This window comes from Miscanthus floridulus, chromosome 14 (genome assembly GCF_019320115.1).
Source record: "Miscanthus floridulus cultivar M001 chromosome 14, ASM1932011v1, whole genome shotgun sequence".
Taxonomy (NCBI): Eukaryota; Viridiplantae; Streptophyta; class Magnoliopsida; order Poales; family Poaceae; genus Miscanthus; species Miscanthus floridulus.
This window is the reverse complement of record NC_089593.1, coordinates 4,634,165-4,705,054: the sequence shown is the minus strand read 5'-3', so window position 1 is coordinate 4,705,054 and position 70,890 is coordinate 4,634,165. Positions and strand designations below refer to the sequence as shown.

General features: G+C 45.0%; 4 protein-coding genes, 1 long non-coding RNA gene and 2 pseudogenes across 18 annotated transcripts; 1 reads left to right on the top strand and 6 right to left on the bottom strand.

Annotated features, from left to right (window-relative positions):
- Positions 1 to 16,032: 16,032 nt before the first annotated feature.
- LOC136505347 (cold and drought-regulated protein CORA-like) lies at positions 16,033 to 19,917 on the bottom strand. Its single transcript, XM_066500494.1, has 2 exons — positions 19,244 to 19,917; positions 16,033 to 17,071 (listed from the first exon to the last, which is right to left on the bottom strand). The coding sequence occupies exons 1-2, from the start codon at positions 19,332 to 19,334 to the stop codon at positions 16,368 to 16,370; spliced, it is 795 nt and encodes a 264-aa protein (XP_066356591.1). The 5' UTR covers positions 19,335 to 19,917; the 3' UTR covers positions 16,033 to 16,367.
- Positions 19,918 to 23,150: 3,233 nt separating this feature from the next.
- On the bottom strand, positions 23,151 to 26,068 carry LOC136505348 (uncharacterized). The gene is made up of 2 exons (XM_066500495.1): positions 25,662 to 26,068; positions 23,151 to 24,337 (listed from the first exon to the last, which is right to left on the bottom strand). Exons 1-2 carry the CDS (start codon positions 25,675 to 25,677, stop codon positions 23,487 to 23,489), a joined length of 867 nt encoding a protein of 288 aa, XP_066356592.1. The 5' UTR covers positions 25,678 to 26,068; the 3' UTR covers positions 23,151 to 23,486.
- Positions 26,069 to 30,364: 4,296 nt separating this feature from the next.
- LOC136502578 (uncharacterized) lies at positions 30,365 to 31,445 on the bottom strand (annotated as a pseudogene).
- Positions 31,446 to 32,389: 944 nt separating this feature from the next.
- Positions 32,390 to 36,792, bottom strand: LOC136505298 (uncharacterized). Of its 7 annotated transcripts, none has more exons than XR_010771165.1 (6): positions 36,497 to 36,792; positions 35,322 to 35,481; positions 33,685 to 33,831; positions 33,431 to 33,612; positions 33,136 to 33,340; positions 32,390 to 33,050 (listed from the first exon to the last, which is right to left on the bottom strand). XR_010771165.1 is itself a non-coding variant. In XM_066500454.1 (6 exons), the coding sequence occupies exons 3-6, from the start codon at positions 33,806 to 33,808 to the stop codon at positions 32,625 to 32,627; spliced, it is 816 nt and encodes a 271-aa protein (XP_066356551.1). In that variant the 5' UTR covers positions 33,809 to 33,831; positions 35,322 to 35,481; positions 36,486 to 36,792; the 3' UTR covers positions 32,390 to 32,624. The 7 variants fall into 7 exon arrangements, 6 of the variants coding, with proteins under 6 accessions (XP_066356551.1, XP_066356550.1, XP_066356553.1 ...); XM_066500454.1 differs by having other exon boundaries at positions 33,431 to 33,491; positions 36,486 to 36,792; XM_066500453.1 differs by having other exon boundaries at positions 33,431 to 33,491; positions 35,322 to 35,475; positions 36,486 to 36,792.
- A 12,368-nt stretch (positions 36,793 to 49,160) lies between these two features.
- On the bottom strand, positions 49,161 to 55,707 carry LOC136504109 (kinesin-like protein KIN-14E). 8 transcript variants are annotated; one of them, XM_066498970.1, is made up of 11 exons: positions 55,016 to 55,707; positions 54,786 to 54,903; positions 54,566 to 54,694; positions 51,750 to 51,926; positions 51,193 to 51,463; positions 50,948 to 51,109; positions 50,653 to 50,868; positions 50,527 to 50,564; positions 50,246 to 50,409; positions 50,015 to 50,113; positions 49,161 to 49,905 (listed from the first exon to the last, which is right to left on the bottom strand). In XM_066498970.1, the coding sequence occupies exons 3-11, from the start codon at positions 54,573 to 54,575 to the stop codon at positions 49,648 to 49,650; spliced, it is 1,395 nt and encodes a 464-aa protein (XP_066355067.1). In that variant the 5' UTR covers positions 54,576 to 54,694; positions 54,786 to 54,903; positions 55,016 to 55,707; the 3' UTR covers positions 49,161 to 49,647. The 8 variants fall into 8 exon arrangements, with proteins under 8 accessions (XP_066355067.1, XP_066355068.1, XP_066355071.1 ...); XM_066498971.1 differs by having other exon boundaries at positions 54,638 to 54,694; XM_066498974.1 differs by lacking the exon at positions 54,566 to 54,694.
- A 1,225-nt stretch (positions 55,708 to 56,932) lies between these two features.
- Positions 56,933 to 57,372, top strand: LOC136504145 (uncharacterized). The gene is made up of 3 exons (XR_010770787.1): positions 56,933 to 56,989; positions 57,069 to 57,137; positions 57,299 to 57,372. It is a non-coding gene; the product is annotated as an uncharacterized lncRNA (long non-coding RNA).
- A 686-nt stretch (positions 57,373 to 58,058) lies between these two features.
- LOC136502922 (uncharacterized) lies at positions 58,059 to 63,389 on the bottom strand (annotated as a pseudogene).
- Positions 63,390 to 70,890: the final 7,501 nt, after the last annotated feature.

The window sequence follows — 70,890 nt, the reverse complement described above, 5'->3', positions numbered from 1 at the left end:
AAACCTATACAATAGATAAACTATTTAAATGTGCAACTACGGTTTTGCTACTATATTGCTATCTCTACCGCAAAAGGAGTAATACAATCAATGTAAGTGCGGAAGCTAAAGAGTAAGGTAGAGATATGCAAACTCCTGTCGATGACTCCGGTATTTTTACCAAGGTATCGAGAAGCACGCAAGCTTCCCCCTAGTCCTCGTTGGAGCCCCTCGCAAGGAATCCCTCACAAGGGCTAGGCTCCTGGTCAGGTAACTCCGTGGATAGCCTCGGGCCTTCTCCACACGCAAGTGGGTCTTCGACATGCCTTCTGGCAAGCCTCTCTTGGATACTCCCCGCCGTCTTCACTATCAAGCTTTCGGCCGAACCGCCGCGGGTCTTGTTCCCTCTGATACACAATGGCGGCCACACCATAAACACAGTTGGTGTGATCTCACAAGACTACAAGTCCCTCTGATGTACAACAATGGTGCACGCAAGCACCGAATGGTAAGAGGTATGCAAAGCTCACTAAAAAAGGCCTAAACCTAGAGCAAGTGCATAAGTGGTGGTCTAATCAACCTAAGCACTTCACAAAGTACCTATGCTAATCACCTAATAAATCATTAAGCACTATGCATGTGGAGATCACTAAAATGGTGTATCAACACACTTGGTATGTTTCCTTAGCTCCACTCTTCTCAAATGGCCGATTGAGGGGGGTCTATTTATAAGCCCCACTGAGAAAGTAGCTGTTGGGGACGAAATCCCGCTTTTCTGCTACTGACCGGACGCTGATCACGTCCTGACCGGACGCATCTAGTCATCCCGACTGTTGGAGCCGCAAACAACTGATCGGACGCTACCAACGTCCGGTCACTTGCTACCGGACGCGTCCAGTCCTTTGCCACCGGACGCGTCTGGTCGCAAGTTCGCCACTCTAGAACCTCTATGTACTCGATCAGACACTATTGTCCTATGTCCAGTTGGTTTACCGTCAGTGTTCGGTCCAACGTCCGGTCATTGCTATTGTTACCAAGCCACTGATCGGAGCGTCTAGTCACCTTCCTTCAGCATCCGGTCACTTCTATGAACTCATTTCTTCGCGATCTTGCATACGGCTTGGTTTCTATCTTCGTGCTTGGACTTTGTTTGACATCTTGGGTCTTCTCTTGTGCTCCTAAGGTCTTGCTTGTGGTGTTGATCATCGAATCATCACGTCGCCTTCATCCAAGTCACGTCTTGCACCATATTGAACTACAAAAAAATCACTTGCAAATTCAGTAGTCCAATTTGGTTGTGTTGGTCATCAAACATCAAAATCCAAAGTAAATGGGCCTAGGGTCTATTTTCCTTACAATCTTCCCCTTTTTGGTGATTGATGACAACACGACCAAAGCAAGAAAATAATAAAAATTTGAAATTTAAAAACTATCTACTTGCTAGGATGCAATACAAGGGGCAAGATTATATGATGCTAAAAGATAATACTTGTCAGGCTAAATAAATACTTAAATAAAAACTTATCTTGCCCTTGCAAATGTCCCCATGTAGTATTATGGATTTAAGCCTTGCTTCCTACAAATTCTCCCCATTACATAGGCTAATCCATAATCCACTATCCTCCATTTCTCGGACCATCACCACTTATAGACACCACTTGTAAATGATCTAGCTTTTGGTCCTACTTATTAATGCTTACTTTTGGCCCTCTAAATTCTCCCCCTTTAGAATCAAACACCAAAAAGGAAGACATTAGTAGCACAAGGGAGTGTCAAACTTTGTGATCCTTTGAGTGTAGAGTGAAGTAGATCACAAAATTTGACTCTCACATTATATAGACTAAGCTCCCCCTAAATATATGCATACATATGATAGAAGACAAAGCATATGCATTGTAACAGAACTGACCAAATCATAAGAACGTAAGTACAAAAACAATCACCGAAGCGATCAAATTCCTGTACTTAAGCTCCCATAATCCCGGTAGTCCAGAAATCACGAAGGATTTCAACCAACTCTCGATATACAAACCAAGATCATAGTGATTCAACACAACACATCATCCGTTATAACATTTCATAATAAGCATTCGGATTACATCCATCAGAGTTTAAATAGAATATTACAAACCAAGTTTGAATGTGCGGAAGCAACATAGTTTAGTACAAAACATCATAGTTTTCAATTACATTGCCAAGTCTGAGTCATGTCCCACAAAAGCATTATTAGGTACGAGAACTAGTAGAGACCGCGCCCAACGGTCTAGTCTTCATCCCCAGCTGGGAGAAGGCAGTACTTGCAGCAACCAAAGTAGAACTGGTCATCTGCAACAGGTGGGAGATAAACCTTGAGTACAAGAAGGTACTCAGCTAGACTTACCCATCGAAACTAGAAATAAAGGACACCAAGGATCATGCAAGGCTTTTCAGGTGGGCTAGCTTGACACAGTTGCATAAAAGAGCTTATGATTATAGTAACCAATTTAAACTTAGCATCAAGCTTATCATTATTTACCTGTACACTAGATTAGCACCTGTACTAGAGCACTCACTTATTAGGAGCAAACAATATTAACCATAGCAGGTATAATAAGGTTGTCATCATCATATCATCATTTCCGAACCATTATGTTATTTAGTGTATCTACTTTGGAGATAAGCCCGTCAAGTTCTCACTAACCGGGAGAGACGGCGACTCGAATCGAATTATAACTCAGCTGAGGGGGTATTCCTAACTCTCACCCTGGCATACTTAGCAAGGGTAGCCGTGGGTTACCTTTGGTACAACTCAGGAACCAAATTCATGGGTTCGATCAACGCCAGCACTCTCAGGGATTACCCTTCTACCAGGACGATCAGGACTTTTAAATCACCTGCCCTTAGACTCACGCCTATGGCTCCCTTCCAAGGCGTACTTTATACTTATCGACTCCCGGCCTAAGTTGAGCTACTCGGCTTCACGGTCGGTCATCAGACACGGCTAACTAAGAGAGAGGCATGCGTTCAACATGAATAGGAAAGGCTCCAAGAATCAGTCCTTAAGCGACACAGACGGAGTCACTGTAAACCGGTAAGCCTCTGTCCGGTCTTCATTTCAAATTAAGACTGGTTCTTTTCTATGATAGCAAATATAGCCAACCGTGCCACATGTATCTTCCTATATCTCGCAGGTGATAGGAAATCACCTGACTTCTACCATGTTTAAGCAGGGCTAAGCACTACACGAGCCTGAGCTACATAGGATTCAGGGTAACAATATCTGGACAAGGATTGGGTAACCAATGCAGCAAGTGTTTGCACCCAACACCTAAACTTAATACAACAATATATGTAATAATAATACTGTAACTGCATTTTGGAAATTAGGAAGCTTAATATGCTTCGGGGCTTGCCTTTCACAAAGTTGCAAGGACGGTGATCCGGGCACTCAACGACGACCTCGTCTGGCACTTCTCCTAAAGGCTGCACCTCCTGAACCTCCGGTGTCGGCTGCTGCTGCTCGCTCGGTTCCTCGAATTCCAGCAGTGTTACTCCCTCTGGTACACCTTTTGCATGCCGATGCACGAGATAAATATCATGGATGCATAAGAAATAACATGATGCTCATGATGAATGAATCACAGTAAATGTTTAATGAAAACATCACTGGACACCCATTTACCGAGTAAAATAGCTCTATTCAAATCACTTTAAGCATGTATCTAACTTAACTTAAAGAATGAGATCTACTTACCTAACTTGCATAACCTAAGATAAAGATGCTCATCTTCAATTAAAGGCCTAACACCTAGGAACATTACCACAAACTTAGAAATAGTAAAGGTATACATAATTTAACATTTAAAGTTTCATATGCATACAAGTAGTCCCTCAATTCAATCACAACAAGAGTTATATAAATCCAAATGACTTGTATGAGGACATTCTGGAAAGCTTATGAAATTCTCTACAAATCATTTGTAAATATCAAAGCATGATTCTTACGTTAATCAAATCGACTTCCAGTAAACCTAGAATCTGTCTAGGAATGACAGGGTTACTAACTTAATTATTTAATGATGATGTAAAAGCATAATTTGACCAAATCAAGTTTACCAACATGTTTTGCATACCAGAGAAACACTAGAAAGTATAGTGCCAACTTCTAAATAATTTATTTAATATCCTTTTTAAATTTATTTAGTTAATTAGGTGATTAAAGCAATATATAGTCAAATTATTCATAAAAATCTACAAAAATTATAGTAGCTATCTCATGCTTCACATAGACTACCATAAAAATTTCAAAGCCATTAAGCAAGTAGAACTTGCTGTATCCAAAATAACAGGTGGCATGCCTATTTTTAGCATAATTAGGGAACCCTAATGAAAAGTGTCAAGCAACAGATTTCACATTTTTCCTAGCATCATTCTATCATAAGAACCTTACTCACCAAATTTTACCTATACTGGATCTATAGAAAAATTATGAAAATTCACACAAGATCCATCTATTGATAAAAAGAAATTCTATAACTCAAAAACTATACATGCACTAGCTCTGAAATTTTAACCAGAGATTCTACTAAGCAATAATAGATTACCCATAAAATTTCATCATTTTTGGACCATAGAAACTCAAGATAAAATTTAAAAAAGTTTGCATGTATCCAAAAACACATTTCAAAGTCCTATTTAATTTATCCAGAATTTCTAAAACATGTGCTCATATAATATTTTTATTAAATACTAGACAATACTAGGAACTCAATAAAATTAGAACCACATCATTTGGATCTATATACTAGGAAATACATATTTTTGAATATCAATACAAATCTGTGAAATAATAAAGCAAAACAAAATAAGAAAACAAATCACAGCCGCTGTTGGGCTGGCCCGAAGGAACGGCGGCCCATGACGCGTGCGCAAGTAGCCTAGCCACTCGGTGTGGCCCAGGCTGGCTGCCTCCTTAGCAGCGGTGACTGACAAAGGGACCCGCGCGTCAGTGAGAGAAACAGGGGAGCGGAGGAAGACGACGGCGCAACTCGCCACCGGTGGCTTCTCCGGTGAAGGCAACGGTGCCAACGTGTTCGCCTCACCCAAGCAGACCTAGGGGAACCATCTATTGTAGCTAATGACATAGCTAGAGGGGGGTGGCGATGGCCACGGCGATGCTCAGCCATGGCATGGCCGGCTTCGATGATGCTACGGCGTCGTAGCCCGATAAGGCGACCCTATGAGCTTTGGCAGCACTCCTAGAACCTAGCGCGAGACAGAGGAGGGGTGGCAAGGGCGCAAGGACCACTGGCCGCGTGGAGCACCAACTCCGGCGAGGGCAGCCATGGCAGCGTTGGAAGAAAACCGACGATTCGCCCTTACCGAGGCTCGATTGACCCGACGGTGAGGTGGAGAGGGTAGAGAAGACCACGGCGAGGCTACTGATGGACTGGGCAACCCATTTTCACGGTGGTGAACACGCACGATGATGGTGACACATGGTCGGCAATGGTGGAGCTTGCTACAAACACGGCGCTACGCGTGGAGAAGGCGAGAGAGGGAAATGGAGAGGTGAGCGCGTTCGGGTAGGCGCTGGCCCTCTTCCAGAGTGTGGACGCGTGACGTGGAGCCTTCGGTAGAGCCTGCGCGCCACGCGGTGAGAAGCTCCTGCGTCGGTCGGCCATGACGGTCACTGACCGTTTTCTGAAAATAGTGATTCAGTGTTTGATGACCATGACTGACAGCACCATTTCATCGTGTCAACACGGCTCAACCAATGATCCTTTGCAAAAACGGTGTACATGAAAAATGTAGACCTAACATCCATCTATAATTTCTTTTCAAGGACCATCATCTAATTTGCCATGGATCAGAAGTTACATCAAGCCAAAGATTGCTCAATCACACTGAAATTGCAGTCATGACTTAGAATATTTTTCATTGTTGAAACCAGCATGTAATTCTGACTTGTGGGCCATGTTTGACCATGTTCCACACATTTTCATGAGTTGGCCATAAAACAACTTTTGTTCCTTAATAAATTAGCTACAACTTTTGTAAAGAGTGTACAGCCATGCAAAGTTTCTAAGTTGGACTTTTGAATCAGTCAAACAATGACACTCCAAGGGTCCATTCTAGTCAAACCTTCACTTGAGGGCATTTTGGTTATTTTGATCTACATGAACAATGTCCCAACAAGTAACCTAAGTGTAGTTAAGGTGTAATAGACCATGATCAACCACTTTACAAAATTGTTATACCACTTCTAAAGATCACATGTGATAAAGCAATTAAAACAAGCAATTCATTCATATGTTTCAATTCCATGTTTCACATGTTTCATGACCGTGTGGTTATTTTATACTTGTCATATTACTACCATGTTGCCATGTTTCAAGGTATGAGAAACTCAGGTTGCATTCACATGTTACACCATTACTATTCACAACACTCAAGTATGAAACATACACAATTTGAAAAATGTTGCATATGCATGTTTCAGTAACAAAGGCATGATGAGATAGATGATGCACATGTTTATGAAATGAAATGCAATTAGTGGAAGCCAAACACCTAGGGTGTTACATGCATAATTGGCAAATTTTGGCTCAAGGGAATTTAATCTATATAATGCATGGAGAAAGCATATAAATATCAAGATGAAATTAACATGATGATATCGGTTTAGAAATACCACATGTGGAAACCAATTTGATTTCTATCATTTGCAATAGGTGGTGGATATTTTAAGTATGATGCTTAACTCCGAGAACTCATTTTCCTTGCAATGAGACTACTACACACATGATAAGCTTAAAAAGGTGTTAGTCTCAAAGCATCCAACTTATAGAGTAACCTCACCCTAAATTTGTGCACACAAGTATAGAATACTTATAGGAAATATGCACATTGATTTTGGAATAAAAAATACCACTTGAAATATGACATCACATAAATGTGAGTCATTTTCGAAGACGATATTCGGGAGAAATTATCTACAATTTGGACTTTTGCACATATTAGATGAATAATAGAAAGACAAGCAATGTGTCGTGTTCCTAAACAATTTTAAACCATGTAGGATTGCTCTAAGGAATAAGAATGAAACCGATCAAGCCTACCATAAGATATACCTAGTGTATGCATGATAAAAGATATAAGCATGCAAATACAAACATAGGCATGAAAAGTAACTAGATGCTTAAAGATACCAATTTGTAAAAAATACCACTTATAGGAGATGCAAATTGATACTACTTGAAGGAAATTGAATCTAGTTATCTATCATGGGGAGAGAAATTTGGGTCCATAGTATTCACTAACTCACTTGGCAATGATTTTGTCCATCATGATGCACCCCATGAAATGCACCCATACTTTGCCAAGTCTCCAAATTTTCTGAAGTCCATTGGACTTCTCACTTCCCTTTTGGGATCCATACCTTCTTGGTGCTCTTCATATTGGAAATGATTTCCTTTGGCGCCCAAAAGCGTTTGACCCCATTGTTGGCTTGCTTGTTCACCTTGATGGCCACCACCTTATTATTTTTCTTCTTCTTTAACAAGTATGGTGTGGAGGCCTTCTTGTCCACCTTGTTGGTGTAGGTGTTGGAGAGCTTACTTGTTTACTTCTTCTTTTTCTTCTTTGCTCCTCCCCCATTTTTCACCTTGCACTCATAGGACTTGTGACCTTCCTTGTGGCACACGTAGCAAACCACAGTTTGTCCTTCATCAAGCTTCTTCACTCCCTTGATGGTGTTATCTTGATGAAGTTGGGCTTGCTTCGCCTTGCCTTTCACTTGAGTCAAGTCTTTGGTGAGGCGAGCTACTTCTTGCTTTAGTTGTTCATTCTCCTTTGCAACCTCTTATGTGCATGTATCTACAACAACTTTCTCAACACAAACTTGGTTGCACAAAGATGAGTCTAAATATAAATCATTATAAGAAGTAGAGGCATCCTTTTTAGACGTATTAAAGGTAGAACTTTTCTTTTTAGATACCTTGGTGGGGGTTGTACTAACAGCTTCAAGATTAGCAACTTTATTAGTTAGCTCATCACAATGTTTGCACATGGTTTCCATTTTAGCAAGCAAACTTTTATAAGCATCTTGTGAGATAGATAACTTTTCTTTTAATTTTTCATTTTTCTTTACAAGTTGCTCATCATTGATTGTGCATGCATTTGTTGTTGCACTAGCCTCAAGTTGCTCAATTTTAGTAGATAGTTCAACATTGAGATTAGCAAAGTTCTCATATTGTTCAAGCAAAGTTTTGTATGCTTCTTGTGAACTATTTAGCTTTTCTTTTATTTTTCTGAGCTTCTTTTATTGACTAGTGCAAACTTTACATAATTAATATTTTGTTGCATAACTTCTTTATAAGAAGGTATTTCATCATCACTATCACTCTCACTAGAGGATGAGCATTCGTTACCTCATGCCATAAGGCACATACGAGAAGAGCTTGATGATGAGTGTTTACGCCCTCACCTCTTGTGATGGTGTTCATCTTCACTTGAAGAATCATCCCATGACCTCATTGATGTGAGGGCTTGGTTCTTGCATGCCTTCTTCTTTGTCTTGGGTGTGGGCTTGTTTGGATAAACTTCCACAAAGTGCCTCAACTCACCGCATCCTCTCTTTCTTTGCTCATTTTTTTGATTGGTGAAAATGAGATCTTGGATTTGGATAGATACACCCTCGACATTGAGCCTTTGGATCATCTTCTTCACCTTGTTGATAAGTTTGATTGATTCTTCATCAAGGTCGGAGGTGGAGGAAGATTGATCATCATCACTTGAATCATCATCATCATCAACCTCCTCTTCTTCTTCTTCTTCTTCACTTGAGGAGCTTGAGCTTGAGCTTGTCTCAACTTGCTTGTCCTTCATCTTATTTTTCTTGCCACATGCAAGAGTTTTGCCTTTGCTTGATGAAGATGCTTCTTCTTGACCCATCTTACGTGACATTTCAAATGCCACTATCTTGCCAATGACTATGTCCGGGGTCATGGTGCTCAAGTCCTCCATGTTGTGAAGGATGGTGATGATGCTTGCATATTTCTTTTGTGGTAGCACGGAGATTATCTTCCTCACGATGTCCACATCATCTAGCTTTGTTAGTCCTATTGAATGGAGCTCATTGATAATTAGATTCAAACGAGAATACATATCATGAACAAGCTCATCATCATTCATTGTAAAGGAATCATAATTTTGCTTAGCTAGACAATGCTTTTGCTCATGGACATTAGATGTGCTGTCATAGAGCTCTTGAAGTTTTAACCATATTTCATGTGCCGTATTTAAAGTGAATACTTGGTTAAAAACATCCATGCTAAAAGATTCAAACAAGCAATTCTTAGCTCTAGCATTGAAATGTATTTCCTTTTCATCACTCTTTGTGGGTTTATTGGGATTCTTAATGGGTTTCATCCTATCATGAGTGACTCTCCAAACTCCTAAATCAACCGCCTCAAGGTAGCAAGCCATTCTAGCTCTATAATAAGGAAAATTAGTGTCGTCAAAGTGCGGAGGCCTAGAGGTATCCATCCCAACCACTCAAAATAGCGTCGACTCAATGGCAGTTAAGCCAAAAGTCCAAATTGAGCCAATCGGCTCTAATACCACTTGTAGGGGACCATGAAGCCTAAGAGGGGTGGTGAATTAGGCAACTTAAAAATCTAACTTTAAACTATGGCCTCTTTTTCTAACCTTAGCAAAACCTATGCAATAGATAAACTATTTAAATATGCAACTACGGTTTTGCTGTTGTGTTGCTATCTCTACTGTAAAAGGAGTAATACACATCAATGTAAGTGCGGAAGCTAAAGAGCAAGGTAGAGATATGCAAACTCCTATTGATGACTCTGGTATTTTTACTAAGGTATTGAGAAACGCGCAAGCTTCCCCCTAGTCCTCGTTGGAGCCCCTCGCAAGGAATCCCTCGCAAGGGCAAAGCTCCCGGTTGGATAACTTCGTGGATAGCCTCGGGCCTTCCCCACGTGTAAGTGGGTCTCTGATGTGCCTTTCGGTAAGCCTCTCTTGGATGCCTCCCGCCGTCTTCACTATCAAGCTTTTGGTCGAACCGCCGTGGGTCTTGTTCCCTCCGGTACACGGTGGTGGCCACACCATAAACGCGGTTGGTGTGATCTCGCAAGACTACAAACCCCTCTGATGTACAACAATGGTGCGCGCAAGCACCGAGTGGTAAGAGGTATGCAAACCTCACTAAACACTAGGCCTAAACCTAGAGCAAGCGCATAAGCAGTGGTCTAATCAACCTAAGCACTTCGCAAAGTACCTACGCTAATCACCTAATGAATCACTAAGCACTATGCGTGTGGAGATCACTAAAATGGTGTATCAACACCCTTGGTATGTTTCATCAGCTCCACTCTTCTCAAATGGCCGGTTGGGGGTCTATTTATAAGCCCCACTGAGAAAGTAGCCGTTGGGGACGAAATCTCGCTTTTCTGCTACTGATCGGACGCTGATCACGTCCTGACCAGACGTGTCTGGTCGTCTCGACTGTTGAAGCCACAAACAACTGATCGGACGCTACCAGCGTCTGGTCACTTGCTACCAAACATGTCCGGTCGCAAGTTCGCTGCTCTAGAACCTCTCTGTACTCGATCGGACGCTGTTGTCCTACGTCCGGTCGGTTTACCACCAGTGTCCGATCTAGGGTCCGATCGTTGCTGTTGTTGCCAAGCCATTGATCGGAGCGTCTGGTCACTTTCATTCAGCGTCTGGTCACTTCTATGAACTCGTTTCTTCGTGATCTTGCGTATGACTTGGTTCCTATCTTCGTGCTTGGACTTTGTTTGACATCTTGGGTCTTCTCTTGTGCTCCTAAGGTCTTGTTTGTGGTGTTGATCATCGAATCATCATGTCGCATTCGTCCAAGTCACGTCTTGCACCCTATTGAACTACAAAACAATCACTTGCAAATTCATTAGTCCAATTTGGTTGTGTTGGTCATCAAACACCAAAATCCAAAGTAAATGGACCTAGGGTCCATTTTCCTTACAGTGGAGTCTGGTCACTTCCAGAGAGCATCCAGAGCCGCATTTTCTCGATCGAATGCGTCCGATCATAGGCGACCGGACGTGGACAAGAGTCCGGTCCTTACTGGCCTGTTTAGATGCTTTCGGCAGCATACGTCATCACCCGACTGGATGCACCTCCTGCATGTCTGGTCCTCTTTCTTCTCAGCGCCCGGTTAAAGGACCGAGGGCGGCCTTCACTGCGCGCTACTGACCAGACGCGGGGTCAGAGTCCGGTCACTGCCCAAGGTAGAGTCCGGTCAATACGAAACTCCTCCTTTTGACCCCAAACTTCACCACCCTTGATCAAATGTGCCAACCACCAAGTATATCACCTTGTGCACGTGTGTGAGCATATTTTCACAAACATTTTCAAGGGTGTTGGCTTTCCACTAGATCCTAAATGCAAATGCAATGAGTTAGAGCATCTAGTGGCACTTTGATAACTGCATTTTGATACGAGTTTCACCCCTCTTAATAGTATGACTATCGATCCTAAATATGATCACACTCACTAAGTGTCTCGATCACCAAAACAAAAAAGCTCCTATCAAGTTTTACCTTTGCCTTGAGCTTTTTGTTTTTCTCTTTCTTCTTTTCAAAGTCCAAGCACTTGATCATCACCATGGCATCACCATCATCATGATCTTCACCGTTGCTTCACCACTTGGAATAATGCTACCTATCTCATGATCACTTAAATGAACTAGGTTAGCACTTAGGATTTCATCAATTCACCAAGACCAAACTAGAGCTTTCACTCGCGTGCCCCATCCCCCAGCCCTAGCTCGCCGCGCCCCATCCCCCAGCGCCTGGGCTGTGCACCCATCACTCACCATACCCCCGTGAAACACTTGCAGCAACATACGTTTGACACAGATAAAACATACTGTTGCAACATATGTGTGAAACATATGCAACATCCAGATAAAACACTTGCAACATGTGTGTGAAACATATGCAACATCTAAATAAAACACTTACAATATATGTGTGAAACATATGCAACATCCAGATAAAACACTTGCTGCAACATACGTCTAAAACATTTTGAACAAACGCTTGCAACATACCTCTGAAAACACTTGCAAAATATGCAATATGTGCAACATCCCGATCTACTTTTACAACATACCTTTGAAACATCTGAACACTTGAATCATACATTTACAACGTAGAGGAGGAAAAGGCCGGGGCAGGTCAATTCAGGTGGTAGGGGTGGGATCCAGCGGCAAGCGGTGGCGCACCACCACCACCACCACCACCACCACTAGCAAAAGCACCGGCCTTGGCTCGATCGAGCGGGCGACGCGGCGCATAGCTGAAGCGAGGAGCAGGTGGGGTGCTCGACGGGCGGGAGAGGAGCGAGGAGCAAGCAGCGTAGGTGGGCGTGCGACGAGCGAGAGCAAGGATCAAGCGAGCGAGCGACACAGGGTGGGGCACGCGGTGTGAGAAGGCCACAGCAGCGAGCGGAGCGAGGCATAGCGTCTGGATATAGGACGGACGCCCTAGAAAGCATTACCGTTGTTATTTACATAGAAATTATCACCCCCTTAGCACCCTCAGACCTCTCTCACTATCGTTTTCCCCCATGTATTTGATTCTTTCTCGTACTAATATATTGGCCCGTGCTAACACTACGGGTCCCATTAAATTCAGAGTTAATTCTATCAAATTTGAAGTACTTAGCTAATTGTGTTCTGTCAAAGCTATTTTTGTAGCAGTGGAGGTTCAGTGTTTCGCTATGACAACAATACATTGCATGAAACTTTTTTGCCATTAGCCCCAAACAAGCACTATGTTGCTATCTTCACCGCAAAAAGTGGCATTCAAATGCTCTGTTCGCTTGGCTGATAAGCCATGACTGAAAGTATTGTTGGCTGATTTGTTATGAGAGAAAAATAATATTCGTTGGCTGAAAAAGTACGGTTTACAAACCAAGCGAACAAGGCGAGAGTATATGCACCTATAAGAGCAAGGTCTCACCTCTGATTAAAAAAAATCCAACACCTTCATACCTCATACATTTTAGAGAGTTGTATATGAGAAATTACCAGTTCTACAAGGCTAGAAAAACATGTGTAGCCTCTCTAGGTGGTGAGAGAAAAAATCTACTATTCTTCGTTTCTTTATCAAAAGTAGCTTTTGGCTAGTATAAATTTCACAACACCCTTGGTTGAGCAGCTGTTGTTAGTCTTTGTCACTAACGAGCGGACCCTGCTCGTCAGCCTCAGGGCATGCTCCTTCTTCTCGACTGGGCCTCGCCGCCTGCCATGAAGGAGAGGGTGAGTCCGCGGCGGAGTTCGCGCCCGCGAGGCTACGCCACCCCGGTTCCCTTCGCTTCCTTCACGGTCTCCTCTGTCGTCTCCACTCCTCCGCCGAGCGTAAAGCTGTAGAAGGCTAGGAGAGGAGTGGTCTGGAGAGTGGGCAGCACGCAGAGCCGTGGAAACCGAGCCCCAAAGGCCAAGGTTCTCAAAACAAAAACAGGACAACATTTCCGCAGGTTACCAGGTCTTTCAAAAAGAAAAATAAACACTATCATCCAAGACGACGCTTTCTAAAATGTTTCCACCATCTGCATAATTTTTCACGAACCCACTAGAAATATACTTAGCATTATACGCCAAGCATGGAATTTTTTTAACCCTCTATATTAAATACAGTAATATTTTAAGTAACTACTCGGACAAAAAGGTATCTGCTCTTTCACCTCTCAGTCATTTCGTCGAGCATGTTGTAAGCACTTGCGAACGCGGCATCACTACGCCCCATGCCGTGCGCTCGCCGCCCGGCCGCCGACGCGCTCTCCTGGGATGCTGCTTGCATTGCTCGACCGTTCTTGCCGCGGCAGCTGCTCGACCGACGCGCGGCTACTTGGCTGCGCGCTTGGTCGTGGCTGCTGCTCGCCGGCCGCCTGCTCGAGCGGGGCCACTCCTCTCCGGCTCTCCGGCCCCGAGCTTGCATCGCATGCCCATGCCCGAGCTTGCCGGACATGCTGAGCTCGCCTGCGACTCGACGTCAGGAATACCCAACTTTTTTGTGTACTCTTAAGTATATATATGTATACTTATCTATATCTACTATACCAAATATATTTATATATTCTATGTCAAAGAGCTAAAATTTCTTTCTTATTTCTTTTGTCTAGTCTATCCCTCCTATATTCTTTTTTCCATCAGTTTCTATGTTTGTTCGGTTGTTTCTTGCCGAGTCTGGTCTGTTTTGTTGTTCTACAAATCAGAACCTAATTATTTATTTTTCAATCCACCTACTTATTGACTCAAAAGTTTTCCCATCAAATATCCAAGTCCATATCATATCTTGCTTCCAAACTCCTTGCCACGTCGAAGCATGTATCACCGTGGAAATCAAGTCCAAGTATATCTTTATTTCTTTTAGAACTCCTAAAGGCAACAGAAATCATGTAAATAGAGAAGAAATTCTTTCATCCGTTTTTTACTACTAGTATGTATAAATATATAACAAAGTATTCTCTTGTGCGAGTGAGCGAATCATGACTACGAGGCAATTCTATAATCCCCATTCCTAGATCTCTAACCCTAGCCGACCGGACGCGATGTGGTGGCGGCATTGCCGACATCGGAGGCTCCCGACAGAGCGTGGCCTCTATGCCAAGGCTGCGTCTACGCGACGGCCAGCGTTGGCACGCAGCGGTCAGGAGGCTGGAGGCAGCGACTGAGCAGTGGCTCACCAATGGAGTATCCAACGTTCAAATCATGGCTCCGCCATCGGACATCAGCGGCTTCGCCAACCTCGCAGGCCCAACTCTCTCGCTCTCTCTTCGCCCGCATGCCTGCCGTCCTAGTTGTCTCCTCGGGCCCTCGGCGGCTCCGCCAACCTCGTAGGCCCAACTCTCCCGCTCTCTCTCTTCCCCCGCGTGCCCGCCGCCGCCGCAAGTTTCTCCCGCGCGCTCCAAGAAGCCGGACGTTTATTTCCTTTTTTTAGAAGAAAGTAAAAGAGGCGCCGAGAGCGGGGAAGGGAATCAAACCCTGAACGAGTTGAGGCGTTGCGCGCGGACGCGGGGGGCAGGAGCGTTGAAGCCTGGCGTTGATACAAAGAACCGTGGCCCTTAGATTGAGTTGAAGCCTCTTGAACGATGGTTGTTAGCACTTAATGAAGACGATTTTCTAGGTATAATTTTTTTTGGTGCATAATGGTTGGGCTCCTCAGCGGGGATGATTTTTTAGTGTACCTAGGATCAGCGGCGGATCCAAAGGGGGGGCTGGGGGGGCTTCAGCCCCCCCTAATTTCTTGATTTCAAGCCTAATCACTGTAGCAAAAGCTTGATTTCACCATTAAATCTTCATGCAAATCAACATCTCCATTGTTTTAGCCCCCCCTTATCCCGCATCGTGCATCCGTCACTGCCTAGGATAGTTTGAGTAGAGATGTAATCTTAATCATCGGTCAATGTTTTCTTTTACTCTTATTTAATCTTAATCATCGGTTAATCATTTTTCCTCTCATTTTTAATTACAGGGAAACCATTAATTATGGATTAATTTTCATTTTTATCTCATAATCATCTTTGTTCAATTCAAACAACTATATTACAACTGATATAAATCGTATGCACACCCACTTCAAACTTTGACTTCCACAAAAGAAAACAGAAGAAGTTTTGCCATTTCTTTCACCCATTCCAGAAGAGAAAATTGAAGAAGCAATTTTGCCAAATGTTTTTTAAACGAGTTCAGCACTACCAATGGTCAAAAGCCGAAGTTGTTTTCTTCGTTAAATTGGTTTTCCTCTCCTGATGTCGCGGCTTCAAGATTTGTGTGCGGATCGGCGTGGTCCCTACAGCCGGACCCTACGCCGGCGCGTTCTACACTACACTGAAAAGATGAACAGAGTTAGTAAGGCTATCTTCGACGATAACACCCAAAATACAAGACTCATTCGTCCTTTAGATAGCGCTACAGGCAAAAGGTTCAATATATATTCGACATCTTCTCCAACAACAAGACCCAAAAAAGAATCATTTCTACAAATAGGTTTCCAGCAAAGAGGATGTCCATATTTGGGTTGTGTCTCTCAGACAACCCAAAACAGGTCTCCCGTATAGATACTCTATTGAAGGCTGATTTTGGGTCTCTTGCTACCCATTTTGGGTTTAAGTACCCATACACCAAACTGTCATGCTCCCACATTAATTAACATTATAACATAATGACATTACACCAGAAGTAAACTAAGGCCGCAGCTGCAGCATACAACTCAAACAAACAATCATCTATTACAGGCACCGCTTTGCCAGCAGCAGATCCTCTGTATTTACGGGCACCAGTTCTGCCAGCAGCAGCCCAGCCCAACACAGGCTGCACAAACAAACCACCTGCGAGATCAAGCGGCAGGGTCATCTTTGGGAGCCCTGTTGTGCTGCACCAGACGCCACTCCATCTTCATCCTCCCCTGGCCCTGCTGCTGCCGGCCGCCACTCCTCATCTGGTGCCGCCCCTCGTCCTGGTTCCTCTGGATGCCACCGCCGTTCCTCAGCTGGTGTTGCCCCTCGTGCTGCTTCCTTTGATTGCCGCGGCCAAAACAATTCCAATTGCTGCTACTGCCACCGCCACCATTCCGGTTCCTGCCACTGCCATTGCCATTGCCATTGCCGCTGCCGCCACCACCGCCGCTGCCAACATTCCAGTTCCTGCCAGTGCCATTGCCTCTGCCACCACCACCATTCCACTTCATGGCACCGCCAGTGAAGGCGCCACTCATCCACATCGTGCCACCGCCGATCAGCATCCTTCCAGTCCCGGATGACGTGTGGCCTGGATCCACCCCCTGCTGGTGCCAATTGCTAGATGATCCACCTCCATGGAAGTTATTGTTACTGTTGTTTGCTCCACCTTTGCCAAAATATTTTGCCCTGAACCTTTCCTTTGCCTCCTCGAAATTCTTGAACGCTTCTGAATCATCCCAGTCCATGACGTTTCTGTTTAATCCAATAAATCGCTTGTTTTCGCAGAAGGTCTCCCAGGGAATGTCATAAGCGTTACGGCAGAATTCTCTTTCCCACAATGGGACTGGGCGGACATTGTCTCCTGCGCATATGAAAAAATGGGTATCAGAATTCATGGTAGCAGAATGGCAATGCAGAAAGACAAAAGATTCCCTGATGTATTGCATTCAGCAATCTGGAAGAACATAAATAGAATTGTCTTATAGCTATATTGATTAGTATTCCACCATGCGAATTTGGAAGATACCAGACTGAAATTTTAAAATTAGTTCAGTAAACAAAATAGCCCAGAGATAAAAATTGTTACAATCATCCATGTTTATGACTGCAGCGAATATTTGAATTGATCCATAAAGAAAGATGCATTTAGAAGCTACTATGTGGTCACTCAAGGTGTCGTCTAGACAGATAAGTAGCCAAACAAGCTCTTGTGCTTGTTACATTAATATCTGAGAAAACAAAAAGATGATGTCCTGTCATTATAATTTCATTGGCGGTGCTAGCTTTACATGTTGGCCGTGTGCCGCTCTCTAATTACCAGAAGGGATTGTTGTTTCCAAGATATGCTGACCTCTGCACCAGTAATGCTTGTTTCAGTTGAGAAATGGTGCAGACCATTTTGTTCTAAAAAATGATAAATAAACAACTACAACAAACTCTTCCAATATTTTAGAAACAAAAGTGGACAATTACACTGAAATAGCTAATGAAACCCACCCAGGCAGCCATGATGTAAGAAATTAATGGCAATGAGAAGTTTCCAATACTGAAACTGGAAAATCGAAATGCAGTTCAAAGGAAGAAGATCAAGAAAAGAAAAGAAAAAGGTATGATGGCAAGAAACAAGCCCAAGGTTCTATCTTTCACGTGCTTGCTCTGTTAGAAGAACAATTTCCCACTATGTCGATGTTCTGGTGCTATGATGTTGTGCTGTAACTTTATTTTGGTTCCAACACCTAAAGTTGGGTGCCTATCCTAATAGCTCGGAAAAAGATAGATAAAATCATAGTGGGCAAGGAACATTAAGTTTCCCAAAATTCGCACAAATCTTGTGGTTATCCAGAATGATAAGGAAAACCCTAAACTTAAAACCAAAACCATTTCCGCAAAGGGTAAAACTTAGCTTATCCATATAACCCAACATCCTAGGATTACTAGCTTCTGAGCCTATAGCTGCAAGGTGCTATGTCCTCTTACAACACTCCAGATTAGGATATAAACTCATCAATTTTATGGATGGTCTTCCACTTACTCGTCATTCATATGAATGAGGATCAAGGGTGTGCAGGAAACATCAGACAGTTATACACGTCACGTGCTAAATATGGGGACACACTCATAATTCTTGACACAAGAGTTTGATCCAGAAATGGCAACATTGCTTCTAAAGGTAAGTATCTACCTCCTACACAAGAGGAACCATTGTGTCGTTCATTTAATGATAATATAATTAGTAAGAAAAAAGTGAAAATGTGTCTTACAGCATATCATAACTTTGAGGTCATATTGTTACCTGAAAAAAAAAAGGTACAGACACCATGCGTGGGACCAATTGTAGTCAGTAATTCCATTGGCAGTCGTATTCGATATGTCAATGGACATCGGTTACTTATTACTCAGGACAGAACAAGCAAGTAGGCGTTATGACAAAGTGCACAACATGACAAAGTACATAAATCAAAGATGGTGCGAAAGGCGCGAAGTGAGCCATGGATCCAGAAGATCCCAGCCATTGAATCCATGGCGCGCAACAAGCATTTCAATATTTGAAATTGAACGTGGCACATAACGGATACTAGCAGTTCTATGCATCCTCAAAATACTATGCACTGTGCAGAGTTGCAGACAGGACTGTGTTCGAATAGATGTTTTGAATCCCCACCTGTACAAGTACAACACTGCTATAGTGCTATCTCGCAATTGCAGTGCCCTCCCAATTCCTATTCCCCAAAAAAGAAATGGATATCCCCAATAGATGTGATAATCATGCAAAGATAACATTTCTGGCGTCTCATCGTGCAGAGGAAAGAACAGTTCATATACATGAGAAAGCCTACAGCAACAGGCAAGTTTATTTAACCAGTAATAACTCTGATCCTGAGCTTGAATCGGTATCCAAATCATCTGACAAACAAAGAACAAGGACTAGATCTAGATATCGAGTAAGTTCAAATCCGATCGCAACCCAACAGATTACCGATGATAACACCCAAATCGGAACATCGGGTTCAGAGGGAGAGGAATCCGTCCGTACCGTTATCAGGCCGAGGCAGAGGAGGAAGCGAAGTGCCGCCGGAGTTGTCACCGTGGCCATCCACGTCCCTCGACAGGTTCGAGGCCGCCATCGTGAGGAGTAAGAGGAGGAGCACCCCGCCCCAACTCCACGAACTGATCGCCGGAGCGCTGGGCAGCACCAGACGGAGCCACCCGAATGGCGAGCAACCGGAATCCGCCGCTCAGCGCACACAGAACACCACCTCGTGGTGCGATACTGGGGGCTCCGGTGATGCCAGTGCCTATCCTGGAGGTGGAGGGTGAGTATATCGGCGCAGGCGAGTGCAGAAAAGGCAATCGGAGTGGCGCGGTGCCTGCGCGGCGAGCGCGTGAGGCACGAGGAAGACGACACCGAGAGCCCGAAACTGAAACCGGAGCGGAAACGTGCGGCGATCGGCCAAGGGTCGGTCGGTGCCTTGCGAGATGAGATTCCGGAGAAAGTCGGAAGCGAGCCAGAGGACACGGGAACGGACGGACGTGGTCGACGGCGTGGAGACGAGATGCCCCGCCGAGGAGGGCCCGCGGCGGGAGGCCGGCTTCGCCCTCCGCCGCCGCGTGGTTGAGCCGCATTTGCGACTGCGTCCTGTCCCCCGCCTCCACCACCATCCCGATCGGGCGCCCGGATGCGAGTGAGAGATTGGCGGTAAAACCCTAGCGCGGGCAGCGGCGGGGGATTGGGCCATTGGGGAGGGAGAAGAGGAATAAGTTTATTATAAAATTAGTATTAAATACTTGAATATCCAAATAAGTTTATTATAAAATATATTCTATGTTTAATATAATGATGCTTATTACATATCATAAAGATTAATATTTTTTTAAATATTTAGTCAAAGTTAACAAAGTTTGACTCTAGACGTATGACATGTATATTTTTTTTGAGCAATATGACATGTATATCTTGGGACAGAGAAAGTATTTCTTTCAAAATATTGTCATATTAAAATATACATACTGCCCTCCACCCAGTTGGCCTTCTAATTTTCGTCATGTTGTGAAACACTACTTCAGTCGTACTTTTTAGCGAATAAACATGATTTTTCTCTTACAACAATTCATCAACATAAGTCAGATTTTAGCGAAACGAACCGGGCCATTTTTTTACGTGTCCTCTTGTCACTCCGTCCGAATTGGTGTTGGTAAGAAAATTTGATGTTGGGACCAAACATGCACATATATATAGGCTACAACTCGTCTTCCTTCTTGTTCACGTTGCTCTTCTTGTCTTCCATTCTCTTCTCTTCTCCAACCCATCATGTCTCAAACTTTCAAGATCAAAATTGATAGGTGCGTCAGGTTAGGCTGTATTTGATTTAGCTTCTAGAAAAATGTTTCTGTTTTTTTTTAAAAAAAACTGAAAGCCAACTAAACGGGTAGAACCAAGCTGCTTTTCAAAAAACAGCTACTTTTATGGTGTGCTTGTGAACCAAAACCCCGCTACTGACTCCTCTGAAGCAAGATTTTCATTCTTTTTGAGACGAGAAGTAGTTCAGTAGACTAGTGACAATATTGTTCCAATCCTTTTTTTTCATCTTGATACCGTCTATTTCTTTTGAATAGCATCGGACTGAAAATGGCCATTGCCCTCCACTCAATTGGCCTTTCATTTTTTTTTTCCCCGCATGCCCTCTAATCCTCTGGTGCTACTGCGTCCAAACTGGGGTTGGCAGCAAAAATTGACGCCAGAACTTGCTGTTAAGGCCAAACATGCATATATAGGCCGCAACTCAATCTTCCTCCTCGTTCACATTGTTCTTCCTATCCTCTATTTCTCTTCTCTTCGTCAACCCATCATGTCTCAAGAGTGGCGTGATTATGAAACAAAACATGGTGGATACAGCGGAGAACTACGGCCGTGTTTTCTATAAAAGCCCCATCAAGTTCACATTATTTACATAGAAATTATCACCACCCACGCCCACTATCGCTTTTACCTCCTGTATTTACTCTTTGTCATATCTTAATCATCGGCCATGTTTTCTTTTATCTTATTTAATTTTACCCATTAGTTAATCTTATTTTTCATCTAGATTTATGTCTATATCTATATCTCTTATAAAAGCAAACCCCGCTATCTTTCAATCTTTGCATGTAAACTATCCACGTGTCATACTCCACTAAGTGCCTCATCTATATCCATATCTATATCAATATTCTGTATTTCTCTCTATATATATATAGGGTAAGGCTATTCTGCAGCTGATTTACGATAATGTTTGCTTTATATCCACTTATTAGAGGTAAATGACATGTGTGTTTGCTTTATATATATATATATATATATATATATATATATATATATATATATATATATATATATATATATATAAAATTAATGTTCTGCAGCTGGCCCTAGAATAACTTATTCTATAGCCACCTTGATTTACGATAATGTTTGTACCAATTTACGATAACATGAATATGCATTTACAATACTCGTGTTACTACAACTCACGGTAATATTTACCATAATATTATAATAAATCACTTAGTAAAAAGTTACTGTAGTCTCGTAAATTAGCATAGTAACTATCGTAACTCAAAGTGGCCACAGAATAAGTTATTCTATGACCAGCTGCAGAATATATATATATATATATATATATATATATATATATATATATATATATATATATATATATATATATATATATATATAAAAAGCAAACACACATGTCATTTACCTCTAATAAGTGCTACAACACCTTCCACTAAATGCAATTAATATTTTCATTCTATCAAATATAGAGCGTCCACATTGTACTATTGGTTTGGTCGTACATTCTTCTATAATTTGATTTAATATTTAAATGTGTTATTTATTTTTTCCATTAGCTTAACTAGTTTTGACAGTATACCTCATGCAAATAGTGATAAACAACAATTTTATAGATAAGAAAGTCCTGCAACAATGCATAGGGTATTATTTTAGTATTTTATATTTTTATAATCATCACTAATATTCTATCTTGTCATGCAAGCAGTCCATATCAGTATCCACTAGCACATGCCGTCATGTCTTCATTAAAGCAATTCACATCACCGAAACACATCATTCTAACTTATATTTATTTGTCCACGAAGAGTGCTAAATCATCCACTAACATGTATTATGATATTTATTTGTTTATATAAGTAGATATGAATAGTATAGTTTCATCTATCATTTCCGTAGCAACGCGCGGGGCATTCTTCTAGTTTTGAACTACAAGAAAAATGTTAATTATGTTAATTTTCATTTTTTTCTCATAATAATCTTTTTACATTTCAAACGACCATATTACAAATTGAAATAGACCATATAAATCAACCGTACACCCACTATAAAAGTTTGATTTCTTTCATCCATTCTAGAAAAGAAAAATAGAAGAAGCAGTTTTGCCACTTCTTTCACCCATCCCAGAAAAAAAAAAGAAGAAGCCATTCGGATAAATGACTTTTAAAGGATTTCAGCTCTACCAAAAAAAACTGCTTCCTCAATAAAGGCCCTGTTTGCTTTACTGAAAAACTATGACGGAAAGTACTGTTTATTGATTTATTGTGAGAGAAAAACAATGTTTGTTCGCTGAAATAGTACGGCTTGTAAGAGAAGTGAATAGGGCCAAAATCAAAAGCCCAAGTCGTTTTCTAAAGGAGGTGCTAAATAGGCTTTCTGGACAGGTGGCAAGTGGCAACCGGAGGCATGCATGGTCCGCTGGACAGTACGCCAGCGCGTTCTACACCCGTAATGGTATAAGTTGGTTGCTAGCTCTAAGTCAACTTCTTCAATAATGCTAACTTTTAGCACGTAGCTCATAACATGGATATGCCCACATGATATAGTTACATGATCCATAACATTGTCACATAATCTTGGAATGTGTGCATGAGCCTAGCTCTTGGTAAAGAGCTAACTTTTCCCTCTCTTCTATTAAAATATGAAAAGAATACTTAGAGCTAACTTATGAGTTATCCATTGCGGGTGCCCTAAGAAGATGAACAGAGTTAGAAATGGACTATCTTTGCACCGAACTGTCACGCTCCCACATTAATTAACAGTATAACATAATACTAACATTACACCAGAACTCCAGAAGTAAACTGAGGCCGCAGCTGCGGAAGAGCAGCAGCTGCAGCATACAACTCAAACCACAAACATCTATTTACAGGCACCACTTTGCCAGCAGACTGCACAAAAGAAGACACCTGCAATTCTCTTCATGAGATCAAGAGTCCGGACCAATTTAGGGAGCTCTGTTGTGCACCGGACGCCACTGCCTGTTCCTTCCTCTTTGGTCTTGCTGCCAGCCGCCGCTCCTCTGCTGCTGGCCCTCGGCCTGGTTCCTTTGCTTGAAGTACCCACCGCCACCACCACCGCCACTGCCGTTCCGTTTCCTTCCAGATCCAGAAGTGTAGCTCGGATCCTCCGGCTGCTGGTACCTGTTGTTGGATGGTCCGCCATGAAAGTTGCTGTTCCAGTTGTTGGGTGTGTAGTGGTTCTTGCTACAGTCACGCCAGCTCGGCTTTTCCAAAGGAGCGCCCCAGCTGGTGTTGCTATTATTGCCCCATTTATTGGAAGATTGGCCTCCCCAAACAGCCTCAGGTGTTACTACATTGGCCTGGCCTCCCCAAGTCGTGTTGGGTGCAAGATTGGCCTCATAGTCCCACTTATTGACTTCAGCCGGCTTTTCTATGAAGACATCCCAGTTTCCAGATCCGTTCTGGGTGCACTTATTGTCTGCCCCGGCGTTGGCCCATCCTGTGGCCGGGGCGGAATTATCATCCTCAAATGGTAGCCCTACACTATCCAGCTCAGCAACCAACTCTGGGTCGAGTTTGCATTGGTGGTCGACCTTGTCGATGTACAAATCAGGGTCGTCCAGCAAAGGAATGTCACAAGGCTTGCCATGATAGTTCGCCCAGAACCTTGCCTTTGCGTTCTGGAAACAATCAAGTGCCTCTGAATCATCCCAGGGCTCATGTTTATGGAATGGTCCAACATATTGCTTGTTTCCACAGAACCTCTCCCAACTAATGTCGCCAACGTGGCGGCAGAATTCCCTTTCCCATAATGGGACTGGGTAGTGACCGTCTCCTGCACATATGAGTGTAAGAATTAATGGTAGCAGCGCGGTAACACGGAAAGGCAAAAGATTCCCTAAATTATTGCATTCAGATTCAGTAGAGTGGAAGAAAAAGAAAACATAAATAGAATTCTCTTATAGCTCCACTGTGCAGATTTGGAAGATATCAGACTGAAATTTTAGGATTAGTTCAAGTAACCTGGAAGAGAAAATGCCTTTTCTTTATCAAAATTTTCAAATTAGTTCAGTAACCGTGTAGAAGCTGAATACCCCAGAGATAAAGCTTGTTACAATCCTCCATGTTTACGACCACAGAGGAGAACATCTGAATCCATCCAAAACAAAAGATAAATTTAGAAGCTATTGTGTGGTCATTCAAGGTGCCTTCTAGGCAGATATGCCCCCCAGAGTAGCTCCTGTGTTTGTTACGTGGCAACATAATACTATGTTATTTGTGGTCAATCTTTTGTTTTACTCATATTTAATCTCAATCTAAAGTAGCTCCTATGAATCCTGTGGTTATCGAGAATAATAATAAAGAAAACGCTAACCTTAAAACCAAAATCACATCCCTAAAAGCTATAACATAGCTTTGTTGTTGTTGTTGATACATATAACCCAACATTCTAGGATTACTAAGCCCATAGCTGTAAAGTGTTTATATTTCATAAGTCAGGCTCACAATGATATGCCCTCATACAATAGGATATAAACCCAACATTCATTTCCTTTTCATTCATATGAATCAAAGATGTGCAGGAAACATTATACAATTACACAACACACATAAAAAAGGGCGTACCCAGTGCAGAGAGCTCCTGCTCTGTGCGAGGTCTGGGGAAGGGTGTCAGTGGCAAGCCTTACCCTCGCCTGTGCAATGCGAGGAGACCGTGACTCGAACCCGAGACCTTCCGGTCACAGGTGGTAAGACTCTACCGCTTACACCAGGCCCACCCTTCAATTACACAACACACATGGCATGCTAAATAAAGGGCGCGTTCATAATTCTTGCCAAAAGAGTTTGACCCTAAAATGGCAGCATTGCTTCTAAAGGCAAGTCTATATCTCCTACACAAGTTTTATTACTCGACTTGAAAGCCACAATTCATCAGGGTGCATCAAATCAGAGACTTGATCACACAGATCAGGAATCTGCAGTGAATACTAAAAGTGACTAGTCAGAATTGTTATTCCGAAGCGATTCTAATAGATGATGTAAAAGATTTATACCAAAGCTTCTGGATCATAGTCATTTGGAACATCATTTTCTTTTTCAAAGCATTCTGGTCCGCCGCGCCGTCGTGGAGTCAAGAAGCACAGTAGATCGGGAAGTACCTCGTTCATCCGCCATGGACACCGTCGCCGACGACCTCGACTCGCGCTGCCGTGGTGGTAGCAGCGGTCTTCGCGCGGCTCGGGCTCTCCCCGTGCTGCCGCCCTGGTGGCGCCGCCGCTCCACCTCGTCGCGATCCCCCCCGCCGCCAGATCCGCGGACGCTGGCTCCACCCGCGCGGCCCCCGCGGGATCCGCCGCTGGCTGCACCCGCCCGGTCCCGGCGGGATCTGCTGCCGCCGGCCAGGACCCACACCCGCGCGCCGCGAGGAGGCGGGGCCCCGGTGGTGACGACGGCGCGCAGGAGTACGCTCCTCCGCCGCGACACCGGGGTGCGAGCCGCGGGAAGGACCCCTGCGGGCCGCCCGTCCGTCCGCGCCTCTCCCCTAGCGGGGCAGCCGGTGGGTTGGCCCCGCCGCTCTCACCGCCACCGCCACCGCCACCCTCTCTCTCCCTCTGTCTCTGTCCCTCCTTAACCCAGCGGCGGCGCAATGGGCGGCGGCGGGCAGCTCCTTCAGTTGCTCTTCAGTCCGCCACTGGCAGTGTGAGTGGGGGAGCGCCTCTCCTGTCTCCTCCTCTCTTTTGGGATGGGCCCACGTCAGCTGGGGGAGAAGTCAGCCTACCGTTGGGTAACCACTAGCGGTGCAAACATTCCGGACGAGTCTGCTCTGCTCTGCTGTTGGAATTTGGATAGCACTACTTCCTCCGTCTAGGACCGGGTATGTTAACCAAGGTGCATGTAAAATTACAAAAATGCTCCTATAAATATCAGCCCCTTCCTCCCGTGACCCGTCCCACCACACGGTCACGCTACTCCCTCGCGCTCTCACACAGCTTTCTTTTTTCTCTGGCCGCCGGCGGCGCGTCGGCTCCGGCCCCCTGACGACCATGGGGCGTCGAGGCCGCCTGCCACCATCGACGTCGGGCCTCACCTCCGTCTTCCATGCCGACGAGGACGAGCTCTTTCCGCCCGCGCGCACCCGCGTTGCCGTGGCTCCCGCCGGCCGGAGCCGAGCCCCTGCGTCGAGCGGCAGTCGCGTCTTGCCTGTGCCAGTCGCGTTGCCGTGGCAGCCGGGACGGGGCTCCATCGACCGGAGCTGAGCCCGTGTGGCGGCGTTGCGAGGTCCAGCCACCGCGCGACGGCTGCTCGGAACCCATGCACAGTGGCGGCCTGGCGAGGTCCAGCTGCTGCTCCTGCGCGATGGCGGCACGAAACTCCTGCGTGGTGACGGCGTGGCGTGGCCCAGCCTCTGCGCGACAGCGTAGCAGAGCCCACCCGTGGCGGTGGCGTCTCCACGCGACGCCGCCGCATCCTGTGCCTCCACGCGTGGGCCGGGGTTGCGCTGCCAACCACGCGCGAAGGAGGAGGGCTAGATGGGGACTGGGGAGGAGCTGCGGGAGAGGAGCTCTGTATGGGGTGGTGATTCGGATTGGATTTGCGGTGGCAGGTGCGGCGAGCCGGCGACAACGACGCATAACCAAAGTGAGCATCGGTGCGGAACGTGCGAGGGAAACGAGTGGACGGGAGCTTCTGGAGCCTCCCACGTTTTTCTTTTCTTTTTTTTCACAAGTTGTTTTGATATTTTCTTGGGCCCACACGCAACTAAACTTGTGGCTGGTAACGCCTCTACACTGCGACACGTACGGAACAGTAGATGCGGTACTCATATTTACACATCTGCCATTTGAATTTTATCCCAAATTATCATGCATCCGTAGAGTACTAGCTTTCAGGTTGTAGTAAAAAAAAAGGTTCTAGTATATCCTTGTATAGCTGGAAAAGAATATCAGATTTGCTCCTCATTAACCGCCTGATTTTCTGCTTAAGCAGCAGTCAAATTAGTGATGAGAAGATTGTTCTGAGCAAAGCAATTAACTGTTCTACATACACAAACCAAATGTTCCGGGACTCAGCATAAGGAAATAGTTGTAGTTTTGATGATTTTGTCCTTTTTGAGAGTTGACTGATTATTTATTTAAGCATCAGTCAAATTTTTTTACGTTCCGGCTGAAGAAAAATTATTTCACGTAAATAAATTAAATGGTTTATGTAGATAAATCCAATGTTCTAGAAATCCTATAAAAAATTCCTAATGTTTTTTTTATGAAACCAGAGGGGAAAGGCTCCCTACAAATTATATATTAATAAAAAAAGGGAAACTAAACATAGTACAGAGAACAGAAGAGAGAGAGAAAACAATCAAGAGTTACAGAAAGATTGTAGTCAGTTTTCAATTTGCGTGAAGTGTGCCCTCAGCTCTTTGCTCGATGGATAACCATGGCAAATTCAGATTTAAACTTCCCTTTGCATTCTTGCAAAGTAGGATGCACTTGATTGAAAATCTGCTCATTTCTGACATGCCAGATTCTCCAACACGTAATTATGATGATCTCCATACTCAATGGGACATTTAGTTGCATTATGAGACGGTGTAGGATCTGCAAGGGCTGGACTTGCAAATCAAGCTGGACATTGGGCAGATTCCAGCATGCCAGCTGTGAGATAATCCTAATGTTTTGTTACTAGTCTGTTTCTTCTTCTTATTGTGGGCTGTTTGATAATGACTGAAGGGTTGGAAAACTGTAAGCGATGGTTAAGCTAAAAATCAATCAATGGACATAGTCATTATATATGGGCCAACACAGAAGTTAAGCTGCTCTCAGCATCACATACTTTGCCCAGGAGAAAGCGTATAATTCGGTTACAGAATAACAAAGCGTAGGAGGGAGACAGTAGTATTCTTTTGGTCATCTCTATACGTGCATGCGCATGAAATTGAGACCGTACCGGATTACTGTACCCAACGACGCGTGCAGAGGCGCGATGAGAGAAGGGAGGAGTAGTGCGGGAGGCAGGCGTGATCTTTCTTTGACCGCTGCGGACGCCTGCATATGCATTATCCATCGTTAGCATGTTTGGGAGGCCGTAAACGATCGTGGATTATTTACCGTTGGCTGGTTTGGTGTGAGATAAAAATACTGTTTCCGGCTAAAAATTTACGATTATTTACGAGCAAGCGAACAGGTTGCGTATCTTGCATTCTTGCATGCCTCGGTCGGGCCGGGCGTCCGTTGAGTTGAGTGATGCATGGGACGACGACGACACGCACGGAGGAGCAGGGATGTAGTAGCGCCTTGCGTTGCGTTGCGCTGCGTGCGTGGACGGTCTCGCGGCCGGACGGAGACCGTACGGACACGGGTGGGGCCGAGAGGGTCAAACGGCGCTGATGCGACGGCGGACGTCGCGCGGTCGGCCTCCTGTCGGCTGACGTGCGTCTCCCCGGCTCCCTGCCCGGTGCCCCAAGCCCCGTTCCGTTCCAGTACTAGCCCAGCTCGATCCGTCGGTATGTTTGAGTTCCGTAAACTTTCATTCCGAGGCATGGTCGTGCCTGGATTATCATTGAGCCTTGTTTGGATAGAGTCAAATCACATTTAATCCGTATGGATTGAGGATGATTATTGGAGTGGAAACTAATCTGTTTTTCACTTCATTCCACGTACATTAGGAGGGATCGAGACACGAGCCTGTTTGGTCGCCGGCCACAGCTTGCCACGCCTAAGGTTGGGTAGTTGCCATACCTGTGGCTTGCCACAATCTGTGGCAAAAAACAGACTATTTGGTTAGTAACTAAGATTTGGCAAAAAAGTTCGGCTGTTGTTTGGTAAGTTTGGCGGCATGACGGTGTCCCTGAGCGTGGCGTCCCCGAACACCCGCCGCAGGGGCGACGACCCCTCCCCGCACCGGAACAACACCGTCCACCCTGCTGATGCGCCGCCCGCCGACACCCCGCCCTTCGCGAGGCTTGCCGCCACGAACGACAGCGTGTCCGCCGCCGTGTACCTCGCCCGCCCGTCCTCTCCCTTGAGGAACAGCTTCGCCGCGGGCCGCCACCGTCGAGTCGCCTCCGGTCACGCTCCTCGAGTTTCCCCACGTAGCCGCCTCACCGATTGCCTCCCAGAATCGCCAAATCGAGCCTCTCCTCGTGTCGTGACGCTGCGGAGTAGTCCCCTAGTCGCGGGGCGGAGGGGCAGCGGCCGGAGGGGCGGTGGGGTCGGAGGGTGCGGCGGCCAGAGGGGCGGCGGGGTCGAGGGGGCGACGGCCGGAGGGGCGGCGGGGTTGGAGGGGAGGCAGGGTCGAGGGGGCGGTGGGCTCGGAGGGTGCGGCGGGCTCGAGGGGGCGGCGGGGTCGGACGGGGCGGCGCCACGGGCCTCTGGCGGCAAAAATGCCCGTCACAGACTCACGGCGAAAATGTGCGGCGAGATGAGCTCGTGGCGGCGGTGTGCCATATCTGGATGAAGAACCAAACACCTACTAAATTTTCCGTGGCACACTTAAGGTTAGGCGTGGCAAACTGTGGCTGAAACAAAACATGCCCATAATCGCGCTAGAAACACGCGTTGCGCGTTGACGGAAGACTCTGCTGAACTGCATTGAGCTTGCTTATCTGCTGAGTATTCAGTTAGCGGCGTCACCTGCTGGATTTCCATGTGGTTTTTCGTTGCCTACACATTTGTGTGGTTTTTGCTTGCCGCTTTCCGTCCTGTGAGATGATTTAAGCGATGTTTTGTTGTCTGGAAGATGGCGTCATGTGAAATGAATCAAGCGATACTTCTTGTCTTTGTTTGTTCGGAAGATGATTTAAGATGGCGTCAATTTGTGACTTCGAGGACATCATGTGTTGTACTACCAGATGAAGACGTTGAGCTGCAAGCCTGCAATGCTGATGATTCAGCTATCATGTTCAGTGGTCGCTGTAGCTGCTGTCCAACGATACCCATTTCATCTTAAATTGGGCGCCATCTACTATCAAGCGAGCAAAATTCATCCGTTCACAATCTCTGCTTCTCGCCGCCGGTCGGCCTGCCCAACGACGACGCCACCCTCTTCACGAAATCGGCGAAGAAATTGGCGTAATTCAGCCCGGTCTGCAGCCGCACGAGGTTCGTCCGGTACGGGATCAGGATCGTCTTCAGTCCTGTACACGCATCACCGCACCAATCCAGGCTCAGCACGAGAATAGGCAAGTGGAAAATTTGGGTTTGGGCGGTGGCGTAGCTTACCGAAGATGCACATGGCGCGGTAGATGACGGCGGCGGCGATTGCCGTCGCGTGCGGGGGTCTGGCGGCTGCCCCTCGAGGCAGCGGAGGAGCTGGGCCTGGTCGTGGGTGTCGTAGGCCATGTCGTGGCAGTAGCAGCAGAAGTCGAGTTGGTCGACGGGGCGGCGGTCCCAGAGCACGGAGCCGGCCTCCTTGCCGCTGGACCAGTTGGGCCCGCAGTAGTGGCCGTAGCGCGGGAAGAGCTTCGACAGCCACGCCCGCGCGCCGCCGTGCCACGGCAGCTGCGCCACGTACGGCCGGAACAGCGGCAACCGCGCACCCCACCAGCTGCCGCGCCTCGGCCTCCTCCTCGGCCGCCGCCTTGGCCGCCCTCCACGCTGTTGCTTCGACGGCCGCTGCTCGCGCCAGGGGATGAGGGAGGAGAGGAAGGCGGCGAGCGGGTTGGCCGCCCCGGCGCCCCACCACTGGCCTGCGCGGGGGGACGCCGAGGCGGTGACGGGGTTCGCGGTGGTCGGGGTCGTGGTGGGGAGGCGGCGGAAGAGGACGGCCGCGGGGTTGAGCCGGAGCGCCGGCTTGGAGGAGGCCGCCGGCGGCGCGGAAGGCGACGGGGAGGAGGACGAGGAAGCGACCTCCATTGCCGACGGCGCCGCGGCGGCCCGCGGGGCGGTGAGGATCCCGCCCGTTTTTCCCGCTGGTTCCGCGGCAATTCCGGCTGGTTCGTTCGTGCGGCGGTGGCCGGCCGCGCGGTGGGTGCCGCGTTTGTTTCCGTGTCGGGTGTGGGCAGCGTGACGCGCGGTGGAGTGACTCGTTTCGGCCGACAGGGCGGGGTCAGTGTCTTTCTGGATCCGGCGAGGAGTTCGCCGCGGCGGCGGCGGCGGCGGCTTTGTTGACGAGAGCAGAGGCATCGATGGAGAGCGGCAGTGGAGAAGTGGTTGCCGGCCACAGCTTTATAAAGTTTTATAAAGTTTTATACCGTTTATAAGTTTATAAAGTTTATAAAGTTTTATAAAGTTTTATACCGTTTATAAAGTTTTATACCCCACATTTGAATTCGGTGGCCATATGAACACCAAGATGGGGAGCAACCAATTTGTCTTTCTCCTACTTGTGGAAATAGGGACTAATTTTAGGCCATGACCGTTGGTAAGGCAGCAGCAGTACATAGAACGATGGGCCGGTTGTTTGTTATTCAAGCATAGGGTTAATGCATTTGGTATGTATTCCTGCCAAAATAGAGAAAATACTCTAAAATACTACATATAGCTATATGAGTTTGGGACCTTCCTGGCAGCGGCTCAGCCGGCCTGCCTCACGGGTCGGCTGCGTTAGCTTCCTCTTCTTCCCGTCGCTTTCTTCCTCGTTGCTGCTTGCGTGGCCCATAGCTTCCACGGTAAGCTCTTCTTCCTCACGTTGTTTGCCTTGTTCTTTTCGCAGCCCGTTCTGCCTTTTTTTAGCCCGTTCGGGCTTGGGGTTGGAGCATGTGCTGCTCAAATGGAGCAGCTCACTAAAACGGAGCACATCAGCAAAATGGAGCATGTGCTGCTCAAACATTGATAACTGATACCTACTACTTAGTCTTGCGCAAATGCAATGCAACATTCAGATGCAAGTGCACACTGCACACCAGTACACCACGACACACAGTTCACAACGACAAGAGAACAAGAGCATAAAGTTCAAGGCGTCAAGCCTGCTGCTGCTGCATGCCAACACATCACAGGAGACACAAAAGATTAAAAGAGAGAGCAGCAGCAGCAGGAAGAGCATTCATGATAACAGAGAGAGCAGTCATGTCTTAAAAATAGCCCTAACTCAACACAAGTACAAATGTCTTAAGTTCACAACATCACACAGCTAAACAGGCTTGTCACCCAGTACAAATGTCTTAAGTTCACAACATCACACAGCTAAACAGGCTTGTCACCCAGGAAATGCAACATATACCCTGTTGCCTCACAATCTTCCAAATTGATGAATATCTCACGCAATTCTAAATCAACCTTCAATTTGTCGAGAGCATTCCAAAGTAGCTGGCCTTTAAAACCACATCTCTCAAGTTTACGAGTACATTCTTTCATACTTGTAGGACCCTTAAAAATTTCTCGAGCAGCTTCATTTTGGTCCAAAAACCTAGTCATATCAACACTCTCGGAACGGTAAGAACTTTTAGAGCAACGTTTCATGGCACTGCCATCCTGTTCATCACTGCCATCCTGTTCATCCACAGAAGTGGAATTTCTTTTCTGACCTCTAGGGATGACAGTTGGGGCCATGCCACTGGAGAACACAGTAAGCATAAGCTCCTTATGTTCCACAATTTCTTCAGTACCTTCCTGCATAAACAAAAAACATGGTCAGTTGGGAAGGGCCCTAGGATTAAAATAAGTTTCGGACTATGATATGGATTACACTGCTTACCACATATCTTTTGACTATCAACTCAAATCTCTCAATCTGTTGTTTTAGTTTTGTGGCATCAATGTCTTTTACACTCGTTTGCACCAAAGGCAGAACATCACGCTGCACCTCGTCATCAGGATACCATGAAGACCATTCTGTTGCCGACATCCTATTGTTTGCAAGGATCCTAAGGATTTCGAAATCCTCGGATCCAGCCATCAATCTATTCTAAGCATGAAAAGCAACTCAAATTCTTCAGAAGTTTTTGAAAATGTGCATATAATTTCTTATATAAATTAAAGCATAACTAAACCTTGCAGGAATGACTGCGCTTGCACGCGGCTCCGAGTTGGTCCGTCGACTGGGTTTTGAAACTGAGAATGATGCCAAACCCTTTTTTAGAAACCCCGTGTGTTATTTAAGGAAGACTATTCACCCTGATTCAGAAAGAACCAAGAACTCCATGCCGGCAGTAGGTGGGGCAGCTGCCCCTCCCTGCCATATGGGGAGCTCCGCCTCTGTCAGCAGATGCGAAGGAAGACGAGGAGGACGTGATATGCTAAGTACCTGGCAATCGACCGGGTAAAGACCGACTCCGGCGAGATAGCCTCACCGAAGAGGCACAGCGCCGGCTGGATCTCCGCGGATCGCCAGGGTCATCCAGGGACGAACCAGAGGATTCGTCCTTCATTCGTCCTTCATTTTATTGCTGGACTCACTATCAAGTAGCTGAACCAAATCAGATCTGGTCCACAAAAGTCATGTGTTGCAGGCAGCAAATAATTTTAACAGGCTATAGATTCACAATAAATTAACCATCTCAGTAAAATATCATGACATAGCTGTTCAATAATGATTAAAGGACTGGTAAACTAAATTCAAAATGGAAAGAGCTGTTCAATCTGTTTGTTGGAGAGTTTTGAATAAAAATGAAAACATGGCAGTTCAGTTCAGCTCATTTGTTCCTGAAAAATTCTTCACCTCTTCCCAGATTTAGAATTTCAGTAGACAAAACAGCTCTGGGCTTGGCTTAAAATTCTTCATATGCCAGGCGAAAACAATGAAGGATGCGTCTAATCTTTATCCTTGAGGTGAGAGAGCAACATCAATGTCAAGTATTATCCAAGAAAACTATTGAACACAATATCCAAACAAGCCGTTCCAAACTTGGTTTAAGACAGTATCCTCGTGAGAGAGCGCAGGGGCATTGCGGCAGGGAACTGACCAAGTCGCTGGAGGGGATGCCGCCGCGAGGTGCTCTAGTTCGCCAGGAGGCACGGGAGCCCAGGCATTCGCCGCCTCCGCCTCCGCCTCCAACGCCGAGCCGACGAAACCCTAAGGAACAGTGGGGGGCGGCAGGGTGCTCCGGCTGCGGCGGCGGGGGTGGGGGCACGGTGCTCCGGCGCCGGGGGGGGGGGGGGGGAGGCGGCGCAGCTCCTTCTCTCACGGGCCCCGCGACAGAGGACGAAAAGGGCGGGCTCACAGGCACGAACTTCGGTCGAGACCATAACCACAGGCACAGGCAGGGGCAGGTCATTTCGCGTCCCGAGTCCACGTATTTCGAGGTCTGCCCGACGGGTCACGTTGGGCTGCTGCAGCTCAGCGGCCTGCTCCCCGAGGCCTGGCCGACGGGCTCTGTCAACCTACAGGGGAGGGAGGCTCTTCCTGTTTCCTCCGTGAAGCTCGTGTTTAGCGCGCATTTAGTTCCCACCCCAAGTTCCCAAAAAATGCTACAATAGCCATCACATCGAATCTTACGATACGTGCATGGAGCATTAAATGTAGATGAAAAAAAACTAATTGCACAGTTTGGTTGGAAATCGCGAGACGAACGTTTTAAGCCTAATTAGTCCATGATTGAACACTAATTGCCAAATAAAAACGAAAGTGCTACAGTAGCCTAATTCTAACTTTCCCCCAAACAAAACACGCGCTTAGAGGGGAAAGTTAGAATTTGGCTACTGTAGCACTTTCGTTTTTATTTGACAATTAGTGTTCAATCATGGACTAATTAGGCTCAAAACGTTCGTCTCGCGATTTCCAACCAAACTGTGCAATTAGTTTTTTGTTTCGTCTACATTTAATGCTCCATGCACGATCACGGGGCATCTGTATCATGTATCCAATGCAAATGAACGTAAGCAGATGGTGTAACAGCTACCAACCGGTACGAGAAAAATGGATTTGTGTAAGGAAATGGGAACCTGCCTTTGCAGAACGCCGCCGGCGTTTTGAAACTGGGTTGGAGTGCCTGGCTTGAGGTGGAGAGCACGAAGATGTTGACGACGCTGCCAGCGTGGGCACCGTTGGATAATACTCCTCCAATTCACCACAGAAACCAATGTATCCCAACGCAACCTACAGCTTTATCGAAAGAAGCAACATTACATGCTGAAATGCATAAGAGGCATATACGATCGGAAGAACAGAGATAATTTACCAATGCAGCCCATTCTGTCTTTCTTAAACGATTATATTTAACTGTGTGTATTGTCTTTCTTAAACAGAGATAATTTACTTCAAATATTGTTTCTGAGTTTTAAAAATGGGTAATAGGAAAGCAGTTTTTTGAAGCCATTGGATGTGTCCAACTTCTTCAGAACTGGGTGTGCTGGGTTTCGACAAAGCTATTATAACGCTCAGGCAAAAGAGGGAATTTGGAAAAGTTGTTCAAGGATCTAACAGCTAAATGAAGATCACTGGACCTTGGATTCCAATACTGTTAGGAAAAAGAGCGCACAACTCATGAAAGTTCAAAGAAAAATAAGCAGCTATCTATTTTGCTCCACAGGCTCACCAGCAAGTGGCACAATTTGGTGGCATTTGTCAGGCTTATGATGTAAGTGATAAAAGTTCTGCTTGGACTACCAATTGACCATTGGCAGTCCAAGTTTTCTATTGACTCTAAGAAAGTAGCATCAATAGACTAGCTAAATTCGTTTTTTAAAAAAACAATAGAGTAGCTAACGAGCAACCTGTGGTTAGCTGATACTACACTTATACACTACAACCTCAAACACTGAATTGTAAGTTCAGTAAAACCATATCATCTTTAGCTAGAGAGGACTATCATGCATGAGATCATGTACAGCTGCATGCCTGACCTGTGCCTTCCACCATATAGGATATTGTGATCCGATCAAAGCACTAACTGCTCATGGAGGAACGATTCAACAACGTGGGAGGGCAGGAGATGAATTCAAAGCGCGCTCGGACCTGACCACGGGAAGGGACCGAATCGAAGTGGAGATATTCTGCTCTCACACCTGCGGCACCTCGGGGCTAGGTGAAACGGGCGAGATCTAAACCTGAGCGCGGCGCGAAGGAGCGAGGGAGGGAGGCGGTGACCGGAGGGGATGGGACGGAACCTGGATGTCACCTGCTGGACGCCACGCTTCGGACGGAGGGAGGAGCGGCGACTCGGTCAGGCGGTAGCTCGGGGCCGGCGACGGGTGTGCGCCGGTGGCTCGGCCCGTCGACGAACTGGCTCGGCGGCTAGTTGCCGCGAGGGAGGGGCGGTGGCTCGGGCCGGCGACGCGTGCGGTGGCCGGAGGGGCCGCCGAGGGGAGGGGCGGGACCTGGTGGCGGACCGGATGGCGGCGATGCAGTCGCCCGAACCCTAACGAGCGGAGTGGGGGAGGGAGGCGAGAGGCGGCCTGGGCGACTGGCATCCGGCGGGCGGGAGGGAGGGAGAGCGGCCGCGGCCTTTCTGCCGTGGCTGGCTTCAGCCGTTCGGCTGGGCTGGGCTGGGCTGCCGAACGGCTGGGCTTATCACCCAAGCCAGCCCCAGCCGCTCCAGCCCAGCGAACCGAACGGCCCGTGATCTTTGTTGCTTGACCTAGTGGCCAAACAGAAAGAACTTTGTCACTGGGCGGACAGATGTCCGACCCCTATCGGCATCCATCATCCCTTCAACGAGTGCACTAATTTGGGCTACCACAAGAAGCAGCTCCAGAACAAGTTCAATGACCTGAAAAGGGCGTTCTTCAATTGGCGCGACGGTTGCAAGCACACTGGCCTAGGCCGTGACCCGCAGTGCCGGCCCTAAGGGTAGGCCACGAGGTGCGACGACCGAGAGCTCAAGCGAAGGAGGGGCCCAAGCCCAGGTATACAAACCCTCAGGTCCTATAGTACATTAGGCATTAGCAAACTAATAAGAAGAGAGACATAGAACTGGCTAGGCGGTCTAAAAAGACAACATTGACATTTCTTTCATAGATTTCTTTCCCCACGGCCCTCGGGTAGAGAGGAAGCGAGGAGTCACGCTGCACACAACACACTCTGATCGTGAGTTCGGGACGTGCGCTTTACACGCGCAGAGCTGGCGAGCCGCGCCGTCGCGAAGAGCTAGATTACCGGAGACACGGACACGGCGCACGAGGACGGCAACCAGGCAGGGCTCCACGACGACGACATCTTGATTCTTTGCTTCTTATGAATTGCGATCACTGATTAGTTATTTAGGCCCAAGGTATTTTTTTCCTTTTTATTTTTAATCCAAATTAATTATTTGTATAGTATTTCAGACTTCTAGTACTATAGTCATATTTTTCTTCTAATTTACATGTTAGCATTTTATAATGTTACCTAAGAAACATTTGTCATGGGTAAGAAAAGAAAACGAATATATTACTTTTTTTAATCTACATTATTCCTCGATAATTATCATACATCTACAAATATATTCATTAATCTATATTGTTCCTCGATAATTATCAGACATGTTAAATTAAAAATATGTTATTGAATTTGCTTTCGTTTTGTAAGTAAAATTAGCGCATATATATTATAATATTTTATATATGATCGGGAGAAACCGTTAGGACGAAATCGTCCGAGGACCCTTAAAATCATAGGACCGGCGCTGGTGACCTAGATACCGATGAGGTGGCTGCTGACCCCGATTGGCTTGCCTCTGTCCATGGGGTACTAACTTCGATGTTCTACTTCATTCCTATAGACATGGTAGGTTCCCACTAACTGAGTACTAACATGTCCAACCATGCCACACGTGCAGGAAAGTACCCAACCTACTGGTGACAAGTACAAACGTCCACCATGTTCTGAACAGCTGTTCGCGATTTTTGGACACACCCCCCGTGATAGGGGCCAGCTGGTCTCTGCCGGTGGACATGGCACTCAACAAACCTGCAGTGGTGGTAGCCCTCAGACTCCTCATGAAATGTCAGACGAGCCCGTACAACCCCGTACTTGTGGTCAGCCCTCCAAAAGAACCAGCAGGGAATATTCCGTTTCTAGCCCAATGAAAAAGAAGAGTACCCAGACTCCCTTCCCTTGATGACTGCCTTGACGGCCTCAGCCAAATCATTAAGGAATTGAGGGAGATGAAGTCCCGTCAAACCACTGAAGCCGAGGAGATGGCAAAAGTCAATCAGATTTTGAAAGAGGATGGGTACAGCGAGAGTGACATCCTGGATTTGGAAACCAAACAACAAGGGCGGATGAACTACGTGAACGTCTCCTGGGACATTATGACTTCAAAGTCCAAGTGATCGAAACGAAAAGGAACTCCTGCGGGTCTTTAGTTCCTTTAGTTTTTCCTAAATTCGCGTGTTGAGTACTTTGTTTTGTAATAAAGACCGTTTGAGAACATTGTTTGCAGTTCAATTTGTGTGTATCAAATATGGACAAATTGCATCCTGTTATTGCATCCTGTAATTGCCAGCTGAACATTTGCTAATTCCTGTCACCAATTATTATTTGACATGGTACCACCATTATTTGAGGATGTTTAAACTCTTCATACTTTTTCACAACATTTAATTTTTTACATTTGCAGACTGGTGGAGACCTTGCCATTCTTGCTGATCAAGGACAACTGGTGCAGACCTTGCCATTCTTGCTGATCAAAGAGATCTTGCGCTTGAGGAGGTCAAGGTCAATTTTCCAGCAAGTTTTTAGTGCTGTTATGATAATCTGATATAATTTTGTGTTAGTGAAATGCATAGTACTTGTTCTCTTACTTGTATCCACATTCATTCTGTTGGCAGTAACCAACCCTAAAAGGAGCGCGCCTACATTGAATGAGACATTTTTTGGTCTTGTGTACCCAACTGAGAACTACAAAGTGTGAGTATTTCAGGCTTTGCAACTTAACTGAAGAAAGTGGGTTGTGAAGAATGGTGCATTACTACTGATATAGTGGACTAGCTATGACACAAATCAGAAGTTAAAGATAACTGTAACCTACATTAAGATGATCAATCATCCTAAAAGTTCATTTTTTATTGTGAGTTGGCCATTCAATTATACTGATAAGGTGGGGCCACTTGAAGTTTGCTATTCAATCTCAAGAGTTCTTTAGGACACTGCAGCGGTACTATAGCAATGCCTATATGGATGCTTACAAACAGGCAGCGATAAACTTGTATGTTTGATTAAGATCATTGTTCAGCAGTGATATCTTGTATCTTTTGAATTTTCAGTACGGAAATACTTTGAACATGAACTACATATTGCTGCTGACAGGACAGCCTTTCCTCATGTTGTGCTGCCAGTTGCTAACAAGTTGAATAATTGTTACTGCTTGTAAGTAGAGCTGGAGCAGCTCGGCAGATTTTCCCCGCATTTGCTCTTCTTGTGAACTCGTCTCACCTGATGATGTTTTGTGAACTTCTCCAGGTCTTGAAGAATGGCGTAAACGGAAGCGTGCAAGAGAACATGCGATAGAAAAGAATGGGACATCTAGTGCGAAACCACTATGAAGTGAGAGAATTATCATGCAGCACAAGGGATTTGTTTCTTTGGAGCGGAATACGATCTTTGCCACTAGTTGATCCTTGAACTGTTTCCCACTGGATTGGTGTGGTTGGTCTTGCTTAGGTAATGTTTGGCCTGATGTGATGTTTTCCAATCCAGATACATGGTCTGATATTGAGTCACCATCAAGTTATTTGGTCTGTGATATCAAACTTAGATATGCCGATTTTGTTTATGTGGCATATCCACATAACTGGTTAGGCCCAGTATATACAGTTTAACGAATCTCATTAAATGTTTTAAGCTGGTTCTGTCGGATAGCTGATATAAATGTATCTTCTCTGTGGTGTCGATGTTACAAGTTAAAGATACATACCTCATGTCCACCATTTACTATATGTCACAGATGGGTTTATTTCTTTTGTTCTGTATTCCCGATGTTGGCAATTTGAATTGTACTGCATTGATCTGTAGTGTAGTCCTTTTCTATAGGACCGTCTGCACGTTTTTATTCATTCCTCGTGCCTTGCTTAATCATGCAAATACTAGACAACAATGCCACATAAGTCCATTGAGTTAATTTGACATTGTTGCCAATTCGTCTTTGCATATGTCAGTTGAATATGGACAGCAACGAGGACTCGTCGACAAGTGATAGTTGCAGCGACGGTCTGGACTTGACGAACTTGGCCGAGGCGGCTATCGTGCTTCGAAGGATTAAAGCAGTAATGGCGCCGGAGCCACCTATGGTAAATCCCATACCCAAGCTGACAGGGGCTCAATGGATGCAAAGGAATCTTCAAAACCCTAAAAAGTGCAAGGATAATTTACGTATATCACCTGATGCTTTCTTGAACTTGCATGCCTGCTTAGTTCCGTATGGGTTGAAAACTACAAAAGAGTGCGGTTCCATTGAAGCTTTAGGGTTATTTGTATGGATATGTGCGCACGGAGCTTGTGTTAGAGAAGGCAGCGATAGATTCGAACGGTCTTTGGATACAATAAGTAGCAAGACAACTATGGTGGCAGATATTATGTTTAGGTGGGCACAGACTGTACTAGTTGCATCCAGTAGTCACTATACACAAGTGAGCTCAGAACTTGCAGAATATGCGCCATGGTTTGATGGATGCATAGGTGCTATAGATGGCACTCACATACCAGTTGAGGTGAACCGAGAAGCCAAAGTTGACTTCATTAATAGGAAAGGAGATGTTTCGATTAATGTTTGCGCCATAGTAGACATGCATGGCCGCTTCACGTACGTGGGAGCCGGGAAGGCGGGTGCATGTCATGACATGGCGGTTCTACAAGATTGTCAGGCGGATCCAAGGTTCCCGCATCCACCCCTAGGTTTGTGAATTTTTTGAAGCCTATGACGTTGCAGTTTTGTACCTAGTTTATTGCAACATTTGTTTTGGTAGTAACACTTGAAATGGTTCAATTGATGTAGGTCGGTATTACCTTGCGGATTCGGGATACATGGATCAGCCAGGATACATGACTCCTTTCCGGTCGACAAGGTATCATCAGTCACAATTTGACGGCGTAGATGTTCGCACATTAGATCGTCAGGAGAAATTTAACTACATTCACTCCAAGCTGTGCAATATCATTGAAAGGAGGTTTGGGGTCCTCAAAGAGCGGTGGCATGTATTGGAAGGGGTTCCATTCTTCAAGAGGGAAAAGCAAGCGTGGATTATCATATCATGCTTTGCAATGGATAATTATTTGTGGCTGCGTAGGTATGGAGAGGGTGCGACGTACGATCCATCGGAGTGGGTGTTGATCAATAGTACTACGCCCGTCTCAGCACTGAGGGAGTTGGTATCTGCTGCTGTTTGGCCTGGACGTTGATGGAGGTTACGTCATGTCATGAAAAATTTGTATTGTATCGGTATGTTGAATTGTAATTTCTGTAATTGGTTCTTGTTAGGAATAGGACAATATGTATTGTATCGGAATGTTGAACGTACTGTTGCAGAGACTGTATTTCTTATTATGGTATTGTGATATGAAGAACAAAAATTAGCTTGTGGTATGACGCTAAGTATGAAATTGATGTTGTTAGGGCAATTGTTTTGTTGCTGATTCATCCAGCATCTGGTGCTGTGCTAGAAGAATGCTTGCGAGCGGCAGAGGATATATCTCCTTCGGGAGCCGGCTGTGGTCCGGGTCCCTTCCACGCCCGGTCACTTGGGAAACTCGCACAGGTGACCGAGGGGAGAGGGTGCCCGAACGCCGGCCTGCCTCCTCCTGGCGTGCTTGCTCTTGTGCCCCTCTTGACAGTGCATTTCCGCTGTTTGTATTCAGGGTTTCTCTCGATCGGCTGCGTCTCTCTTGTGTGCGTACTGTTTGTTTCTGTGGCAGCCGACTGACACGTCGATTGATCGATCCGATACGTGCAGAAATAGCTAACTTGTTCAGGGACACAATCATGTGTACTAGCAGCAAGAAATGGTGCGTCTCTGGTTCAAACTGGTAGTTAATTGTATCCGGAAATGAACACGTCTCATTGATTATTTGTCCAAACGAGATTTCACGTGGCTAGATAAATTACAAGCGGCAAGAGATTTGCAGGCTAGATTACACATGCCATTTTTACGGCAAATTAAACATGATCGTCTATGTATTTATCAGGGGAGTAGGGTCAACTTGAATTCAGGTATTAAGTTGAATACCTATTCTTTTTTAAAAAAAATAAATTTATATATAGTATATGGCATGTACATAAATTTAAAAAAAATAAAAAAAAATGACACAAGTAACACCATACCTATCCCTCTTGCAGCCCAAAAACCATTCTATTGCGCACCTACAAACTTCAGTGGACTATATAGAAAAACAAGCAAAGAAGCAAGATACAGAAAAAGAAATACTTGAAAAGATTGCTTGCTTACAATTGTTGTAAGGCAATTCTTTTTTGCAACAGGTTAATGACTAAGACATCATTACTCATTTCCGAAACACGAAGGATCAGAAAGTTGTCCTATAGTTTGTAAGCTTTCTTATCATTTTGCTGTTTTACATCCTCTGCGTTTCAGGCATTGCCACTTTAATATGTTGAACAATTAGTACCTCTATATGTTGAACATTTGGGATCACTTTTGTGTTTTATCTTTTTGCATATTATACAATTTGTCTTACGACTAGGTGATGCTCTATATCAAGTACACATGATAAAGGCTATGATTTAGGCTATAAAAACTTTAACACTTCAAAAATTTGTATACTCAGACTCAAAATCCAAGGTGCGGCTCTGGTATTGATGTGTCAGATATTAATCATGGTGTGTGGCACCAAGGCCCTACAGCTGATTTCTGGTGTTTTGCTTCTATCGATCCTTCAGGAGTCGGTAAATTAATACGCCTACCGTATTGCCAGGCTGCTAGGCACCAGGAGTGCTGAGTATGGAAAAGCTATAAACAGGACTTGCTGAGCATTTACAGGCTGTTTAAATGGTAGACTTGATACAGAGTTCATCCTGAATCACAATCTAGGATTCTTTTATCATCGTCTATAACAAACAAAAAGCTCAAAATTGGGCACATGTAGCCGTCTATATTTCAGGTCATGTGGGTTTACCGATTATTGGTTCTTGTTTGGTATATTTATACATCGTATTATATGCTCCCAATGTCATATTTCTCATGCCAACAAATATTGACTAACATATGATATGCTACTAATTCATGTATAATATCTTATATGAATTTTCAGTATAAAAGTTTATTAAACAACCACTAAATCTTAATAGTTAGACCCTGCAAAGCCAATATTCGAGTGGAAAAACTACAACCACAATGTCCTCAACACCAGTGGCCCTGTTGTGTAAATCAACACACATCTACCCGCCACAGAGCTCTCAAACCAGATCTTAGAAAAAAATGACAAATCTAGCAAGGGAGGATCCTTGTGTGGTTCCAAGAGCGATTGACAGGCGACACGTATATATATCATATGTGGGAGGGTCACGGCCCCTGCTAGCCTGTTTTGAAGTGGTGTTCAAGTGAGGGCTAGTGAGTTGGCTCCCTCCATCTAGCACAAGACATAACAGATAGCTGGGTGCAATCACTTGGGGGTATATGAAGTTTTAAATCATGTCATCGTAATCTTTAGGTGGCATGGTAAAAAGCAAACAATACCAAGGAGAATTGGGATCTAGCAAATAATAAATCTGCTGTACTGTTGCAGTGTTCTTGCTTTAAGAGATAATATTTTGAGGAGTTTTATGATGACACTCTGGATATTAAGAGGATTAAGTATAGCATAATTATTTTGCTTCCTAAGATTAAAAAAGCAAATAAAATTCAACAGTATAGCTAGGCCAATTTGTCTTCAAAATGTGTTATATAAAATATTCACTATGGCTTTAATCCTTAGAGTTTAGGCTGTAATGAGGAAAATCATAAACAGATGCCACAATGCCTTTAGAAAAGGAAGATTTGTAGTTGATGGCATTATATGTCTGCATGAGATTGTACATGATACTAAAATTGGGAAGGCTGAAGGTATCATCCTGAAATTGGATTTTGAGAAGGCATATGATAAAATAAGTTGGGATTTTCTCTTTAACTGCCTTGAGGGTAGGGGATTTTATCCTAAGTGGTGTAACTGGATTAAAATGATTGTGAAACATGTCACCCTTAGTGTGGTTGGACCTTATTTCTAGAGTGGAAAAGGAGTCAGACAAGGTTACCCTTTATCCCCACTCTGTTCATTCTAGCAGCAGAGACACCCTAGCTAAATCTGGCCCAAATGGTTGGTACCTAATTACTTTGATAAGGGTATTGTGTGCCTACAGTATGCTGATGACACTGTATTGTGCCTTCAGGATGAATGTTGAATTAGCAAAAAATTTGAAGATCCTGTTGTACTTGTATATATGAAGTGATGTCTGGCCTTAAAATCAGTTTCACAAAAAGTAATCTGGTAACTATAAAACATGATGCTTTGAAATCTGTTTTTTTACTCTGATCTGTGGTGTAAACTAATTACGTGAGTGTGTGGTGTAAATCTGATTCTCAGAGAGTATCACTTATAGGGAATCTCTATCGAACAGACCACCGTTTCTGCAATTTCCCTATGTTGAAATTTTAAGGAGTATCAAAACATGTGGCATTGCATAACCACAATTTTGTGTACATTTCTTGTTGATTTCGAGAGGGGTATACTAATGGTTGATCGCATATATAGTTGGCCTAACAACAGTACTTGATGTTTTCTATTGCTGTAACCTCAGAAATAAAGGTTTGAATCGTTTTCTATTGCATATATTGCAAAATTGGGAACATACGAAACACAGCTGCTGCGGAACACTCTCCGAGCGTACTGAGCTAGCAAACATATGATGATATGAGCACATAGCTGTGTGTTGAATCTGCAAGATAAGGCAAGAGATTGACATGATCGTCACTGTACTCATGGAGCCGTTAAATTAAGCTGCAGCAGACAGGCTTCTACCAGTAACGATATCAAAAATCACAGGGGAATATCCAAAAAATGTGCCCAGCAAGCAGGATACATGCAGACGAATGAATAGAAGCATGAATCGCAGTACTGATTAAGCTTGCGATGGATAAAGCTACCGGCTGGTTCAGAGTTTCTTCGAGCACAAGAGATTGAAAATATCTGCTGGGTTCATTATATTACAGCATCACACATCAGACCATGCATATATAGTTGTGTTTACTGTTCTCCTACGAGCATTACATCACAGATCACGGCACAAATGGCAGCGTCGGGAGCCTCGATTGCTTCTAGCTGCCCTCGGTGGCGGCGGCGACGGACGACGGTGGCTCAAGCAGTTCAATCAAATCTAAGGTATCTTGGTCGTCCTTGCCTCCACCATGTTCCTCTAGCTCTCCTGGGGCAACACTCTTAATCTTTTCTTTGATCTTTTGCATCTCTTGCCTTATCTCGCAGGCATCCGCCAATATATCGTCACGAGCCGGTCATGTCGAGGCGACCCACGATGATCCACTACCACTTGGGCCAGCTTCACCATCACTACTACCGACAGCATTTTTGGCAACGGGGGGCAAATAGATCAAAGGCGGCTGGGTTTACGAGTCGCCTCTGTAGTGCCCCCCGTCGCGAGCCGCCTCTGGTAAACAATTTTCAGAGGCGGCTGAAGAGAGAGCTGCCTCTACAAAACAATTTTCAGAGGCGGTGTAAATGTGTTTTCTAGAGGCGGTTGGAGAGCTAGCCACCTCTGTAAATAGCCGCGGACCCGAAAATTTTCGCCAAATCACCTCATTCGATCTCGGCATCCGTGAGGTCCATCTTCAAATGGCTAAGTCCTGAGACGCCGCCGCCCGTCTTTCCCTCTCCTCTCGCCTCTCCCTCTCCCTGTCCCCCGCCCTCCCTCTCCCTCTCCGGCGGCCAGATCTGGCGGCGCGATCCGGCGGCTATGGCGGCGCTGCCCCTTCCCTCCCCGCCCGAGGGCGCGGCCCGAGCGGCGGCCTAAGCGGCGGCGGCGGGCGCTCCTGGTGAGGCAGCGCGGCGCGGCCCGAGCGGCGGCGGCGGGCGCTCCTGGTGAGGCAGCGCGGCGCGGCCCGAGCGGCGGCCCCGAGCGACGGCAGCGGCGCTCCCTCTGTCTCGGGTACATCTCCCCCTCTCCCTCTGTGTCGGTGCAGCGGCGGCTAGATCCGACGGCCCCCTCCCTCCCTCCCTCCCTCTCCTCTCCCCCTCCCTGTCCCTCCATCTCTCTCTCACTTAGAGAGGGTTAAACTATGAATAAAACTGACTTCCGAGGGTTAAACTACGAAGAAACTAGTGATCTAAACGTGATTATCTGAACTAAACTCGATCGCGGGTTGATTTCTAGCTAACTCAGGGGCTCTTCTGCTATGCGACCACGGCTGACCGGTACTGACCAAAACCGATCTAAACTGGAGCGTTGGATCTAAACCTACCGGCTCAGGTTGGGCATCAATTAGATCTAATCGTGGTCGTGGAAAGAAGATCGAACGGCGAAAACTTGCGGGAGCGACGGCCGGCGGAGCAGCTGGCGACGGCGAGCAGAGCGCGACGGCAGAATGGCATCTAGAGAGTAGGCAACGAAGACAGTGGCAAAAAGTTAAAATCCCAATAATCATCCAAAGATTTGATGTGACGGGGCTAATTATTAGCCCGCGTGATTCAAACAGGCCCCTGATAAATTAATTATTTGATTGACATCAGCAACAACTGATCTGATCTCATGACGAATTGAAAGAATAAAAGGCAAACAGGTTCGCGTTATCAATTCATTTAACGATCGCCATGCAAATATTTTTAGAGTTCAAGGGTATAAACCCCAATCCATAAAATAGGACCAAACCAAGTTCAAATACAGGTTCAAGGCTGCATACAACTGCAGTTACCGCATACACTTCCGCACCTAGAACTTAGCTAACCCAAACAAACCACCCATCAGTATCCCAGCCAGATGACCATCAGACGCACGGCAACAGCTTCCATCCGCCCTTCTCGTCAGTCACCCGAGGCATAACCTTTGAGCTCTTGAGGAGAGCAGCTCCATCCTGTTGATGAAGATTGACCACTTGTCCAAGTCCCTCACCGGGCATAGAATCTCCCAATGTTTCAGCATAAGCGTCACACGCCTCCAAAAGTTTGAGGTGTTTCTCCAACTCTCGTTCTGAAAATACAAGGAATTTCTTAGCTTCCACAATCCCCACGGGATAGCAGAGGAGGCCATATCTAGACAACCGAATTTCTTATTACACAACCAAAAGTTAGCAACCGACACAAAATCCTTGCCTATGTCCAACTCACAGATCGCCATGCAAATCTCGCGTATAAATCAACTTGCACGGCACACGCGGTCTATCTATCTACCAGCAAGACTCATACAGAAACAGAAGAAAATGGCCTTCTCCTGCTCCTACCATAGCAGTGCCGGCCTGCTCTTTGCGCTCCTATTCTCTGCAACTCACAGTAGCAGCCAGCAGGTCGAAGCCGCTGTCGATCCTCTGCTTCCGATGTGCAAGACCGTCGGCGGCGGCAGCAAGTACGTCGGAATCGACTTCTGCCTGTCAGCCCTCCGCTCCGACAATCGGAGCCGCAGCGCCAAAGGCTACAGAGACTTCTCCAGCATCGCAGTCGACCTGCTGACGGACAACGTCACTAGCACGGCGGTACAGATCGATCACCTACTGCAGAAAGGCATCGACGCCGCGACGAGCGGTTGCCTTCGGTTGTGCCAAGAGTTGTACATAGAGATCGTGGGAAGGCTGTCAGGCTGCGCCGATGGTGTCAAGGACGGCAGTTTCGAGTTGGTGCAAGTGAACCTGTGGTTATTAGCGAGTGATTTGAAGAAGTGCGAGGCCGGGTTTATCGCAAGCCATGTGGCGTCGCCGTTGAAGGTGGACGACAACAATGCGTTCAAGCTGGCAAAGCTTGCCGATGGTTTGCTGGATCACGCCACCTTATCATCATGATAACTGTAAAACGTTTGCATGAGAGAAAGAAAACGATGAGGGAAAAAATGCTTGTATTTTTTTTATTTCAATTTGGACCGATGTTTGCAAGGGATGTCGATGCGCTTGTCGTGTTCCCCTTTTTTTTTTGCACCTTCTCCTGCAGTGTGGTTGTGCTGTCGTCGTGGACATTCGTGAGCCGTTGCCGCCACCAGGTGCAGTGGTTGCTCGACGGGGAGCTCTGAACGACGGTGATCCACCTCGTAGTTCAAGCTCGGTCAACCTCGTGGAGGCATGAGAGAAGGCAAGGGAGAAAGAGCACAGCGAGATCACTGCTAGACTAGATGATGGCGAGTTGCAGCGGGAGCGCCAAGCAGGGGAGACGGAGGACTTGGTCTTGGTGGGTGGCGACGAATCGGTGACCTCAGAGGCGGCGACCGCTCTGCTCTGCTCGTGTGCGGCGGCTCGCGCACGCTCGTCAGCCTCTCCGCCCTGCGTTCCTTCCTAGCTGCGGCAGTAAAATCGACGGCGTCAGGAGCTCCGCAAAGTAGCAGCGGGAACGCGGCGGCGCTCTGGCGTCTGGAGACGGAGATGGCTCGGCGCATGGACACCTTCGTCATCTTGTCTTGTGTAATGGAGGACGCCGCCGCCTCGATCGAGCAGCTCGTGTTTGTCCACCAACGCATTGGCATTGGCGCATTGCTCAAGATGGTCTCCGCGTCTCTCTCCATTGGGGCCATTGGGTATGCTGAGGCAGCCAGGTGCTTGTGCTTTGGTTTTGATCAGGACTGCATCGTGGATGTCACAGGTGCAGCACCGCGCCACTGAAGGAGAGGCCAGTTTTCAACGACGGCCTCCATGGCTGCGCAAAATGTGACGGGCTCATATACATACTGATGGTTCATGACGTAATCAAAAAGAAAATGTAATTGTCGAGTGAGCAGTTGGGCCACATGTGATCAAAATGGTTGGTTACACTCAGAGGTTGGAGAAGCTGGGCTTCCCACTTAGACCAAGAGTTGGCCACTGACTTCATTTTGGCATCTCTTCCGCCTAGATATGGGAACTTCATCTCGAACTACCACATGCATGGGGCGGAGAAGGGCCTGAATGAGCTGTGTGGCATGCTTAAGACAGCAGAGGGTGATAGAACGGCAAAAAATTGTAGCCAGCAGATCTGCACGGTTGTGGTACACTGACATCTACAAGTAAATCACGACAAAGTCTACCCAACCCATCTTCTCATTTTGTCCCTGCCTGGTTGCTGCCTGGGGACTCTGGAATCAGGAGCCACCTTGTGTGCAGCAGCGGCGGCCAGCCTTGGTGAAGCCCTTCGCCTTACCAGCAAACTCGAGCTCCTCATAATGTGATTATGCTCACAAATTGCTCATGCTGATCGCTGGTGTTCTTGTTCCTTCAACTTCCTCTCAAGCACTTTGTTCTGACAAAATAAACAATAACAAAAAACTATCCACATAGCAGAGTCAAATATAGTAAAACCTATAGGAGTCACCTTTTGTTCCACAATTGATGGCTGATGTTCTTGTTCTTTCTCCTTTAGTTTTCCAGAAAGCAGACGCTGCTGTTTCTCTGATGTAATTTGAGAATGCGCCTTGGAATCTAACCGGCCTTCAAGCTCTTTTACCTATTATATATGTTTCAACAAGGTTGTCAGGTACAAATGAGCAATAGTATAACTGAGAAACATGAGAAGAACCAACTCTTCAAATTTTACCCTCGTCAATCCTATATACCTTCTCTTGCAAGTCCTTGCAAAGTTGTTCGTCCCCTTTGGCTTTGCTCTTTAAATTTTGTAAGTCTTTTTCTAGCTTTCTGACTTTCCTGCTTAGTTTCTTCAAGATTGCATTCATTTGGCGGGAAAAATGTAAGATATATCATTAGGCAAGCTTCAATCAGGTTACTAGCACAGTACAGAAGTTCATCATGAAAGTCAGATTCAGGAAAAATGCACAACTAAAACTCACCATCTGTCTGGTGTTTTGAAGTTGGGCACTATGAACCTGCTTCTTTGCTGGCCCCAATTCAATATGACGAAGACAGCTAGCAAAACTTAATGACATCAAGGTTTCTGAAGCATCGCTTTCTGATGGGCTAATTTGAACAAGCATTAATGCTTTAGAGTTCCCTCCTATTATCAATGTGAAAAGCACAGAAATAAAATTAATCGTGTGGCTAAGTCAATAAAACAAAGAAGATACTTATTGATCAAGGGCATGGTTTTCCTTCAACAAGCTGATAATCTTACCTAGAGAATCTTGCAGCAAGTACGTCAGTTTGGAATTCCTGACCAGAAAAAGGTAAATAAATAGCAAGCGATAAGATCAGATGGGGCCACACACTTAAATACGCACGTTATATGAGTACCACAAACCTGTAGGGTATATGGCTATTTTCCATAGCAAGAGCAGAAATGACACCACGCAATGCAGAAAGTGATCTGTTAATATACTTTGCTTCATTAAGCTGTTCACCTTGAGCATCAGTCTTGGTTAAGCGCTCACTTCCAGCCAAATCTACAAGCCAAAGTTTACTGCTTGTACATTCTCCATTCAGATCATTCTTTGCCCTCACCTTGATAAATATCATGCTGAAACAAAGTTATGAAGGTTAAAAAAATGGACAACAAGCCAAAAATACGAATATATAATAATACAATTGTGACTAACCAGTGCGAACGACTGCTGTGCGTATTCACGTTGTTTGAACCTACAGCCCTTGCATTGCTTCCAGTTTGCAAAATGTTCCAAACCTCATTTATGTCCTTGACTTTGGCATCCGTTATTCCAGGCACATGAGAGGATTTATCTCTGTCTAGCTTGATCTCCAGACTAATTTCAAAAGATAAACATTAATTTACCACAAATTGATACTGCTGTAAAACAAAAAAGGACTTAAAGGTACTTTTTCATACTTTTTAGATGAAGGCGTTGCAAGAAGGTCCCTGATTTGTTCATTATACACCTCAAGAATGCTCACAGATAAGTCATACTTATATGTGACTTCCCTCTCATTCACAATTTTGAACAATTCTTCCAGACTTTTATAATTGACCCCCCTATCTCTTTTGGTCCCTTCCATAGTAAAAGTATTTCCTGATCCTGTCTGTCTATAGGCAAAAATACATACATTGTAGCCATCTAAGACCGAAGTGACCAATGGAGACACGTCAGCATATATAACACCTGCATATTCATTCAAGTTGCACATTAGACACCAACAGTCGGGCAAGGGAAGTTTTGCATGCTAGCAGATACAAAGGAACACAACAACAACGACGACAACAAAGCCTTCAATCCCAAACAAGTTGGGGTAGACTACCAGACACAAAAGAACATAAATAGTTAAACTAATAGTGTCTCGAAGTTTTTTCTTTTTAACCAAACATGAATTATTATGCAGCTACCAATCTAACACAGTGATAGTGTTACAATGGAAGAAGAACTAGCATAGTCCAGTTCAAACATGTACCTTGACCATCCTTTGGAGTGAACACTCTGTCGAATTTGAATGTCTTTTTAGTAGTTTCAGTAACTGTGACCATGATCTCCCCATCATTGGCTCCATTAAAATCCACTACAGATTTCTTACTTGATGACGTTTCATCTTTGCTTAGGGGTCGGCACCAGCAGAAAACCCTAATATTTCCTGAAATAGTAGAGATAAACAGGAATTGAAATATGAAATCAAGTAAGTGTAAACGACTGTAATTACACTTCAAAAAAAAGTGTAAATGACTGAATAAACAAAGAACAGTACATACATTTGGTCTCCTGAACAATATTATGAAGTTTCCTGTTCTTGTCCAACTCTTTATTGTACTTAAATTTTAAACATTCACGCTGGGCAACTGTAATAACAACAACATACAATTACTATTTAAGTATTGACAACTGAATGTTTTTTGTAATTGCAAGTCCACAACAACGCCACTTCAGATATTAACTAAGTCCTGAACCACACTCTTGATCTTACTCAATTCAGGAAATGCATTTGCACATTCACGTACTTCATGTTCAACCCTATCTGTGCTTGTTTCAGGCCCTGAGGATTAGTGAGCGAAAAATTGTTTTACTTAACCAATTCCAGCTGTTGGTGTGATATGGCATGCATTCAATTAGCTTTACCTTGATTTTCCTTTCCAAGATAGAAATGGCAGCAGCCCACGATTTCTTGTCATTTTCATATTTTTGAGAAACATTTCTCAGTTGATCACTCTCTCTCTACAAAGGGCTTGCTCTGCAGCAAATGGATAAAAATGGTGAGTATATACAAACAATTAGAATGAGAAAATGATTGATGCCCTGGCATAATCCATACCAAGCCTCTCTATTTTCATATCCTTTTGGCAGAGCTCTTTTTTAAGTCTACCAAGCTCCAGATTGTTAGAGTCTACCACAGAAACCTTGACATTGGAATCATAGCCTGCAGCTGCATCGTCACCAGCATTAATGAACAGAACAGAGTCATCCACTTCGTAAAAGACAGCATGGGAGAGTAATAGGAGCTCCATAGAGCAACCATAACATATTAAATGAGAATAGAATTATTTGGACATACATGAGAATAGAATTATTTGAGAAATTTTACTTTAATATGTTATGGTTGCTCTATGGAGCTCCTCTTACTCTCCCATGCTGCCTTTCACGAAGTGGATGACTCTGTTCTGTTCATTAATGGCGGTGGCGATGCAGCTGCAGGCTATGATTCCAATGTCAAGGTTTCTGTGGTAGACTCTAACAATCTGGAGCTTGGCAGACTTAAAAAAGAGCTCTGCCAAAAGGATATGAAAATAGAGAGGCTTGGTATGAATTATGCCAGGGCAGCAATCATTTTCTCATTCTAATTGTTTGTATATACTCACCATTTTTATCCATTCGCTGTAGAGCAAGCCCTTTGTAGAGAGAGTGATCAACTGAGAAATGTTTCTCAAAAATATGAAAATGACAAAAAATCGTGGGCTGCTGCCATTCCTATCTTGGAAAGGAAAATCAAGATAAAGCTAATTGAATGCATGCCATATCACACCAACAGCTGGAATTGGTTAAGTAAAACAATTTTTCGCTCACTAATCCTCAGGGCCTGAAACAAGCACAGATAAGGTTGAATCATGAAGTACATGAATGTGCAAATGCATTTCCTGAATTGAGTAAGATCAAGAGTATGGTTCAGGACTTAGGTAATATCTGAAGTGGCGTTGTTGTGGACTTGCAATTACAAAAACATTTAGTTGTCAATACTTCAATAGTAATTGTACGTTGTTGTTATTACAGTTGCCCAGCGTGAATGTTTAAAATTTAAGTACAATAAAGAGTTGGACAAGAACAGGAAACTTCATAATACTCCCTCCATCCTATAAATAAGTTCGTTTCGACATGATTTCAGGAACCAAGGAGTGATTAATTAGAGTCTATTTTCCCCTGTTTGCCCTTATTAAATAATATGTTGGGCGTCAAATCTATTAAAGTGATTCTTCGTCTGATCGGTTACCGAGGCACGCTTTGAGGCGGCCGACGCAGGTTCGGTCCCTCGCTCGCTCATTTTTTTGTTGCGACTATTGCATTTTTTTTACGGAGAACTCCAGAAACCACTGGCCGCACTGCATAATAATTTATTAAAAAGCGGAAAATTCTCGTCCACTCGTTTTTTTTTTTTAAAAAATTTCACGGAGAACTCCATAAATTTTTTTTATTAAAAGTACAAAAAATTCTCGTCCACTCATTTCTCTTCGTCGTAGTCCTGGTCCGCACCGGCGTTCGCGATCGACTCCGGCTCCGGCACGACGTGCTTCCGTCGCAATCGACTCTGGCTCCGGCGCGACCTCCGGCGCCATCTCCTCCGACGCAATCGAGCTCCAGCGCGATGTGCTTCCGTAGCAATAGACTCCGGCTCCGGCGTGACCTCCGGCGCCATCTCTGACGCAATCGAGCTCCGGCGCCGGTGCGACCGACTTCTGGCGCGGTCGACTCAGGCGCGACGCGCGAGCGCCATTTCCTCCGTGTCATTCGGCGTCTTGCAGCGCGAGCGACTCCGGTGTTAATGCCCTCCGAGTTAATGACTGCTCTAGAAACGAAGAGGCCGCGAAGGGCAAAGTCGTCTAAACTACGGTGGTTCTCTTGAAACGAACTGCTTTGTGAAAACGTGAACAGCCACCAGAACGAACTTATTTTAGGGATGGAGGGAGTATTGTTCAGGAGACCAAATGTATGTAATGTTCTTTGTTTATTCAGTCATTTACACTTTTTTTTAAGTGTAATTACAGTCAATTATACTTACTTAACACTTACTTGATTTCATATTTCAATTCCTGTTTATCTCTACTATTTCAGAAAATATTAGGGTTTTCTGTTGGTGCCGACCCCTCATAAAAAGGTGCACCCCGGAGTGTTCGTGCCGATCTCTTCAATCCCGTCGACCTAATCCGCAACCAAAACCCCACAGAAACATATGAGAATCCCGATTTCCAAACCAATCGATCAAAACAGATGGGTAATCGAATACGCTTACCGAGCTTAGGCCCTCGAGCGCCTTGATCATGGCATCGTTAGTAACGTTCGCACGGACGCCGTTACGCTTGCACAGCGCCTGGAGCTTGCGGCGCGAGATCTTGTGGAAGTCCATGGATCTGCGACGATAGAACCCAAACTCAAAAATAGGTCATGCCGCCGTGCACAGTGATCTGGGTACCAAAAATACACTCCAACAAAAGACCCAAACACACACCCATTTTTGCGTACCACGGGAGATGAGACGCAAAAATGCGTCGTCGAGGGCGACGCAAATTCTTCCGCGCCGTAGTGGTGGACCCGCGGCAGACGCGGCCAGGCGGGACCGCGTCGGGGAGCCGCCGGCACGGCGAGGAGCGGCCGCGGCGAGGAGTGGGGCGAAGCGGGGTGCGGGGCGCGGTGAGGAGCAGCTGGCCCACGGACGACGACGATGCCGCCGCAGGAGGTGGGAGGCGGGGCGACGACGGATCCGCGGCGGGGCGGCGAGGCGAGCCTGTGGCCGGCGCTTCCAGGCGGGGCGACGGCGGATCCGCGGTGGGGCGGCGAGGCGAGCCCGCGGCCGGCGCTTCCAGGCGGGGCGAGGCGGAGGATTTGGGTTCGCTGCTGTTGGAGTTCGCTTGTGTTTGGATTTCCTGACAGAGGGATAGAGGCGGCGGCGCATTAATTCTACCGGAGCAACGGCTGCAGTTTGCAGGCGACGCTCGGGAAACGCTAGCCAGCGCGGAATTACTGGAAGGAGCGTCGCGAAGATTGCCCCCAGCGACCCTACCCTCACAATTGCTCAGCGAAAGAGAGGTGACAGTAGCAGATCTACTATCCACAGCAGTGTTTCGGAAGCTCTTGAGGACGTGACGGCAGTCTTCTATGATGAGGACCGCAATGAAATCGACACAGGAAACAGTAAAGGCCTGGTGCATGTCTTCTCAAATTAAGGGGTTTTTTTTTTTTTGTTCATGGACTAAATTTTAGTCCATGTCACATCGAACGTTTGGATGCTATTTAGGAGAACTAAATATGAGTTAATTATAAAACTAATTACATAGATGGAGACTAATTTACGAGACGAATTTATTAAGCCTAATTAATCTGCCATTATCACATATTTACTGTAGCACCACATTGTCAAATCATGGACTAATTAGGCTTAAAAAATTCGTCTCGCAAATTAGCCACAATCTGGCAATTAGTTATTTTTTTTTGTCTATATTTAATACTTCATACATGTGTCCAAACATCCGATAGGATAGGGACTAAAATTTTCCTGTAGGAACCAAACACCCCCTAACTTTGACATCGACCCCCAATCTTGTAGATACCTCTTGTACTCACTCCGTACGGGTATTAGAAGTCGTTTAGGACATGATTACGCTTATCAAGGAATGATTAATTAAGAAAAGTTTTTCTTCTTTACCCTTATTAAATAGGGCTGCGGGTGTCTCCAATACAACAACTCATTGTAGTCCAATTGGTAAGCATTCTGTGGTCCGGGATTGGTGGTCCAGTGTTCGAATCCTGGGAAGCTCTTTTTTTTTATCAGTACGTGGGATTTGCATGGCGCCGCATGCGGCTCGCTCGTTGCTTTGCTGCATGCGCTCGCATGGTGCTGTGCACGGTCGCGTTTAGGTGTGTGTATGCACCCTCTGCCGCGTTTTTTTTCCATTGGCGCTCGTTCGTTTGTTGGCGGATGCACTCTCTGCCGCGCTTTTTTTCCATTGGCGCTTGTTCGTTTGTTGGCGGGTTATTTTCCTTCGTTTGGCGCTCACCGTGCGCTCAGCAGGTCCGACGGTTCGATTACCGGGCTGCAGTATTAAATCGTCTCGTAGCTCTTGTTACTCCGTACACTGGTCCATACTGCCTTGCCTTGCTTATTCTTCACTTGTTCATCTAGGCATGGCTTAGCCTCTTCTCTTTCTATCTTGTCCTTCCATAGCAAACCGTACGGCGCAATGGCTGATGTCCTCCATGGCTTCGATCTGAACGTTCGTATGGAGGAAGATGACAACGGCAATCTTTCCTTCAATCTCAACGAGCCTATACTAGAGGACCACACCAACAATGGTAACGTGCTGATTCTTACTCATTTTTTTTCTTTCATGTTTTTATATTCACACCGTCTTCATGTTACTGCAAACGTTCCGGCATCAGAAGCCAACGACGAGCAACAAGACGTGTTCAATCTCAACGAGCCGGAAGATCACCACGGCGGTAATACATCACTTCGATCTATCCTTTCGTTGGTTGTTTAATTTTTTTTGTTCTCATCATTGTTTCTTTTTTTTTACAGTACTTGATTTGAACTTACCACTCGATGAGTTCGGTGCAGTTGATTTCGACTTTATACAAAATCTTGCTGGTAACTTTTTTTTATCACAGTCACATTCATTTTAGTTAAGGCAAGTGTACTTTGTTGATGCTATGGATACTTGCAGTAGCTACTAATAGATGAATTAGTTTGTATTTTATTCCTACAGCTAGAACATGGTGCCGGTAATTAATGTTTGCTTTTTTCAACAGAACATGTTCAACAACCCAACCGAAGGAAAGAAATGCTGAACAACTCCGAAAATAAGTTTATCAAGCTTTGTTGGCTAGAAGCAACAGTGGGTGAGGATGCATCCATGGAGCCTGGCGCGGCCTTCTTCTACTGCAGCAAGGGCGAGCGGCCAGAGGCGTGCGGCGGCGTGCGGATGAGAGGCCAGCAAGTGCGAGCGGCGAGAGAAGATGGAGCCGTCCGTCCTGTCCCGTCTCGTCTCGAGTCAAGTACACCGGCAGCTCGTCCGGATTCTCGCATGCGCCTTTGGCTTTGCCTGAGACTCCCCTTGTCCTGCACGCCTGCGTGTATGCCATAATGGCCTTCCTCTACCGCTACGCAAGGAATCCGACCAAATTCTCGGCTTTTTTTCTTTAGTGGTAGCAATAATTGTAGCAATGGTAATGATTTCGATTTGTTTAATAAAATGAGTGTATTCGATTCCTCGTTAAATACTTGTACGTTTTAATTTGCAATACATGGGAAGATGTATATATTGCTTTAACAGTATAGTACGTCCCCTTAGGTCTGTACAGTGTAAAAATTGTATGCAAACCTTATTATCATACTCCCTCCACTTCTTTCTTCTGTTTTATAGAGCGATTAAGGTTTTAACGAGTCATGCTCTTTTTTCCGCTTCTCTGTATAGGGAAATTAATTAAGGTTTTAAAAGATCACATTTATAGATTTTAACAGAAAATTTTGATGGTTAGTGGAGATCGTTGTACTCCTATTTACCGAGCATATACATCATACCCTAAGGTTTATGACCATACAGATGTCTTATTAATGTGCTATGTTGTTAATCTCAAGGTCTGCCCAGTTTCTTTCTTTTTCTTTTCTTTTTTTGCAAAAACACAATACATACGCATAAGCTCATATACACGCATGCAGTCTCATCCCTTAGCATAGATGCATGCAACTCTTCCGCATGAACACTTTCGAAAAACTGAGTCAACAGATACCAGGTAGTATGTGCATTTGGGCTCATCTGGAATTTGACTGCAGCAAGTAGGAACTTTCTATCATCAGCTAGTGCTGCAAAGGATTATTACAAGAATAAATAAGTGCAAAGAGCATTAGATGCTTGTCCTTCAAATTCCAAATGAGGATGGATAAAATCATACCTTCCGTAAGTCCAGTATATAGATAGTATGTCTGAGTAGTATAGTTCTTTCAGACAAAATATTTAAGAGTGCCGTCCTTCGAGCCAGGCTGCATGTCATGGAGATAACATTATAATGAGTTCCAAAAACAAAAACTGGTCAACCGGATGAACTGAAAGACCTAGTATTCCAGTAATCAGTAGACACGAAATCTGGAACCAAGGAAATGCAAATGTGCTAACAATGCAAATGTACTGTACATTGCAATTTGCAAACAAGCTTTTATCTGGTCCATTTTACCCATGTAATTAACAAAGTTTCCATAACTAATAAGCAAGAATGTGCATATATAGTTCCAGTAAAATTAGTTCAGTCGCACTTCCAGTAACTGAAGAAATCACTACTGGCATTCTCATAGCAACGGCAAAGAGCAAACTACTACGCTAATTCCAGGTTGTATAACACTCAACGTTCGCCCAAACACACAAAAATTAATCAAAAGTTCTTGCTTTAGATATTCTCTGAATTCAGGCAACCTCTTTTCTGAAGGCACATGGGTCCAAATTACCTGTGACCACAAGGCGTGGTGCTGGGCTCGAAGCAAATCTCCAGACAAATCTGTGCAAAATACAAATCTGTGCAAAATACAAAATACATGATTGGGGAAAAGAAAAGGAGATATCTTTATGGATTCCTTTACCGAAGTATGGCTTCAGGTCCCCTTCCCCCCAGCTTTTGCAGTCCTCCTTGCCGCAAAATTTCTTCTGCCTTCGATCACACAAGAGCAAGATTTCAGTTACTTGCATAAAGACGCCAATCCCCAGCGACCTTTCTTTAGAACACAATTAGGAGCACAGAGCAACTAATTGGTTATACACGTTGGCACTCATGCGATATATGTACCTGCAGAAATGACAGCAGATCCCAAGAACAGGGTTGTAAACTGCCCCCTTCCCCTTGCTGTCACATCGCCTCTCCTGCAGTGCCAGCACCCTGGCCTTGTCCACCACGATCATCACCTTCTCCTCGTCCTCTTGACACCTTCGCCACCGCCGCTGCAGCACCAGCCAGTGCCAATTCACTCAAAGATCCTACAAGACGACAACCAAAACTTGTTTTGAGTTAGTTCTCATCCCATACAACACGATCCGATACATGGAAGAGCAGCGAATGCGGCAGGCTACCATTGCAGCATTTTACAGGAGGCAAGACAAGAAGCAAGCAATACAGTAGCACTTGATGTATGAATAATTAACTAACTCACTACCCCTAAGTCTCTTGACTCCCAAATAGCAAATGAATTAATCAAAAGTACCCCGCCAATCCTTTGACTCACCATGAAAATTGCAGCCTTGCGAATCTGTTTTGGTGCAGATGGCGCCTCCCTATCCACGTTCGCATTCTATCGAGCAGGTAATGGTAGTGAGCAGGTAATGGTAGCGCTTGCACTGCTGCTCTGTGCTAGCAGGTCAACCGCCCAGGGACGCCGGAGGCCATGCATAGCTCAAGGCCTCGAGCACAGTTACCTTTCGGCTCCTCAGCTGATGTGCTGCCACTCCACCCCACACCCTCATCAACACACAGCAGCCGCCAGCCGGCGCTGCCCTCCTCGCAGATGACATGCTCGGTGAACTTGAGTTGGAAGGCTCTTCGGTGCCCACTCGAAGAAACCAGTCGACAAGGTTGAGCCTGCAGAAGCAACACCAATATTGTTTTACGAAGGGCAAAAATGAAAATATTTTTAAGGGAAGGTTCACAAGTTATGACACGACATTCTATGACTTTGAAATTCAGATAGTTAACATGGCTAAAAGGTTGAAGAAACCAAGAAATGCAATATATGATCAGAGAAATAACGACAGGTATTTCAAGATTCAATCAACATTATTCCCCTTGCTCTATTGCCAGTTCAGTTTACTACGGAGTTTTCTATGATTTCAATAATGTATGTGAACATTCCAAAATTGTTCACTCTCCTTGCTTACTTATTTCTATGATCCTTTCCAAAATTTTGTAGTAAAAGAAAATAAAAACAGCGAGTGAAATTGAGATAGTTACATGCCCTGCATTTTGCAGCTCAAACCGGCAAATCTATGCATATTATGCATTAGGCTGAAGGACCAATACAGTCCCATATTCATTTAATTGAATAGATTCAGAAATAAGAAAAGACCAGTAGAGTAAGTGAAATCTATTTGAGCAAAGTAATCCCATTGTCAAGCATACAGATGTATAGATATACATTACAGTTTAGTGCTTTAATAACATAATATGCAGTACAAAATCTGCAATTTAGATCATTGAGGCACAGAAAAATGCAGAAAGTCACAAATAGCTTACCCATTTAGATAAATGCTTGTCATGATCACCAGATTACCTTGTTTAATTGAAGAGAAGTATCTGCATTACGAAAACAAATGAAGCATTTTACTCCAAAGCATTGTGTTACGAAAAGAAATCAACCATAACTTCAAATCATTTGAGTTCGTGAAAGAAAATAGCAATCCTGGCACATTCTTGATCTTATTCTCTCTCTTTGTTTTTGCAAAATCATTCAATAATTCTATCTCAATGCTTGCTTTAAGGAACCATCTCCAAAAAGAAAGTTGCCCCAATGTAGCAGACAAATAGTACACACTTTGGGGGCTACAATACTGGAAAGTTTAGTATTTTTGAGCTACAGGGCTTTTTCCTTTTCTTGTTAGCCTAGGGTCTTCTTCTACCATAAATGGGAAAACTCTGTTAGTCTGTTCTGAAAATTAAGGACAAAGCATATAGTTTTTAAAATCAGAATGTCATTTTTCATTTTCAGCGTCTATTGAAATCAATAGGCAAGAGTAAGATGTGAACCAAAAAGAAAGCAATATACTAAACTGTGATATGGTAACCCAGGCTGTTTGTGCTAACTCTGTTTCCACCATTTAAATGAATGTTGCAGTGTGTTGTATTGCCATTTGCCCCAGCCAAGGTCAACGTATTCAGGTGAAATACAGCCACAAGATGAACTATATGGGCCACCGCCAGGATGTATAGTTTGGCATGAGTCTAATTCCTTCCTAAACTGATGGCAACACTGCAGCAGAAGGAGGCAACAAGCTAGATGAGCACCAAATCAATTTCAAACTCAGTAGCAAAATGTTCTTTCATGTCCTTATTGCTTTCACTGGGTTTAACAGCAAGGATAGGATTGGGGGCTCACCTTTGTAGAATGGGAAGACGAATTGAATTGTGCAGATACATCAGATTTGCTCTTGGCAATGCACGGGGTCAGGCAAGGATTAAGATCCTTGCTGAACATTTCATCTGGGCTCACTGTTCGCCTAAACGGTCGTTTAGCTCGTTTACATACCGTGTAAACGCTACACGGTGGTGCACCGTTTCCGTTTAATCACCCGTTTACCTCGTTTAATTGGCCGTTTAGCCCGTTTAATGGGACGTTTTGCCCGAATAATGGCTAAACGGTAGGTGACCGACTGTTTACCGTTTAGCGTTTAGGAAAACATGGGCTACCATAGTTCGGCGTCTCAGCTTCCCATGCTACATTCCTGTATTGACATTGGAGATATAGAATTCGTTTGTGCTGACAACCAGACATTAATTGATGCAGTGGAAAATTTTTCAGTTTGAGGGAAAGTGTACCAAATGTTATTGGCAGCAATGATCCGAGAGTATGAATAAGGGAAAAAAAAAGGAACTGGAAGCTGTCGACTAACCAAATTTCTCATGAAGCATAATAGGTCACGAAATGCACAACTTTTACATGCTTAGGAAAGAAACAGCAAAATTTTACTTGCAATTATAAAGAGTATGAACTGGAGGCACGACCTCTTAAGTATCATGAAAACAAGGAAAGAACTGCTGAGAAATATTTGAATTATGGTGCACGGATGTTGTCAGATTATCCCACGGTTCATAGTTCAAAGAATGCCATGTCTCACAGGACTACAGGAGCTAGTAGAGACACGGTGAACACTGGGTTTTGCAATCCACCTAATGATTGAAGTACCATATACAAGTATACAACCAATAAATGCATGGAAAAGTACAAACTATAGATACCGAAAATAATCTTTCTCATCCAACAAACATGGCAACAGCTCAAAAGAGCTTGACTTCAGGACCTGTTCATGTCAAACGACATGTTCAAAATGTCTCAAAGACAATACGAAGGGGAAATAGCACCAATTTTCCATCTTCATGTGCACGATCTTTAGTCTGATTGATAATTGTTTCCAGAACATGAAGCTTAATTGTAATTGTAAGGACAAAACAAAATGGTGGGGCAGTGGAACACACCAGAGAGAACGCCGTCTCCTTGTTAAACCCCGGCGTCCTTGGGGAAGAGCAGTATCCATCATCATCATCGAGGCAAGACCTGGACGTGTGCTTCTCGGCCTTAACCTGCGCATAACCCGGCGTCCTTGGGCTTCATGCCCGCCGCCTCCGCCGGCGACCCCTTCTGGAACAGCAGCTTCCGCGACAGCCCCGGCAGCTTCCCCCCGCCGCCGCTGCAGCCGTTCTTCGCTGCTGCGGGAGGCACCGGGAGGTGGTTCTTGGCCGGCAGCTTCTTGTCCATGGGGATGAGCCGCCGGAGCACGGAGCCCAGATTGCCGTGCTGCTGTTGCGGCTTAGCACCCAGCAGGTCGCGGCCGGATATCGACGCGAGCACGGGGGCGGCTTCCGCCCCCGTGCGCCGGGGTCGCCGCGGCTGCCCCCGCGGCGGCAGGCCGGCGCGGCGAAGGGGAGGGGGACGGGGAGTCGTAGGACGCGTAGCGCGAGGCCGCGTAACGCGTTGACTGCAATTCTAGTCCCTATCGCCCAGTGTAGGGGCGACTGGCTACACACGCCACGCAATGCCAGGCGACCGGACCTCGAATTGAAGCGCGCCGAGCGCCGTGCCATACCTACCATGCTGGCCGCCGTCCTCCGCCGCGGCCAGCCAGCTCGGCGGGAAGGACGCGACGCGCATTGATGGGGGGTGAGGGTGACCAGCCCCCTACAAAGACCAGACCGCACAGTGGAGTAGGAGTAGGGTCTCTGTGTACTCTCTATCCCACTCCTACTACTACTCCATCGGCCATCCTCCACGGCTGCGTGGACCCGGTCCCCGTGGACCAGGAGTCAAAATGGCAGTACCAGTGACAGTTGAGTGACCGTTTGGTCCTTGGCTGGGAGAGGACAGTGAGCACTGAGCACTTCTGAGCAGCAGCTGGTGTGAGCGAGGTGTGCCGCACCCACCAACAAGAGGTAGGTATAACCTACGCTTCTATGAATTGAACCGGCTCACTCACCTGCATCTGCATTGCATCCTCCTCCACTGCTCCTGCTCCTGCCACATGCCTGTACCGCTTTGCTGGTGTTGCATTGTACACTTGCACCCAAATTCCTCCCCGTTTGAATCCGGTCAATGCATCTGTTTTTAGTTCACTGAGAGAAAACTAGAAAACCACTCTCTCTCTATCCTACATCGTTCATCCATGCTTTTAGGGTAAAACCCCACACAACACCGGGATCCGGAGGCGCCACAGCTAGCTGCACGATGACTCGACGGTCGATCGATACATGCATCCAGAAACCGGTAGCGGAGCCTGTCTTCTTCGGCCACAACACGACAAGGAGGAGCTAGCTGCAGCCTGCAGGAGGGAGAGGCAGCTCCTGTTCTGTTCACTTGAATGCTGAAAGGCCTTTGGCCGTTGGCCGCCTGCGAAACCTAAACAGGATGCGGAGTTACGCGGGGTTGGCTGACCGGACAACAGTTGGTACGCTAGCTAGCTTCATCTACCATGCTGCTGTCAGTGAAGTGAAGTGTGCCCTACTAGTAGTACTAGTATAATGTCCATGCTAACGTTACGGTAAAATTTCGTGGATGTTACCTTTGAAAAGAAGAGCATCTAGACAGTAGTTCATAGAATGAATTCTCTCGATACTTTTAGTGGTGCTTTGAGTCTTAAATCTTTCAGCAGATTATCCTTGAAGTGGTAAACCACAATGACCATGCAACAATCCCTGTGCCTAATTCATGACTAACCAAAACATCTTTATCCCTCAAAATGAGCTGTCATCTAGGAGTCCAAGTTTCTCTATCACTTTCTCCTCCATTCAACGTCCTTATTGAGTGCCTCTAACCTACTTGAAATTTGAAGGAAACAAAGCATTATGCTTCAAAATGAAACAAAACAAAGCAGCATCTATCAAGTCTGATCCGGAATGCTCTACAAATTTTGTCTTTTTAGTAGTAGAGATAGTAGAGAAGGTATGTAAGTTCGTTAGTTCGAGGGCATATCAATGTCTTGAAGCATTCGTGTACTTTGTAATACAACAACAACAACATAAGCCTTTTGTCCCAAGCAAGTTGGGGTAGGCTAGAGATGAAGTCCATAAGAAACAAGGATAGGAGAAGCATAAAAGGAGCACAAGACAGAAGGTAGAGTTAGGTCACGGCTCAGGCACGTTTATTGCTAGTCTCCAAGCGCTCCTATCTAAAGCTACCTCTCTAGAGATATTCCACTCCTTAAGGTCTCTCTTAACCGCTTCGTCCCAAGTCAGTCTTGGTCGACCTCTACCTCTCTTTACATTGCCGACCCGCTTTAGAACCCCACTACGCACCGGTGCCTCGGGAGGCCTTCGTTGAACATGTCCAAACCATCTCAACCGATGTTGGATCAGTTTCTCCTCAATTGGTGCCACCTCTACCTTATCCCGAATATCTTCGTTCCGGACTCTATCCCTTCTTGTGTGCCCACAACACCAACGCAACATACGCATCTCTGCTACACTCAGTTGCTGGATATGTTGTCTTTTTGTAGACCAACATTCAGCACCATATAGCATTGACGGGCGAATCGCCGTCCTATAGAACTTACCTTTTAGCTTTTGTGGCACCCTCTTATCACAGAGGACCCCAGAAGCTTGACGCCATTTCAACCAACCAGCTGAAATTCTATGTCTAACATCTGCATCAATGTCGTCATCCTTTTGTAGCATCGATCCTAAATACCGGAAAGTGTCCTTCTTGACCACCACTTGCCCATCGAGGCTAACGTCTCCATCCTCCTGGCTAGTCCCACTGAAATCGCACATCATATACTCGGTCTTGGTCCTACTAAGTCTGAACCCTTTTGATTCTAAAGTATGCCTCCACAGCTCTAACTTCCTATTAACCCCTGCCCTACTTTCGTCAACTAGCACCACATCATCAGCAAAGAGCATACACCAAGGGATATCACCTTGTATATCCCTTGTGACCTCATCCATCACCAAAGCAAATAAATAAGGGCTCAGTGCTGACCCCTAATGTAGTCCTATTTTAATTGGAAAGTCCCTGGTGTCGCCATCACATGTTCAGACGCACGTCATCGCATCCTTGTACATATCCTTGATAAGGGTAATGTACTTAGTTGGGACTTTGTGCTTTTCCAAGGCCCACCACATAATATTTCTTGGTACTTTATCGTATGCCTTCTCGAGGTCAATAAAGACCATGTGCAAGTCCTTTTTTTGCTCCCTATATCTCTCCATCAATTGTCGTATCAAGAAAATCACCTCCATGGTCGACCTTCCAGGCATGAACCCAAACTGGTTTTGGGTCACACTTGTCACGCTTCTTAGGCGATGCTCAATAACCCTCTCCCAGAGCTTCATCGTATGGCTCATCAGCTTAATCCCACGGTAGTTAGTACAACTTTGTACATCACCCTTGTTCTATTGATGAATGAATGAGATGCACCTGAATCAAAAAGTATAACTGTAGGGTGATTGGCAACAGGAAACATACCCATCATCACTGGCTCCCCTTCTGGAATTTCTCCAGCTTGAATATAGAACACGCGTCCTGTCTTCCTCTCATCTTTACCCTTCTGAGCATTCTGATTGGGGTTCTTGTTTGGTGCCTGACCCTGTTGTTGATTGGCAGGAGCCTTCTGATAATTTTGATTAGCCTGCCTAGGATACGGACATTCCCTCGAGAAATGACCGGTCCTTCCACAATTGTAACATGGATAATTGTGACCCTAGGACATTGGAGCATTACCACTAGGAGCATTGGTCGACTGTGAACTCGGGTAGGTTATAGCAGGACGGACATTTGACTGTTGCTCGGCTTGAGACTGCGGCGGACGATAAGGAGGATGATTATGATTTACTGGATGATAGATCACCCTCTGCCTCTTTCGATTTCCCCCAAAAGATTCAGACGGCATACTCTTCTTCTTTTTGAGCTCCTTATGCTGCCGATACTTTGACTCTAAAGCAATTGCAATATTTACTGCCTCATGATAAGTAATATTAGTACAAGTTGTCATCATTGTCTGCAGCTTGGTATTCAGACTCATCATAAACCACCTCTTCTTCTTAGCATCAGTATTAACATGTTCGGATGCATATTGTGACAGGTGATTGAATCTTCCCACATACTGCATCACTATTTGATCTCCTTGCTTCAAAGCAAGGAATTCATCTAGCTTCATAGCCATAACTCCTTCAGGGATATAATGGGCTCTGAAGGTAGTACGGAACTCAGCCCAAGTTATTGGAATGCCAGCAGGTTGCATAGCCACTAAGTTTGCCCACCAAGCACTTGCTGCTCCTCTAAGTTGCTGAGCAGCAAACGCAGGTTTCTGATACTCCGTGCATGGGATAAGATCAAATTTCTGCTCCATGGTTCGAAGCCAGTCATCAGCCTCTAATGGTTCATCTGCCTTGGTGAACACCGGTGGTCTTGTGTCTGTAAAATCAACATATGTGGCCTCCTGTCTATTATGATGGCGACCACGGTTTCCGTGCATCTGATTCTGATTACTCTGAGCTATCTCATGAAGCAAACGAGAATTTTTGGCCGTCACATTGACAAGTGCGGTTATAGCATCCGCCAGATTTGTTGGAACTGGTGGCAGATCTAGAATACCGTCCTGATCCTGTGAAGTTCCTGGAATATACGAACCCCGCGTACGACGCATCTGCTCATAATAAACCAAACTTTATTACAAACCTTTATTGAATTGCACTAAAGCTTACTCCAGACACATTACATAGAGTTTACTAAAATAAACACAAACCCACAAGTACAAAAACAAGACTACATAACTTAACTAGAACTAACTATTATACTACTCTACTCCTTGATTACTTCAAACTTCAGGCTCGGTATCCATTCCAGAAATATTGCCGCCTTCATTATCACTTTCATCGATCATTACTAATTCTTCAGGATCTTCTTCTTCTTCATCTTCTGATTCGTCATCATCGGCAAGGATGACACCGGGGTCCATGGCATCAGCTTGGGGTTCATGATTTGGATCTAGTAGATTGCTAAGCCTATGAACTTCCTCATGCAGATAAGTATTATGTTCTTCTAAATCTTCTACATAGAATTCTAGCTCATGAGTTCTAGCTCTAGCTACATTTTCCCTATGCCAAGCTTCATTCCTTCCCTCCACCATACGAACTAACATACTTTCGCAGTTCCTGTGCGCGGTGATGAGACGCCTCAATTGATCCTGTAATTCTCCTACCTATATAGCATCCAAAGCCCTATCTCTAGTAGCTTGTGCTAACTCTACAGAAATCCTCTGTATCTCCTAGTGGCAAGTTGGTGACGAGGAACTCCTTTGGGTCTAGTGGACTTACGGGGCGTCATCTTGGTATGAGCCATACTGTAGGAAGCCAATTTAATCCAAGTAAGACCACTTGATCAAAGTCTAAAGAGCAGCTAGAATAGATTACATTACTCAAACCAGACTCACTACTCAACTCCAGACTTAGAGGTGAAGGAAGTAACGAGTGAATTAACCATGATGCATGAATTGTTCTTACGAACAAAACCATCAAAGCTTATAATGCACATAAACAACATTTGTTTTTATATAGGGCATAGTAAGATTACTACTCCACCACACAAAACCTTTTTAATCCTATAGGGAATGGTGAGAAAGAAATAAGATAAGTCAGAAGCAATTTGGACCAAATTAACAAGTTAAGTTTAGTCATCCCAAATCATTTTGAAGTTTTTGTAAAACAATACTACAAAAACCTTGTAACGATCAGTGCTCTAATACCATTCTATGGCAGAACCTCCTAAATTATAGGACCCACATGCACCTGTCACTGTCCAACGACCTTTGATGACTATGCATATGTTCCTAGTAACTTAAGAAGACTATTGGGTGTCCCCGTGGAACCCCGAATCATCCACGATTTCTGAGCAGGATCACATTACAGAGTCATTATAGTATTACAACATTTAATCAAATATCTACATCAGAGTAAATTAGCGGAAGTCTTACGATAACTTAGTTTACAAACCAGTTGTTTCAAACCTTACAAACTAAGTTCGATAATTATTACAAACCATAGTAGTAGTGGAGTGGCATAATTAACATAAACATAACACACAAAATAAGCATCCTGCCCATGGATCACACATTCATATATCGTCATCGACCTGAACAACAGTCATACAGCAAGGTCCAAAACAAACCTGCTCATGAGGCTCACCTACAACAAGGGTCAACGAACCCTGAGTATAAAAGTACTCAACAAGACTTAACTGAAATAAAACTGATAGAACACAGGAATGCAGGCTTAGGGATTCAAGGTATGGCTTTAGCGATAAACAAAGTTCTTTTGCGTAAAAACTCTTTAACAAAATTATTTATAACAACATTTAAATATTTCATAAGATCATATACAAAGCTAACACGATCCGTAATGAGATCATGAAACTTCATATCCAACATCTTCACAAACCTTGTTCGAGTTCTAGTTATTAAACTACGATGATGAACAGAGAAGTGAGTCTCCATAACCGAGGAGCAACGATGATTCGAACCGATTATAAACCCAGCTGGGGATTCCAGACCACACGACATATGTAGATCCCCGACCTACATATACCAACCTATCCTCAGGTCCTCTAAAACAAGAACGGGTCCGCGCCACCCGAGAATACAGTATTCCACCAATCCAGCCCATTGCCACATGGGTACACGCTATTCCCGCCATCTCTCCACTCCCAGTGCGCGAGTAGCCATTCTCGTAATAGAATAGCCAAGTTAAGGCTTACCGGAGTATATGGTTAGTACTACAAAGTCTCACCGCACATAGTTCAACAACGGTACGGACCTTAACCGACACAGACGGAAAGAATCCACTCACAAGACCTCCATGTCTTGTGGCTCACACCCACCGAATCCGTCCGGTCTAGATTTATTACTCCACATGCTCGTATCCTATGATAACATAAGTAACCAAAGTTTCATTTAAAACTTGCAGATGACAGGTAATCACCCGACTTTGATCTGTCTAAGCATGGCTAAGCATAACTAGACATTTACGACGTAAAACTGGTAACAAGGTATATACGGAAAACAATGTTGGTAATGCATCAATTAGGCTTTTACTTAACTCTTAATCACTTGATGCAGTAAAGAAAAGCAAAAGCGAAATTAATTTGCAAAACACAAGGTAGGGTTGTATGCATCCGGGGCTTGCCTTCGTTGACGGAAAAGTCCGGTTCCTGCGACGTTCCACAAGTATTCGATCCGACCTCAACCGACGGATTAACCTCCTCCGCAACTTGATTAACTACCACGTGTTCACCTTCGTTCACTACACATAGTAACAATGCCATGTTTAACATGATGCGAAATACAAAACATGATGCTCAATGATGGATATAAAAATTAATAACTTGAATACAACTTTCCTTCGCGGTACAGTTACAAATAATTATCATAAAGCATTTTTAGTCGTTCTTCTAACAAGTCAAAGGTTCACTTATCATACATGCTTACCAACTAAAGCCTCATCATGAAAAGACATGTATAAACAATATACAAGGAAATGTATAACTTTTACTTTTTACCCAAGAGGTTGTATCTAAGAAGCAATCAAATTTATTAACATGCATTTACTAACGAAATTCTTAACTAAGTCATTTAGAATTATTAACTAAAGGGCGAACATAAGCATATTAAGAAGATAATCACTTGGTCATGACACAGCAGGGGTGGGGTGTTTCATGATCTATAATCAACTCCAAAAACCAATCAGGACATCTTATGATCCATGTTTATCATTTTGACAATTATTAACTAATAATTAAGGCATATAAATAAGAGTATAATTAAACATCATCAAATTAATTTCAAACTTTTTGTGGAGGTAGGCTTTAACAATAAACAAATACAATAAAAGTTTCATGATCACTGGATATTTATTTTGTCCTAGAAAAATTATGGAAACTCATTTATTAATTAATTTGAGCAATTTTTATCACATTCAAAAAGTACTAAAAATCAACAGTTCATATTTTTCTTAAATAGTATACATCACAGAGAGGTTACACAAAAAATTTCATAATTTTTGGAGCTCTATTTAATTCTACACAAAAATAAAAAATCACAGCACTATTTAAAATAATCACTGACTTTTCATTTAGCACCCGCTAGAGTGCCATCGTCTTCTTCCCTAAG

What these genes read in the sequence shown, in the direction of transcription:
- LOC136505347 (XM_066500494.1), bottom strand. Translation starts at nt 19,334, where the DNA reads ATGGCGGCCTCGAACCTGTCGAGGGACGTGGATGGCCACGGTGACAAC. An exon ending in TCTGCCTCGGCCTGATAACG is followed by an intron (nt 17,072 to 19,243) that starts GTACGGACGGAT and finishes TCATATGCGCAG; the next exon opens with GAGACAATGTCCGCCCAGTC.
- LOC136505298 (XM_066500454.1), bottom strand. Translation starts at nt 33,808, where the DNA reads ATGAAGGACGAATCCTCTGGTTCGTCCCTGGATGACCCTGGCGATCCG. An exon ending in AGCGCAGTCATTCCTGCAAG is followed by an intron (nt 33,341 to 33,430) that starts GTTTAGTTATGC and finishes TGCTTAGAATAG; the next exon opens with ATTGATGGCTGGATCCGAGG. An exon ending in TGATAGTCAAAAGATATGTG is followed by an intron (nt 33,051 to 33,135) that starts GTAAGCAGTGTA and finishes TTGTTTATGCAG; the next exon opens with GAAGGTACTGAAGAAATTGT.
- LOC136504109 (XM_066498970.1), bottom strand. An exon ending in CACTCCAAAGGATGGTCAAG is followed by an intron (nt 51,464 to 51,749) that starts GTACATGTTTGA and finishes ATGAATATGCAG; the next exon opens with GTGTTATATATGCTGACGTG. An exon ending in CTTGCTGCAAGATTCTCTAG is followed by an intron (nt 50,410 to 50,526) that starts GTAAGATTATCA and finishes CATTGATAATAG; the next exon opens with GAGGGAACTCTAAAGCATTA.